Raw genomic sequence first — 72,089 nt, 5'->3', positions numbered from 1 at the left:
TGTTACGTGATGTCATGTACACAAAATGAAGATAGTCCTCGGGATTAGACGATGGATTGAGAGTTACACCTGGTAATCCTCTTGGTACTCCCACTTAATCCCCCTTCTCTAATATAATTATAGAGGAGTCTGGGTTAAACGCTTGAAGTGTTAAATGTCCTGAACTTTAACTTCAGTCATGTAGCTCATCACCTGCATTCTTGATTAAGATGAACCTGCCCCTGTTTGACTCTTAACTAACTCGTGGTTTTCGCATTTGCTTTAGGAGCTGAAAGATCTTCAATCACCTCATCTATAGTTTATTTAAGAGTGAAAATCTGGTTCTCTTGCAATTGAACGAGGACGTAACGTAGGAACTTGAAACTTGGCTGCTTGGATTGTAGTCACAGTATGCTAGATAAAGAAAGAAAGAAACACCATTTTTTACAAGGAAAACAGCATTGGGTCCTTTATACCAGCTGTTCGTTGACCTCGACCAAACCTTTTGGAATTGATCTTACCTAGGTCGATTGGAATAATGAGAAAATATGACTCAGTCAAGGTCACAAAACTTTCTTAGTTCCTACGACCACCATCTTTTGTTCGACATAACCAAGAATAGACGCCATGTTCAGTTTCCAAAGCTTCTACCGATTGTGCAACAGAACCCCTCAAACGATAACAAGGCAATCAATAATACCAATATAAAAATTCTACATTGCATTATGTTACGAGTCGTCTTATCTTGAACGAAACAAATCACTGTCTTTGACAAACGGCATTTTGTCATTTTAAATGTACTCGTCAAGCTCATTTGTAACGAGTTGAAGTCGATCTGTCACAGTCGAGTACCAAGTGTAGTCTTGCACATGTTACAATGTGAAGTATCAGTTTTGACCTTTCACAGCTTTTAAAAATATCGACTCGTTTCAATCTAAATTTTTCACAGTAATTATCTGATTTAGTTTCTATATATTACACAATAACCTTAACCTTTCAACACAACTCAAACCTTATACCATTTAAACAATGATGTAGGCTATAGATTTCAACTAACTAATATATTAATAACTTAACAGATGTGGTTCTCGTAATATTTTCTAGCTCATGATGTTATGAGGTAGACCACAAAACCACTTCATTAACTCAGAGCAGTTAACCAATTTATTAAATGATAGGTCATGATTTATAATCAACGAAACGAAACCCCAGGAAAATAGTAATGTTAAAGAGAAAATTCCACAAGGACAGTCACCAGAACCTCGGTGTCTATTTGTATTGTATGTTTATTTTTTGCCTTTGTGTAGCAATTTATTTACACCATAGTAAATATTATGCTCTACTGGAGTTCATCACATTCTGTTTGGACCTTTTGATACTTTAAATGTATCTTGGCGACGATATTGTAAATTGTAAATCCCCTTGCCTGGATTATTTCAATTTATGTCTTGATGGTCTTGCTTTGCCATCAGTCCACGATTAAGACGACCACATTAGGAAGACTGGGTTCACGATTCTCATTGATTCTGCTATCAGGAGTGCTAGCCAGAAATATGGTTCTTTCAAATGGAACAGGGTATATAGACGATAAGGCTTATTTCTGTCGAATACTCTAAGATAAATGAGAATTGTTCTAAAATTGATTTGTTTGAGGCGAATTATTGTAATTTGATGTCAATATCTATCAGACTATATCTCATATTATTTCAATCATCTTGTAACGTCTATTTCCTTCTACTGATGAGTTTGACGAAGTTACCAAACTGTATTGTCATTATAATCTGTCCAATTTTCAATATATTTGTACCGATGTAAAGTTATTGAAACAGTTTCTAGCTTTGATTGTGTATTGTTGACACGTATCACTTCTTTTTGATACATTTCTTCTGTGGTCTGGTACATGCAGGGAAAAAGATTTGGCAAGATTATGACGTCATTTCATAAAAAAGCATTCGAGACAAATGATATTTGCGATAGTAACGTCACAGCCTGTGTTTCTTATTGAGAATACTAAACTGAACTATCAATATCATGATTCCAATTTGTAGCTGAAATTCTCAATGTCTATAATGGGCTGGTCTACTGACTGCTTTCAGAAGAGGGTGTTCTAAAAAGACGTTTTGGTCCCTCGATCGGTGTATAGCAGACAATCTATGTCTTGGTGTTAAACTGGAAATTAAGAATTTTCTATAATCGTGAGCGCAATAAACAAGAGACAAATAACATGTAATAAAACGAGAAGGTGCTGTTCAAATGCCTTTGATCTTCAAAAGCCGTTATTAGACATAAAAAGAATGGAAATCGCCTTTTCTTTGATCTTTTTATTGAAAATTTGAAGCGTATTAAATGTACTTTGAATTGTTGCAGTAATTTTAATTTGTTACACCATCGAGTTTGTGTTTCTTGCAATATTGATCACCAACTTATCTTTCCAGAAGACATCCCCATCTTGACAATGTTAATATTGTACCAACTTCATGCTTATACCTTGACTGCAAGAGCCACCTTTCTTGTATCACAAGACAAGAATTGTGGCTATTGCTGTCAATTTATAATATTGTATAACATTGTGAAGAAGGGACATCCCTTTTGGCAAGTAATAACTTGCACGTTTGTTCGATGTCATTGAAAAACATGGAAAAATCCATTAACAATTATACCCATTTTGGAATATAATTTGGTCAGTTACATGTATTCTTGCAGATCTGGAATGTCAATCATATTTGATATAAAAAAAAATTGTGATAAGAATAATTTTTCAAATATGGTAGTTGGTACCTCATTTGAATTTGTTCATATATTTCAATACATACAAGTAGATAGATGATGGAATCGCCTTACAATTGGACTGAAAGCGATTTACAACTAGGCCTGTGCTTTTACCAGATTGTTATTACCATTACTACATCGTACTTCATGATAACTCTCAAGAGTAAAACTGTTACAATCTCTGATAGATAAGTTATGTGGAACCTCGATTCATTTCACATAGATACCCCTAAGATTCACCTATCTCTACAGGAAAAAAATAATACACTTTTCAATTACATCGATAACAGCATTTTTACCTGTGTTCAAATCACGTTTATTTTCGTACATTTCTTTAATGGAAATTTTACCGCAGACATAAAAAAACCACATTGAATTCACCTGCTTTTCAAATCTTGTTTTAGTTGATAAGAGGTTCATTAAAGAAATTCTCTTAATATTTATCTTAATGTTCTATCATCACTCTAATAAACATAAACACGAATATTAAAATTCCTCTTCATCAAAACCTGCATAAGATTACATCTTGTTATTGCTTGATGCCAAATTGTTCGTGGTTATTTATTATATTTGATAGACCGTTTCTATTTCCAGTCGAAATTTCAAGTGAAATTATGTGAGTTGCAGAAAAAATGATGTGCCATTAATCAGGGATTTATTCTTTAATTTTAAGCACGTATGTACGTATAAATGGGTATTGCAGACCAGCGGCAAAAGACGCTCGTGTACTGCAAGAGCGCTTCTTGCACAATAAGTATATCTCACGATAACGGATTCTTAAGTGCGAGTGTACTGTATGAATGTACAATATCACAGGTCGCTCATGAGATGAAAGAGTGCTTCTGGCTAACTAAGCGTAACACTTGAAAACGGATAATGTGTGTCCAGAGTTTAATTATTCCTGCGATATTAACATATTGATCCTTTTTAAATGATTTCTTAAACAGTGTCCACACACAATCATCGTTACAGACTAGCTGATTGCAAGAGTAGATGGCAAATGATAGGGCCTTGTAACTTGAGACGCAATTTGAGACCAAGTTCTTAAAGAAACCACTAATTTGTGTATGACGTATTCAAAGCTCTTAACTTCCTTCTAAGAATTATAGTTTCGACATAGAAAAGAAAAATTACTTATTTTAAAGTTCAATCCTTCGTCAGTAGATATATGTAGGCTTAATTTACATTTTCATGTAAATGAAGATAAATTTTACATATGTCCTTGTGGTAAGGTACAACATCATCATAACTATTCTAAAGGAAGGTCCAGATCGGCTTTTCAAAGAGTCTTATCAGATTCATCGCAATGGACGTGAGCGAAATGGTCATACCGAGCAACTGACCGCCTAAAAGCTCCTGGATGGTCAAAGAGTGTACGGCCCTGTGTAATATATGAATTCCTAGCAAACGTTGATAAATAATAATTTGTGAAAAATTAGCCTGAAAAAAAGGTTTTGCTATAAAAAACACGCATGAATAAAAGATGATAAACTACTGTCGCTTCAGTGAGCAAATTAAATACAGTTTAGATGTGAATTTGAAAGTTATATATTTTAAATGTTAAAACTAATATATGCATATCTTGTTACTCCCCATGTTACATTTCAATTTGTTACCATTAAAGTCCAGCTCACAGGAACGTCAATGTTTTTCTATATTTGTTGGATCGGACGGAATCTGTTCAATTGACCGATGTAATGGAATCTTACAAAAAATATAATGTTTGGAGAAAATGAGAAATGAGAGCATAAAGAAGATGATGATGAAGAAGAAGACGATGATGACGATGATGAAGAAGAAAATAAAGAAGCAGAAGAAGAAGGAGGAGGAGGAAGAAGAAGAAGAAAATAAAAAAGGGAATAAAAGAAGAGAGAAAAGAAGATAAAGAAAAAGGAAATGAAGAGGAAGGAAGGAAAGCCAGAAAGAAAGAAGAAAGGGAAGAAATAAAGAAGAAAGATGAATAAATACAGGAAGAAGAAGAAGAATTACAGGAGGAAGAAGAGATAAAGGAGGAAGAAGAAGAAATAAAGGAGGAAGACGGGATAAAGGAGGAAGAAGAAGAAATAAAGGAGGAAGAAGAAATAAAGGAAGAAGAAGAGATAAATGAGGAAGAAGAGATAAAGGAGGAAGAAGAAATAGAGAAGGAAGAAGAGATAAAGGAAGAAGAAGATAAAAATGAGGAAGAAGAGGTAAAGGAAGAAGAAGAGATAAATGAGGAAGAAGAGATAAAGGAAGAAGAAGAGATAAATGAGGAAGAAATAAGGGAGGAAGAAGAAATAAAGGAATATGAAGAAATAAAAGGAAGAAGAAGAAATAAAGGAAAAAAGATGAACTAGAAGAATTGAATGAAGAAAAAGACCTAGAGGAGGAAGAAGAAGAAATAAAGGAAGGAGAAAAAATCAATGAAGAAGAAAAGAAAGAAGAAGAAAAAATCAGAAAGAGAAGCAATGTTAGTGGAACTGTACTGTATATTTGAAATTTTCATTTAACGCAACAGTGCTGCCCAATTGTACATTACACCTTAATGGATTAACGCAATTAATGATCTACAAAATAGATTTGAGATATTTAAATTTGAACTTTTAAATTACAGTGTACTGCAGTCCCCACACGTATTGTTAAAACTTGAAATATAGTTCAATCGTTTATTTACATAGTCAGCAAATTGTTAATGACATGCAACATGCGTTTGAAAGGCGGTGTAAAATTTGCCGACATGGTTTTATACACAATTTAAATGGTTTCTTTGATATCTTTGATAATCTGTGTTAACATCGGCTTAACCTCGTAGTGAAATATGAACATCTATAAAGAGAATTGAACTAATTGCCTGCAGATTGTTTCATTTCCATAACCAGAAGGTCCTTTCGGACTTTTTTTTTCCATTGGAGCCAATTCTGGACATATGCTTCCTATTCTGTTTTCTCTAAAAAAGTTACCATGTGTTAAAAATCAAATTTCAAACCCCACTGGCCTACAGGCGAGAACACAAACATGCACAAGAACGTATTCTTTGCCCTTTTGAAGTTTTAATGTTGAAAACTTTGAGAAGTCGGACACCAAAACTTGAAGGTCAATTTGACATTCACTGTACCATATATGAAGAAACCAATGACAAAGTTCTGGGATCATCTCATTGCTGAACTGTATCTGGACGATTGGACATAAAACGGGAAACATTAGGCTATGTCGCAAACGGTCTACCCTGAAATCTCTGCTGGCGCTCTGGAACAGATTCGGTTGTTATGGAAACTGTGGAGGATTTCTAAATGCTAATGTCGTTGTAGGTGGTTTAACAATACTTGGTGTTACCTTAACGGCTCAAGCGAAAAGGAAGGCGTACAACTAAAATTCATTATATTTAAAAAATTTGATTGCATCAGCAATGTACCTTAGTAATTTCTAATTACACGAAAGTGCAAATTGTGTACCAGAATACACGTTTAAAGGTAATAATAAAAAACCACATAGGGGGTCTATGTATCTCTTCAAAAAATCTTATTACATGTTCAAAATATCTCCTTTTTTAATTGCTATTTGCCAACAAAGCAGAAAAATCTATAAATTTAGTATTGGGTTTCAAAGTTAAAATGTAGACGTGTTTCGGTGAAAACGTAAAAGATTAAAGTGATATGTTTACTTATTTAATTTTATGAAATGTTAGAATTTTATATCTACTTTTTAGAGACTAAAGACAACAATAGTCAATTGTTTTATATCTCTTTCTAGAAAGACTTGGTAGAAGATTTCACAGTTGCATAATCCAAATCTCAAATTTACATGCCACACGTACGACTATCATAAAATGTTATTATCAAAATGTCTTCGGAGATAAGTCACATATTTGCAACTTTCATGTTTGCTTTGATTTCAAAGCGGATTGCATTTTTTTTTATACATCCGCTAACTGAATTAAAGTGACAGATGCGCCATTTTTATTGACCAATTATACTCTATTCTCAGAAATGGAAATTGTTTAGCTAAGCCAATCAGTAATAGTGTTGACAGCTCACCGCCGAAATTTGAGCCTTCAAATCCACATGTGTCCAGAATTATCCGCGTTTGAATGTTAAAATGACGACTCGTTATTTTAAGATACTCTGTGATGTATAAAAAAGGCTATAAATAGAAATAAAGATTAAAATTCCTAGTTTTTTCCTATTTTTAAAAGAATTTTGGGATTTTCTAACATTTCTCGTACTTCTGAAGATTATTTACATATATTCAGACTAAAATCAACTCCCCAAATATGGCGCATCTGTCTCTTAATAGTGTCTTACTCAAGGATTTAAGAGTCCTATTTCTATGTCTGAACTAATGTCATTACAAATAGATACACGTGTTTGTCGTTCTATTACCACGTCCGTTACTACGATTGACGTTGCTACATTGCGAGTGATGCCATTTTATTGCAACGACCGACTGATATAGTTATCTTTTTATGTTCATTACGAGTGATGCTGCTTTTGTGCTTCCACTACCACAACTACTGTGACTGGTGTAGGTCTATTTCTACGTTTCCATTTCCATAAAAAAAAACGCTGACGACCTAGTATATATATTTGAACTGTATTTGTGAAATAATTGTCAGAATGAATGTTCAGGTTGTAATATGTTGGTTAAACACTGAAGAGCTAGTATATATATTTGAACTGTATTTGTGAAATAATTGTCAGAATGAATGTTCAGGTTGTAATATGTTGGTTAAACACAGAAGGTGGGAAGTAATCAGTTCTAATATAATAGAAGACATACTCTATCATCTTGACAGTTCAATTTCTTCTCCTAACATCTTCAACTCTTTACAGATCGTCCATCAATATAACTTCATACTCTGCTGAATTTAATTCTGCAATTTACAGTAGTTCCCAGTCTGATTCAAATATTATGAATGACTCGATGGACATTTTCAAGTCCAATACACGCTAATATGAATTTATTCTGCTCTTGAGATAGGAAATGTGGCAATTGTCAAACCACAAAAGAACAAAAAGGTGTATTTTTACAATATATATATATACAAAGAATGAATTCCATGAAATTTTTTCACAATAAAAAGACAGAACACTTTAAAATACTGGTCATGAGTTATAATATCACCATTTTGACACTGTGATGGATTTCGTGTTTTTTTCACATCACTTAACACCTAGTTTTAGAGGAATTGCAGAAACCACAGATATCCGATTGAAAATTGGCATGGTGCACATTGATGCTATCAGTGTCCCCGATTCACTTTAGAAAACCTTTTTGCAATCCTTTTAAACTCTACAAAAGTTCGTGTCATAAAGGCAACCTGTATCGCTTTTTTATTGTTGATATCATTTCCAGGTTATATTTCTATAACCTACAGTTAACCCCATTTCTTTTCAACAAACTATCGGGAAAATTGAATCAATTTGTAGCAAAATCGAATACATGTTGTTCATTACAAATTTAAGGCTCTATATTTATTTCAAGAGTCTTATAAATTGAAATCTTACAGTGCAATTCCGCTACTACAAATTGAAGAAAAAAATTGTTACCGACAAGAAACGAGTGGATGATTTATACAAGCTCAATATTGATTGACTTTCAGTTCACATTCATTTCACATCTTTCAATTAAATTTCTGTTAAAACTTAAGACATTTGACAGCTGATGGTGGTATAAGATAAATAGAGGACTAATATTTAAATGGTTTAGTTTAAAATACACAGATTGATAAAGTAGATGATTTGACACTGATGTAGCCAATGAATAAGATTTTTTTAAGAATTCAAACGGCAAAATACATTTCTTCTTATTAAGAATTTGCTGATGACATTCACTTATGCATATATCAATGTCAAGTCAAGTAAAATTCCTATACCATTTGATATTTCGAAAAGAAAACCCTCTTACTCGCTCTCTGAGAGGCTTTTACCAATGACGCTTCCAAAACAAGCCATATTTATTCCCCACTAGACCTGTCTGTTAGTGCCGCCACTGTTTATTTGTGGAATTGGACTATGACCTATTTTTCTTAGGGAAACAGGGTGACATGTCTGCGCTCACATCAATGTTTCAGAAGCACTACTGATAAGATTCAGAGGCGCAACTGATATTTGGTCAATACCAGAAAATTCAGAGGCGCTACAGATATCTGGTCAATCCCAGAAAGTTTCAGAAGCGCCACTGTTAAGTTTCAGAAGCGCTACTGATAAGTTTCAGAGGCGCTACTGATATCTGGTCAATACCAGAAAGTTCAGGAATGCTATTGATATTTGGTAATAGCAGAAAGTTCAGAAGTGCACTGATACATGCTTATGGTTCGATACCGTACTGTTTCGTCATGATCTTGATAATGTGTGTATATGGTTCGATACCAGAATGTCCAGTCCTGATCTTGATAGATGGCTCATACAGGACAATTTTTGGGCGGATATTGATAACATACATGTGTGACTCAATACGAAAACGTCCAGTATATGACCAATGGTTATTGTATTCTATATATATTCATAAGTATATCTGATGATAATTTTAATACCTTGTCACAGATTTACTAATTACTATGACTATTTATTCATTGACTAAACTGACTATCTACTATTATAACATTTCGTGCTGAAATGAAAGTTGAAAGAGAGGAGATGATAGTCTTTATTATATACCAATTGAAATCCGATACCAGTCGTTACGGACTATTATTAAATCAAACCATGTCCAGTCCGCGGTTACTGGGGATTGAGAGGTGTTTGGTCAAATAACTTATAGGTCAAAAGGTACAAGCGAAAATATGAGGGATAAAATGTGGTGACCTATTTATTAGAAATAAACAAAAATCTGTTCCCATGTGATAAGATCAATTACAGATGATTTTTTTCAATAAATACCAATAAAACTTCGCAGGTTTTCATCAACTTTCCTAGAATAGTTGGTAAAACGATCTTCCAATAGATTGACTCATTATACATAAACTACAAAATAGAACGTTTTCTTTCATCGGTGTAATTGCATCATACTGTTCAAGATATTACAATTTAACTTCAGCAATTCATAATTTTTAAAGAGATAAGTGTTAAAAAATAAGTTTAAAAGTACTTGTAGATGATGAAGTACGGTACAACATAATGCCAACTCAACAGAACACAAGGGTGATTACGAATAAGTAGAATATTAATAAAAGTGCAGTTTAAATTAAAGTATATGTGTAAACTAAATATCGAAGCAAAACAAAATAGATGATATGGTGAGTGCTGCACATATAAAAATAAAGTTTAATATTAAAATCACCGATAAACAGCATGTTTGAAATCTGAGATCAGAAAAGGAACCAAAATGTCCAGGAATACATAAACATTTCTTAAAGCTTCTTGTTTAAAATAACATTTTCATCGATAAAGAAATATGTTCGGGTATACGAAGCAGTTGTTAACACGTGTAGGACATATTATTCGTATGGTAGAATTGACGATCTAGGCATGTCGGACATGTGCTACTAATAGACAAAGGCAAAGAACGCACGTTCCTCTTGACCAAAAGGTGTAAAATAGTAAACTAATACTAGTTTTGACCATTGGTAATATTGATATAGTAGATAGACTGACCACTGACCACATGTCCAGTTTGACCAGTGGTAGTCAATAACATTTTATTGTAATATATATTAACAATATTTATATATTCATTGACAAGGCATTATCTTTAACTCGTGTCGATTGCTATCCGATTTCCAAAAATGTAAACACGAACAAATTTATCTCCAAATGGGCTGACAGTTGTCGGATGTTCGTGAACGAGATCGAGAAACAGTTGAGAATGAGCATGTCGTTATTCAAATTACGTCACTCTAATTGCACTGAGTTCGAAGTATATGGTGTGTGGTATTTTTTATTAATTGTCCTTCGAACTTGTCCATACTAGTCGTTTATTTGTCTATCTGATCTTCGAGAATTTACTTTCTGCATTGGTAGCTAGAGAGTACCTTCGAATTTTTAAATCCGTGTTCCTCTTTCCTTCAGATCGTCGCTACTGATTTGGCAAATGTGTTTAAGATCGCAGGTTTCTGACTAGTAATAACGAACGTTATTTCCAGAACAGTGCAGACTGTATCTTTTTATTGTAACGTTCTTCTGACAACATTTATAGAACCTTTTAACTGTCGTAACTTATATGGTCGTAGACACGAACTTAAATCACATCTATTAAAAATATTTCCTAAAACGATGCGTGAAACTATGTGAAAAAACTCAGTTAAAACATTCCCAGACATGAAACCGTTCCTGGGGCTAAAACAGGACAAGTTAGATATATAGATATAGGATGACAAATGTATAAAAGATGATATCCGGCATATTGACGTGAATAAATCCCCATATCTTTTCAAAATCACAGGGTTAATGTATCAATTAAAAGCTCTTAGGTACAAATTCATTATATAGCTACTAAATACATCAATTTGAAAAGGCAGTTCACCATCAGTTTTCAATTGACTTCTTTGTGTATCTTTATAACACCGTCAATAAAAGAGAAATGGATACAATAAGGGGAAATTGAACTATAAAGAGGAAATAAGAAACAAATTTGTATACGCTGTTAATTACTACAAAGAGCGTTCATCAGATAGCTACGACAGACGGGTTGGGACATTCTGACATGCTCTTTTTTACACTTCAGACTTCCGATGTCCCGATCCGTCTTTTGTAGATAGGAAACTTTGAAAACTTGCAATCAACGAAACAATGTTTTAAACTTAAATGGGCACGGATAACTCAGCTAAGAGCATTGCCAAGAGGTTAAGTAAAGGACCAGATGGTAGAAAGAATCCGTTGTTAACCTAAGTTGTTGTCCTTATGAAAATAGATGAGCTAGTTTGAAATAGTTTTGTAATTTGGAGGACGAAACTATAAAATATAGTTGTTGATTTATTTTTATAAACGAGCTGGATTGAAATGGTTTTATAATTTAGGGGCCTAAGCTGAATCTTATAGGACCATTCTCCATCCTGCTTGAAAAACACTAGGTTTATTTGGTATTTATGTCAAGATCACTGGTTGGTGTTATTACAATCTTGCTGCTGATGATAGTTATAGTACTCGTGAGATTTACTTCACGACATTTTATTTCAGTAAGATCTAAGAGGTCTGTGAAGACTATAGTTTGATAAAGATGACTTGATGCCATCAATACTGATCAATTATAGTTTAATACGATTATTGATCATTTCATATTAACTATCCTAGTTTTCTTAAAGGCTATGTTCCATCTAACTGTTCTGTATTGTTTATCTGAGCAAACGGATGTTTAGTTCGTGCAGTAGAATGTCATTACCCCAATCAAACTTATATAGCGTCTTCACAACGTCTTGTATCTCGGAATGCAGCGATTTGATTGGATTGTACGTCAGCGAATACAGCCAATCACAGTCCTCAACAGAAAGACTGTAAACATTATGGCTTATTCTTTACATTCTTTACTATTCTACGAAATCGCTGCATCTACAAACTTCAGAGATACAAGAAAGGTGGATATTGCAGTCAGGGTATAAGACGAAGTTCGTAATAGCTTAACATTGTGAAGATATCGGAACAGGCAATGACACTTTGCGACTGAGCATATTGCCATTATAGTTAGGGAGTCCTCATAGATAACATTCTTTTTAGTATCCTCATAGCAGAGTTTCGCGAATTTCTTTCTAAATAGCATTTCGGAGACTGGACAAAAGTATGATCTGCTATGAAATTATGACATTAGACTTGATATTAGCTTTAAATCAGTTTTCTATATCGTTGATAATTTACTAAGCCTATTATCTCATTAACCGACTGTCTCCTTTCATCTTCTGACTTCCATACCAGCTTTAATAAAATGTGATAGAAGATGTTCAATCTGATTCCCTATGGACTTTAAATGTCAATAAGTATATAAACATTGAAGAAAAGGTGAAGATTTGAGGTTAACAAGTTTTCATTATACACATGGTAAATACTGGAACTATTTCTGATAGTTCTAATATGGATTCCTTCTATAAGATGTATTCGATTAGGATTAATGAATAGAAAATTTGCCCTCTTGGTACCAAAGTTACTTGATACATAATATGGTAAATTTTCCAAACGATAAGTTGGAGTCTCGGGATCGTTGAAGTCATAATTAGAAAAATTGTTCGACTAGCAATTTCAAAGAAAAGGTAGTAGCAGATTCCAACCGCTAAGGTCGTAGTACCTTTCTATTAGTAAGGAGAATACAAGTAACTATACCGGCAATTGCGTCGCAGTCGCAGAAATTATCCGACTACTACCGAGTTAAGTTTGCAGAAATGCAAGAGCACCACTGGTCAACCAAAAAGACGAACTTGTTATTTGTTGTTTGTGTGCATTTTACATTGTTAATTTGAAAGGCTAAAACATAATTCTAATGGCAAACTTGTTGTCAAAACAATTCACTGAAAACAATACTTCCACCTTAAGACACATTCTGTGCTACATATGCCTTCAAACTGAAAATTATTCATCAGCGAAACTGAACACGAGATTATAAAATTAAAAATGAAACGCCAGACTGGAATAACAATTTTTATGGTTTAACTTTTTTTAAATCTCAAAACTGAAAATATAGCTCATAAGTAACTGTATCTCATGAGATAAGAAATGTAACGTTTTCAATATTTTCACCTACTATCTAAGACGAGACGGGAACTTCATTTTAGATGATTTGATTTGAATTTTCACTGTCGTTACTGATTTCAATCAACTCTAAGATAGCAGCTTGAAAGACATGGATTGAAACAGCAGTTAAAATATTTCAAATTCTTTTAACTGATTTAGCAAGGAAAAACAAACGAAGATTGTTTAGACAACGTTAGACGAAAAGTGAGATGATTATTGCAGTTCTCAAAAAGGCATATTTTATAGTTTAAATTTAAAATTTTCTAGGACAGTAATTAAGATGTATTCTTGAAAATGAAGCTTTCGTACGATATAGATTGTGTGGAAATTTTGGCAAAATATTTAACTGTCAAAAGGTTTAAATCTAAATAAAACAATATTAAGGATATCTGGAGAAATTTAAATTTCACTTGTGAACTTATTGTTTGTCACCGCCAAGTAAATTATAGTGGATTCATCAACATTGATTTAATCAAACGTCAATCTTTATTAAGGCTGTCCTTGGAATTTCATGAAGCATTTTATACTCATCAATATAAAGTGAATGCAACTGAGAAAATCTAATCTCTCGGGCATTGTACCTCCGCCGTGCATGCATCAGACACCGACGACTTGTGAATGTGACAACCAGTAACGGATCGAGGGCATTGGAAGTATCGTTCATTGACAATGTATTCTAGTTTATACTTCGCTTGAGAATGCAGCTGAGAATGTATTTCATGAAAAATGACTCTTTGGATTACGATGTGATCTCGTATGAGATTTGATGATTGATGAGCGAGCGGGCACTGACAGGTGAGCAAGTAATGTAATATCAGACCGCCAAAGTTACCATGTGTCTAGTTGGAACTGCCTTTTTTTAGGAAGATTCAAACGGAATGTTTTGATTGAAAGTGTAGACTTTGTTTTAAAGAGAATGAAAAAGAGGTTGCCTTTATTTTTAAAGGGATACGGGTTAAATAATACGTAAAAGCATAATGATTGACATATGTTACTGTTGTTGTTGCAATAATGTATTTTCTTGTTATGCTTTTTATTCATATTCATATTTGTATATGGTCTATATGGGTTAAGTACTTCCAGATAGCAATGTTACTTTTGGAATAACGGGCGTCTCAATACAGCTTGTGGCAATGACAGATATTAGTGCAAAAAAGGGCTGAGAGTTCCCCTTAATCCCTAAAGTAAAACCTTCATTTTGCTTCACCTTTGTCGTTGATGACAAAATTATCGTTAGTATGCATATCAAATATGTAAAAGGTAAAAAAAGAATCATATGTTTCAGGGATAATACCTCCGGTTTTCAGCGATCCAGTCTGCCGGCTGGTTCTCCAAGCATTCTTGTTTTCCGGAATATCAATACCCCATACCAGTCATTCTAACTAATTGCTGTTTTGTATTTGTATTTTCAGTTGTATTATAATGACCTATATATATTATACAATTCTGGTGTTTTGTACATTTATATCAACGATTCACTCGGTAAGTTGATCATTTATATTCTTGAATTGCCGACTTCAGACTGCAGCTATCAATGAAGGTAACCTTGTGACCAATCTACATTGTGACATATTTACCTTGTGACTAACTCACTGTGCCCAATTACCTTGTCCCTGAATTAATGTACCCAATTTGACTTGTGCATAATTTAATGACCTATTTGCCTTGTGACAAAATATTATTGTGACCAATGGACCTAATTGTGACGTGTTCACAATGTGACCAATGTGACCGAATCACTGTGATTTGTTTACGATGTGACAAATATATTATTGGGATCAATTTGCCGTGTGACCAAATTAATGACCAATTTAGAATTTGACATTATAATTGACAAATTTGCCTTGCGTTCAAATTGTTGCGACCTACTCAACATGTGTCCAAATTGTTGCAACCAATCTGATCGCATAAAAACAGTGTGTTCATTATTAAGCTGATCAAAATTTGATCTATACATGTTATATCAGAAATATATTATATTCAAATGAAATAATGATGTAGACAGATATTGAAAGTATTAGTCCAGTGCTGGTAATAAGAGTATATTTGATTAGAATTATCAACCAGACGACAGGTTCCCACATTTCATCATTTGATAATCGTGATAAGAATAACCCGAAGTGTTCCCATCTCTATGACTTGGCCAAGTTGTAGTCCGAAACGACATACCAACACCAACATATCATTAAGGTTTCGACATCCCTTTGTCCGAAACTAGTTCTGACAGTTCTAAGAAGATTCACAGAGAGAAATGACAAACTTGAAATGAATGGAGTTTTACGTCCTACTTTTCTGCATCTAATGGCTTTACGCCAAGCAGTGTTCAATGACAGCTACACGAGCCTTCTTTTCTAGTCACTATTTCCATGTCAACCCTCCGACCAGCATCACTGAATATGGCTCAGGTTCGAGAGCCACAAAAAGAAAAAACGATGTCTTTTCCCCATATCTCAAACAAAAACTCCGGGCGACATAATCGACGTAGATGAAGTAGGTAAAGCATACAGGTACACTGCAAATGGGATTATGTAGCACAAAGCGTTCGTTCTTTTCTTGACGTCATTTGCTTGGTTACTTCGAACAAATGGCGGTTGTGGGTTCTAATCTCGGTCGGCGGAAGTTTGGTGACCTTGAATAGGTCATCTTCACTCATAATTCCAGTCGAACCCAGCCGTATTATCCGGGAAAGATCAATGGCAAGAGATTTGGTCAAAGACCAGCTGGTAGAAAGGACCTTTTGTGAACCATAGTTGTTATCCTTGTAAAATGTACCTGTTTCTTTCTTTGCTTTCCATCCATTATCATCTAATAAGTAAGAGGAGATCAAACAAAAACATATCCATAGTTACTATTCCTGATTGATTCTATCAAAAAATTACAGGTAAATTTTCACTGTTTGATGTTCTGAGAAATGACACCGATGATCAGACTACAATTTAATCAATAGGCAGGAGTTACGGTGACCCAGGTCAGACTGACATAACGATTCATATATTATTTAGAAAACGGTAAACCACCTAAAACACTCTTAATTTCAAGGATATATCAATTCTCAAGGATAGGATATAGGACATAGAATTATATTAATATTGCTATCACTTTTTCAGATAGAGGTGTAGATTGGCTTTTAATTCGAAATGCCCTAATCTAGACTTACGTTCGTTCCGAAAAAAGAAGTTTCGCTTTCCAATATTTTTCTGAAATTTGTGGCATTTAAAAATACCTTCATGTCATGCTTTCGCAAATATTGAAAGCCGAAACCTTGAAGTCTTCCTTTTTACAAAATTATCTGTACTTAAGGCATTTTCAAATGTATTTCAGTGTCAAGTTCCGTCAAATTTAGAAAAAAAACACACCTTATTTTACATTCCAAATTCTTTTCTTTAAATGGTAATTTAAGTGAAAATTGCGAAGATATCTGATATTTTCTATCCTGAATGGGAATCTCTCTTTAAGTGCACATATTTATCGCCCATATTTCATCTTGAATGGGAATATCTAGTGTAAATATTCAGTTAAAAACTACCTGTTATCGACACCAAACTTTGTAAGATTTGAACGGTGACCTTGACATTACGTCTATTATGAATAGATACTTTGGTTGTTAGTTTTGGGCTGTAAAAATGTTTATTCGGCTAGGTTGGTACACTGGCCACCCTTCCTTATGGTTTGTTATTTGATCGGTTACATAAAGGTTATCAACATAACTATCATGATATCAAACTATGTTACAAATTTAATAGTTCTATATCGTCACAACTAGTGACGGTTACTGTGTTTTGTGGGACTAGACTTCTTGCGGTATTTCACCCATTAGTCAACTTGCCATTTTCCTATGTGGGTTCGCTGTTAAGGGTATTGCACATAGAAAATAATGCAGGGTGTGATTGATAGATAAATATATATCTGCTTACCGAGAGTCATCTCGACAAAGAATCACTCCAAGTATCCTAAGTACCTCATTACATTTTCCTTTTGGACGTTTTCCATATGTACTTCATATTTCAAGGCTGCCAACAACGGATTGCAGCGAACAAAGGAGAAGCATTCCGAGAAGCATTAGACACTGAACGGACGTTTTGTTCGCGTCGCAAAATTCCAGAGTTTAAGAGGTCAGAAATTTGATTGGCTGGTGGTGTCACCAAAAAGACGAATGCTCAAGAGCGCCGCCTTTAGACCCTAACTGAAGTGGTTAAAATGAAAATAATAGCTATTGAAAAGGGAACGAAAGTTTGGTCTAATTTTCATTAGACTATATGAAACACGCGAAGAACAAATAAAAGCTAACAAATGATAAATCTATAAAATTGAACATTCCCTTAGAACAACAGAACGATGTACATGGTTTTGAATGAATAATTTACAATGAACCATTTGTTTGTAAAGGTTAATCATTTCATTCATGCAAGAGTTGAGTTTTCACGTCTTTCCTGTATCGAGTAACATTGTTAGAAAAAGTCGAAAATAAGATAACATAGATGTTATCTAGAAAAATGACGAAATGAAACGTGCTAAAAATAATTCAAAATAAATTGCAAAATTTTTTCGAATCATATTATAGTAGAAATGTTATAATTTTATCAGATGATGTTTAAAATAACCCCAATATTTGATTGATGTTGGAGTTGGGCCAATATAAATAATGGTTGTAATACTAAAAGTAAAACACGATTGATAAATCATTGTATAAATGATACTTTTAAAAGGTGTGTCGTCGTTTTCTGTTGAACTCATCTTTTGCGCGTGTAACATTGAAATGGGGTGTTCATTGTTAGGCCATCTTCACAACGTTAAGGTATTGCGAACTGCTTCTAATATCTTGAAAACAATAGCCTTTAAATAAACGTAAAGCTTCGAGAAATTCAACAAATTCATAGAGGCCATTTTTTTTAGTTGCCCTTCGAACAAAAATGTAGTTAGCGGTCTAGAATGTATAAGTGGTCCCACAGGAGGGTTTCTTCAGAAAATTACGAATTGCTTCAAATGTGCACGTAAACAATACGTCAAGTTCAAAGAATATATTTTTAACATATTTTAATAACACAAATTAAATGAAATGGAAGGAATTGGAAGGTAATTCTATTTAGAATGATGTTGATAACAGCTTGGCATGCACACTAGTATCATTTCATTATACAGTGCTGAAATAAAGATCTCTTTAAAGGCATACTACCTCTTAGCATGACCACAAAATTGAAATTTTTGAACTTCGTTAAAATGGGTCTTTGTTCATCAGTGGACCTACCTATTCGACAGAATAGCTCCATAACTTAATACATCCATAAAAAGTAATAATTCCTTAAGGTAAGTAATTTTGAACACGCTTAGAAGCATTCTTCAATAATTACTTAGTTTAACATGTTATTTAGAGATTTTATTCTTTAGTCATGGTACCTGGTCCAACTGATGAATATTCTAATTGCATTGAATTTGATATTTTAAATTTTATGTCCATTCTAAGAGCTAGTGTTCCTTTAACAGCCTATTATATAGAATTAAATAAAGAATTTGACAAATGTTAAGACGAGGTTACCATACAATTTGAATTCCAGAGTTCACACTACGTTAGTTATGTTATCTACATATTTAATATGAATTTGAACCATGCCACACATTCGTTGCAGACCCAACCTACACTTCTGTGTGGGATTAATGGTCATGGCTCCACATTTTCGGAGGTCAATCGTACCTTGGTCTCAGCCAGAAACGGGGATTCTTCAGCTAAGCTAATCTGTCATAGTTTAACAGCTTCGAAAATTTCATCCTTCTTAGTCATGTGCATCAAAAATTATCCGTGTTTGAAAATTACATTGACGACTCGCCTTTTTCAAAACTTCGCCATTTGTAGAGCGAATAAGGATTGGATAATCAACAATTTTGTAGTGGCTCCCTTATGAAATCTAGCTAGAATATGTACACTACTCCAACCGAAAAATTGATGGATGATATAATGTAAAACAACATTACACGATACATTATAATATCATGCATTTAACTTATGTTTAAAATGTTATTCCCCTTGTCGTGTTCAAGCATAGTGAAGTCCCTTTCCGGATACATGGAATTAACTCCATTGAATAGTGAATTTTTGAATCCTTGCGACCCACCATGGTGAAGATCTTATTCTGCTCAACTTTATTGGTATGCCCGAATACTGAATATATCTTTTACGAATTCAGTTCAAATTTTCAAATTATGAAGTTTTTTTTTGTATAGAAAATAACCTTTACTAAATGATTTTTGGACATTTACGTTTCCTCTGTAACAAATAATTGATTGTGGTAAATAAAAAAAATACTTGAAGAGAGATATGGCAGTTTTATATGTACAGTACATTATTGTTTATGACTTTATTATTATATAGCCTAAAGCAGACAAAATTATAACAATTTTTATAATTTTCAAATAAAAAGCTTCTTTTTTCTTCAATTTTGAAATACCAGCAGAGAATTACATACAATTAGTTTAAATTACTTTGTTATTATTAAAGTATATCAATAATTTTCGTATTCTAATATACCAATTGTAAATGTCATGTTCTGTATTCCAAGTTCCATACTTTCTCAAGTCCATGGCAAACATATGAATTCATTCAAATTTGATTTCGGGGAATAGAGGATTTGATTCTCTCAAATGTACAGACCTAGCAAAGAACAAATACTTCATCTAGAAAGTTTGATTTTCTCAAATTACCAAGGTTAGAGAGCTTGAAGGGATATTGCAAGAGAAAGGACAAAATGAAATAAAATAGGGGTTTACATTCTTGTGTCCTGCTTGGGCAACTGCATAGGGTGTGAAAACAGCGTGATCCCCCCTTAGTGGCATAAGCCCTCTCTTTTTCGATTTTTAGCTGTTGGCGGATTTTTAACGTGCACAGTCTTAGTATACTGGACAAAGGTTTTTTCCAATCCGGAAGATTAGAATAAGCGTGATAGGGAACGCCTCAAGGTCTATGGTAGGCACCCCTACCAAAGCCATATATTTAAAATAATATAGAAACGCCCCATGTGTGTAACAGTCATGGGAAATGCGTCGAGAGAACGCAACACAGGTTTGCTTGCGACCATACATTTCTAATCGTCGGCGTTACGGGGCTGTTTGCTCAATGAAAAAAATGAATTGCCAGTAGTTATTGTATACGGATGATTCAATTTCACCTTAATGACCCTAGACAAAATTGAAATAGCTAAATTGAAATTACGTCTGTAGGTTTTATTGATTTAATAGTATTGTATAACAATGTAAAGGCCTTCATTGAGTGTTCTTCTGTCTCGAGGTTATATTCATGGAGTATCTAACATAAACGCATCATTATGTATCTGCATGCACAAAAAATTGGCACATACCAAATACAATATGGTTTCAATTTGTTTAATATTGTAATACCTTGAGGGTATCCTTAATATTTGTAATATGCAATAGATTTATGTACGAAATAAATGAAATGACTTAGACGAATGTCTGAAACACAAGTAGAATCTTCCTTTGTAGAAAAATAGAAAACTCTTCAAACTTGGAAAATATTCATATTTCCGCTATGCAAAATGGTAATAATTTGAAGAAAGAGTACTAATGAGTGTCACATGCGTGGGAATATTTCGATATAACTAAATTAGATGAAATGGAGTTTTCGGTAGCACTTTTCTGCTCCTGCTTCTATCGAGGTTAACAAACTTCCAAATAGTGTTACTACAATGAAGGACATGTCGTCATAACATTGGAATTGGCCTATACTCCTTCCGATTTTCAATCAATTTTTAGCATCTTAAACACAGCAGAGGAGGTGCATTCTATCCACCTAAAACAGGACCTAGTTTTTCTGACCCTACTCTCGCCGATAACTTTCACAATAGCACTGGAATAGAGACAGATGTTTCAGATTCTGCCAGAAATATGGATTAATTTAAATGCATTGGGTCGAAATTATTGAATTTTGTAGTAATAATCGCTGACGTAAACAATATGAATCAAACCTTTTTTTTTTAAACATAATCGTTTTTTTATATATACGATCGGTGAGTTCATCAATGTCGTGGATTGAAAGGATATACCATTGACTTTAAAATCAGCCACAACTATTTCAGTATAAAAATGACTAATAAAGGATATAGAAACAATTAAAAGAGGAAATTGAAAGTGTTATTTTAATCAGTTATACTTGAAATAATAGTCATTTTTATAAAATTACACGCGCCATATTTAAGTAATGGGTGAAGATATGTGCACCGAGAATTGGGGTAAAGTTATACGAAATATCATGATCATCGTAATTGTGAGCTTGCATGGATTTCAAGTCTAGTTACATGCAACTATATGGGTACATATTGGGAAAATATTTTAAAGGGATTGTAAAAAGGTTTTCCAATATTTTTATTGGACATTGATAGAAACAATTTGCATCATTCAAATTTTCAATGAAGCTGTAGTTCCGATAATTCCACTAAAAACTAGATGTCGTCATCAATCGCAAAATTATGCTTATAGTACCCTTGCTATTTGTGACGTCATCAAACACTTAGTTGTAGTGGAATTGCAGGAACCACAGGCGTCCATTTTATATTTGAATATTTGAAAAAGTAGCATTTCAGATTGCCTAATACTCCACTGCCAGCTAACAATAGTCTCAGTGATGCAAAAAGGTTGTCCTCTCATTTCTGCATAAAGTCCCGCGCCAAGGCTGCTTTTAACTACACAGATCTCTACTTGGCACGATGGCAGCTTTCTCGGGTCAGAATGGGGAAAAGGTATTTCAAAAAAAGGAATGCACTCACACTGCAATATAGAGATACTTATCAGTTTAAGTTTTATAATCACCTCAAGTACGTCAATTGTGCATATTAGTAAAATACCACCCAATAATTTGAATTATGTTTGTCTATATACTTAACTTCCATATATAACTTTAACTACCCGCGCTACTTGAAAATGTATACGTGATACACGCCAATAGGCATCTTCACAATGTCATGATATTGCGAAATTCGTACTTATACCTTGACTGCAATAGCTTTCTTTTATCACGAAAGTTTGTAAATGAAGCGATTTGATTGGATTGTACGCCAGCAAATACAGCCAATCAGCTGCCTCGATAGAAAATATTTCTACATGATATATCATATATATTCGAATGCTTACTGACTCTCCTCTAATATATACTTTGGTGTTTTTTTCAGAGATCAAGAGATGGTTGGGGACCATGGACAGACTGGTCAATATGTTCTACGTCTTGTGGTCCTGGCCTGGTTTACAGTCAAAGAACTTGTCACAGATTAGACGGGTAAGTTAGGCAGTGTTGAATTACATGTGGCAGAGGTTTGAAGGCCCGCTCTGTGACAAAAAAAATTGTACCTTAATTAGGCGTTTATTTTACTTAAATCCGTGCAGTAGTTTTCTAACAGCTTCCAAAATGAATAACGAACTTTAAAAGTTTACGTAAAATAACGTGAAATAGTTTTTGAATTAACTTATAGATTGTATTAGTTAATACTTTCAGATACGTTAATAGGCACATTTCTCTAGATTGTGGGGCATATTTTTCACAAATTTGAGCAAAACAATTTTCGACCCACAAGAAAGCAGAATGCCCCTTTAAAGAGTACAGCAGTTGTCAGTACCAAGGTCGAAACAAATATAATATTGCATGTACATCATAGCTTTCATGAACGAATACGCCATATAAGATTGGTTGCTGTGATAGATATAAAAACCCTGTATTTTATGTATGTTGGTAATGTATTTTCTATGATAATATTGATATTTATGCTAATAGCTTCGAACATTCCTCTGTATTCTAATAAATCATATTCTTAAATGATAAAAAACGTGGTGCAATATTATATACATGTAGTTAGCCAAACATCCGTGTGGTACCGTGGTGGCCCGTTTAGTAAGACCACTGTAGAAAGTAGGCCTGAATATTTTGTAAATTCGGAGTAACGTTTCATAGTATCATTGGTTATTCACACAAAATATGTCGATGGCCTACTCTTTGCCCAGTGAGCTGTCCACTTAATGCCTTTCAGTTCGTTGGCTTTTGTTTCTGGAGATCGTGTAAACTAGAAAGGGAGGATGGTGACTATAGCTATGTGCAAAGTACATAAGAACATGTCGTGTTTGTGTCAAAATAATATCACTGCCCGATCAGATAATCAAGTATTCCATGTAAACTGTAGCAGTCGCAATTCAGACCGATCTTATATCGGAGGTGACTTTATAGCGTTCCTCCTGTTATAATAACGCTATATGTGAATAAAGATCTTCGAATTTAGAAACAGAATCGAGTTGAAAGATTATTAAAATACATAACACGTTTTGTTAATTTATCAAATTTAAGGCAATTTTTCTGCGCAGCTAGAACATGCAATTATAACACGTGATTAGAATGGCATATGTACTTGATTAAAGACTAATTTACATACAGAAGAGGTGATACTTCAGTCGTTATTGGTTTTCAATGCGTCAATGCAGTTGAAAAGGGATTTATTTTTACCTCAAAGATGTAATTTCTTTGATCTTTCTTTAGAAAATTACATGAACTCTCAATAATGTAATAAGGCATACTGTGTAGACTGATTAATTAGCATTTTGTTGTTGGTATGATTATTTTGTTATATGCCACTGCGGATGCTCAAGAGTTCTCCTTTATATACCCCTATAAATATGTTAAATTAAATATACTTGTTATTTATCCAGGGCTATAATGACTTTCTCCATATCGTTTCAGGAGGAATTCATGCCCTGGTCACAGTAAAAGATACAAAACTTGTAATTTCGGGGTAAGTTATCATCTGTTAGTGGTTCTCGTTGAAAGTCCGTGTATTATTTGAACAACACTGCAACGATTAGTTACTGCAGTATAGGTAGTTAAAACTATCAGAACACGAGGTTTAATTTTCAACCGGGATCGTCATAATGGTCGATATTAAAGTACTGTCAATTCTAATCTTTGCATTCAGCATTTGGTGAACAAAAATTGTAATAAGATCACATTTATAAGTGACATACATTACTTGAAGAAACATTCACCATATAGCAATTAATTTGGCATGCAATTCACAATGATATAGCATTGGCTTTGTAGTTACTAGTATTCGATCACTCTCTATTTGAAAGGATTGTCCCAATTTACCTGAAGATCCTACCATAGAAGAATGTAAAAGACAAAATAGACAGTATTATGGTGGAAAACGATTTTATTGGGAACCATATATCAATCGTAAGTAGAGAAACCTGCTAGCATATCCATCCTCAAGACTTTCATAACCAACAGATAAAATTTGATGATAATGTGGATGTAGGTGTTTCGATTCGTGCTTTAGCTATGAGTGACTTCAGTTGCCATTCGTGATATGAAAATATTGTTATGCTACTCATATGTTATTAAATGCTTCTTCACGGTATCGTAGATGGCGTATAGTAAACCACAATATAACACAACCAAAACGTCATCATCTGGATGTTAATCAGATATGAAATATGGATCATCTCTCCTTTCCGTAAAATTGTCCGCATCTCCTTCTTATACCTTGACTGCAATAGCTACCTTTCTTGTATCACGGAACTTCGTAAATGTAGATGTATTCGATTGGATTGTACGCTACAATACAGTCATAGGCCCTCAAAATCGATGATGCAGTTTAGTCTCTAGCGATTTTCTTGTATGGAAATCTAACAGCTTACGACATAATTTATTTAACCATTGTTTCAGCTCGAACACCATGTGAACTATCGTGTAAAGCAAAAGGACATCATTATATTTATAATATTAAAAGATTAGCTAAAGATGGTACAGATTGTAGTGTTAAACAAAAAGGTGTTTGCCTAGCAGGCCGATGTATGGTACGTATATTCATAAAATTGCTTTATAGTCAATGTATTCGCTATGGTGTATTGCCTCAAACGCCCTGCTCCATTATTATTATCTTTTGTCTGCTTCTCAACTACGATCAAACTTTTTTGGAGTTACGGTATTGTTCTTTCTGCTTTTAAAACTCTTTTGGTTAAGGTTGAGGTCGTCATCAGCTTGATGGTAGCTATTTCCACCAAAATTCGGTACCCTTATTGGTATTGTTTGTTCAAATCCTTATTCAGATCCTCATATATTATAGAAAGTAGGCTGTGATGGTATTATTGGATCTGGTACCAAGCTAGATAGATGTGGTATATGTAATGGTAATGGTAATTCCTGCCGTTTGGTAGCAGGTGTATATACTAAATCACCTCGCTCGAAATTTGGTTACAATCATATAGTGACAATACCCAAAGATGCCAGAAGTGTTAATATTTCAGAATTAACTCGTAGTAGAAATTTCTTAGGTAATTGTTTAAACGCTTAACATGTATACGTTTTATAAGCAAAATGAATTGTTCTTGGTCTTCTGATCTTCACTATGCTCTATTGTCGGTGAGTTTCGGCATTCTACAGAGTAGAACTTCGCAATGCTCAAGAAATTCTAGATTGGTTGAGAACTTTGGCTCCTTTGATAGCTGACACCTGTCAATCCATTAAACGACGGAATTATATTTGCCCCATCCCCATACACAACCTCTTTTATTTTTTTTTTATTTAGCTGTAAAATCTGGAGGGAAATATTACATTAACGGTAATAGAAGATTACATCGTACTGGTAACTATCAGATAGCTGGTACAACATTTATTTATAGTCGTAGAGACGGTGTAGGTTGCCCTGGAGAATGTCTTACAGCTGATGGTCCTACAAATCAAACAGTAGATATAGAGGTATGGTCCAATGCAGTCGAACGAAGATGGTTTAAATGTAGCATGATGCAGCATTGCTCTCAGATGGTCTCTATCGAAAAGTATCTAGATTCGTCGATTTGGTCATCGTGAAATTCCGTATATTTTTAAATTTACCATTGTTCCTGTAACACTTGAATGTTTATTTCTTGTTGTGTTTTCAACTTGACTGCTCTTTTAGCGAAGTCCACATATCTAAAATAATCTTATTGATTCTGTACTTTTCAGGTTTTATATTATCACAAGAATCCTGGTATAAAATACCAGTATTCACTCCGACATAAAACACTAGCTGATTATAGAGGTATAGACTCAACAGGACCTGGTATACCTCTAGCTAAACCAGTTCATGGTGCTTCTCCTGCTATAAATAGTATACCAGAAGAGGGAATACCGCTCAGTAAACCATACGTACCACCAGGAGGTGTACCTCTTGCTAATCCAGTCTATGACAGTGGACCATTTATTAGAAAAAGTTCCGATAATAGATTGATTATCAGGAATCGTGCTGGACACGGTGAAATTATTAAAAATAACTACGGGAAACAATATCCGTTTTACATTCCTAATAAAGTTCAGAGTTCTTTAAATAGTGAGTTACACACCAGTGTGAGTGGAGGTTACCCTAACAAACAAGCTGTACGAAGTTCGTATGGCAGCAAACCTATCAATCAAACAGTAACATCAAACGATGTAGGTGAATCTATTTTGTTCAATTCTATCCAAGAGACCAATAGTATTTATAACAATGTTCATGAAGATGGTAGTGTATATTCCTGGAGTATTTCTGGATTTACAGAGTGTTCACAACCTTGTGGTGGAGGTAACTATAATTATTTTAATTAGAGTCGGTATGGAATCAAATCTATGCGTTTGCCCGGAAAGCCCAAAACAACCCCCAAATGATGTTTGATAAATCTAAAATATTAGTTCCTCGGATTGTTTCTTGAATTGCTATCAGCTCATAAACGTGCGCAAACAAGAAGGGTTCAATGTCTAAATTCAGTCCGTAACCTACGGTATTATTTTCAATATATACCTCTATGAGTAAAAAATCGATTGGAAACACTAGAATTTTTATCCCCCAGATACATGTAATGGAAATTGGAAACAGTGGATGCTTTTTGGTAGCCATTGTTTAGTTGTTGCTGATCTTGATTAATTAGGGCTAGTTCAGTTCGCAGTTAGCACCAAACAATTTTTACCGGAAGTAAAGAATTGTACCGAAGCTGCCATTTGCTTCGTTAATTAAATTTTCCATACAGCCAAATGGGACATTAACAATATCGACTCAAAGACTTTTCAAAAATTGTCCCTTTTAAGATATCTGTATTGGCACACGCTCACTCATTTTGAAAGATCATTTAGCAATGCCAACTTTCGCTCAATTGATAACTTCCCGATAACCCAAAGTGATTTGTTAATGAAAAATTTAACATTTGTCATTGCAACAGTTGTCATCAACACACTACAGATAAGATTTTTAGAGTCGAGCTAAATATTTATACTACCAATTACATAGAAAGCCATCAAAGGGGCGTAACGATGGACGTTAATGCATCAATCTTCCTGTTATTTTGAAACTACCTGAAAAAACGGTCGAAAAGTCGTTAATTACCTCATTAAATATACACCCAACCAATTACTTTAAGGTTGGGGTTTCTTATGGCATTTTTATTAAATACTTTTGTTAATTGGTTAATTGCGAATTATTCAGTGCAACGTAAAAAGTAGAAAGAAACTAAACCACATATAAAAGATTTGGTATGATATTTGATAAAAGAAATGAACTTAATTTGATATCATTAAAGAAAGTGAAAATAGATAAAGTTTTCTTTTATATAAAGTGCAATTGTGGGGTTTGAAAGGCTTTCATAATGTTTTCTAGACTTTTTTGATGAAGTGTTCTATCAAAATGTTGGCGACAGACTGCTAAGATTATTTGGCTCCCCATGAATTTGAAAATTACAAAAAAAAGTAATTTACAGTATTCATATAAAAAATGCCTTTATAATTACAAGAATCAATTTCGGTAAAGAAGCTGTGTAAATAACACAACCAACTTTTCCTGTGAAAATGCAATAAAACCTCGTCGACTTATAAACAAGACGATGTAGTCGATTAAACTGAATCAAATTCTGGTCGAATTTTGTTCCATTAACGATTCTAAAATTAACCCCTCCCACACAGCAATACAAGTTTTAAGAGGGTTATGCAATAAAATGTTTTCCAGACACCATCGTTTATAATTTTGTTTATTCTTTTATGTATTCAAAAGACAAAAAATATGACATTTACTAAGTAACCCCTCTTAGAATTTAAAGATTTCATCAAAATTTATTCAAGATGTGTTGTCAGGAAGCAAGCAATCAAATAATTGGTCAATATGATTGGGAATGTTTATACAATTTTAGATAGATCCCATGGCCAAGAGCATAGTAAGAAGAAGTATGATCTTAGGTTATGGCAGATGTTGTTCAGAGAGACGGCCTAGTAAAACCTTGCATTGAAATCGCAAAAGGGTATAATATGTCTGACCAAATTTGAATGACCTTAAACAAGAACAGATTATATCGGGAGTAAAGACCACCCACCGTGAATGCTGACTTATTCGACCAAGAAGTCTTAATCACTCGCTGCACTATTTTCATACGGATGTCCGAGAGGATTCTTATGTGTACATCGATGTCGGTGCTTCGAGGGAGGGCAAAAAATTCAATTATCGGACCTAAGGCCCAAGAAGGATTGATTGGATCACTTCTAATTGTAGGTGTACAGGAAACAAAGATAATCTGTTTGAAAGGAAAATCTAAAGTAGTTGTTACAGAAGACAACTGCTTTGGACAAGTCAAACCTGCTGTCCAGGAAGTTGTGTGTAATTTAAAACCATGTTCTGCAGAGTAAGTTTCACTTTAGTCATTTTTAGAGTATGCAAATTTGGGACATCAAACTAATTGTTTCTCATTGATCAGAAGGACAAAACAGATCTGGTAGCTGTTATGTAACTCCAAAAAACCCCAAATAACTTCAGTAAGCATAAGGAACATTACCATTGAAACCGTTTACATGCTCATCCTTTTGATATACTTTGTAGAAATTGGTTTATTTGACATGTCCGGTTCCATGTTCAAGAACACTGGCGGAGCCAAAGGGGGGAGGGGGCAGCCGCCGAAAGCATGTTTTTCGTGCAAAAATCTCATTACTAGGTTAGAGACTCGGGCAATCTCAGATATCTGGCCCCTCCCCCCTCGGACGTAGACCTGGTTCCGCCACTGTTCATGAACATTCAAACATCCTCTGTGATTGTCCCACCGTCTTATCAATATATCAAATCCTATCCAACCAACAATCGTGTACTGTGTTTCAGTTGGTTTACTGGTAACTGGTCAAGCTGTACTACCAGCTGTAATAAAGGTACCAAGTCTAGATTAGTTGAATGTAGAAGAAGAATATCGCCAACATTAATACCTAGTGTATCAGCTGATCTATGTATAGATAAACCTAAACCTCAAAGAATTAGATCTTGTCAGCTTACACCTTGTATTAGATGGTCTGTTGGTAACTGGACGAAGGTAAGAGAATATATTTTAAATCATAAAAAAGTTTCAGTTACATGTAAAAATAACAGTAACATGTAAAAATAACAGTAACATGCAACAATAATAGTCCTTACATGTAACAATAACAGATATATTTTATGGTAACTACCATAGTAGAAAATTCTCAAAGGGAAACAAGTCAGTCCATTCTTGTATTAAATGCGATCTTAGAAGACCCCAAGTAAGTGGCAATGACATTCATATTGGGAAGATGAAGAAATTGACAAACTCCCAAAGAACAATATAATAATATAGTCCTGATACTGGAGTTGACTGAATCCATTTCCTGATGCTTCACTGTTACCGTAAAACCTGCTCATTTTTAAGCAGGATGCTAAGGATTCCTGCTGATCTTCATGGATTTCATTTTGATTTCAGTGTTCTACAGAATGTGGTCATGGACAAAGATCACGAGAAGTAACTTGTATTGATGGAGAAGGTATAAAGGTATTGGATAATAATTGTACCGGACCTAAACCAAAAGTAAAAGAAATATGTGACATGGGGTCGTGTGTAAAAGGCTGGTATCATTCAAGATGGAGCGAAGAGGTAAAGACTCTTGAAATATTAGTTTTACGTTTTTACGTACTGAGCCCGTGTAAAACTCAATAAAGTCAATAAAGTTTAACATTGAAACACCTCTATTTGCAGTGTTCACGAACTTGTGGCAAAGGTTACAGAACGAGAAACATTTTCTGTGCTTCTGACGATGGTCAACATCTGTCCAATAAGAAATGTTCACCTGCGGAAAAACCTTCTACCAGAAAATCTTGTAAAAATAAGAAATCATGTGGTGGATTCTGGTTTATTGGTCCCTGGAGTCAGGTAATGAGTCTTTAGTATTATCATGTGAGTCATCACTATTCAGGTACGAACAAACAGCCTCTATATACGATACAGTCTTACCATCTCTTGCATTAGCAATTCTTCAAGGATGGGTGGGTTGGAGGAAATGTCTTCATTGAGTTTCATGTGGCAAAACATGGATTATGCGTGCTTTTAAAAATTGTTTCCTATTGTGTCTCGTAAACATTTTTCATTATAAGGAAGCGGTTTGCATGATGCAATTCCTTATTCCTTTGGTTCAACTGTTCCAACGTGCTGGAAAGGTATTTTATTTTAATGGCGTTCTTTTATGTTGGTGATACTGCACTATCTTCTGATGTTGTCAGCTCTTGCGGGCTTTTCAATATCAGCGCAATACAATTACAATGTGTCTCTAACGTACCCTTTAGTTATCACATCCCTTTTAAAGTCGCTCACGATTACCATTAAAACCATAGTAGGTATTCGTCCTTTGAAGACTTCAAAAGGCAATAAAAAATATCTTATTATGGTTTATATTGTAGTGTAATGCTACATGTGGTTACTCTGTAAAGACAAGAGGTGTGGTCTGTATGAGAGAGTTGCGAATTGGAGTTTACACAACAACCAACCCAGAAAAATGTTTACAAGAGAAACCACCTACAGAAGAAATTTGTCCAGACTTACCACAATGTAAACCAATATGGTATATGACCAAATGGAGCAAGGTAACCCCTACGTTGTTTTTTATCTGCTTAAACTGTGATATGTTAAAAAATCAACATAAAACGATATGGAGACGATAAGACTTTTATTGTGGTCTATTTAAAAACATTGCTTAGCACAATGGCAGTATTTATATTCAGAATGGCCCAGATTTCTGACTATGCTCAAAATGATCGTCTTGATTTGGCAACTGAAATTCTAAACGAAGATCAGTATTCGTTTTAAGTCGGGATTTAACGCTTAGTGGTATATTTTGACCAATTCACAAAAAAGAAGATATTCAAATTTCAAAATTCCATTTCATGCAATTATTTATATTTCAAAATGATACATAGAGTTATTTACCTTGCAGTGTAGTAAAAGTTGTGATACTGGCGTTAAAAAGAGAGAAGTCAAGTGTTTGAATGCTGATTTACAACCGGATATGACGTGTGATAAAAGCAGACGACCATCAAGGAGACACAGTTGTAATAAAGAGTCTTGTGAAATAGCAAGTTTTGACCTTCAGCGAGATGCTAGTGGTATTGAAACTTTTCCTTTGAACTTTTGAAGTTACTACTTACTTATACCACTTAAACCTTAGCAACCAACACTCTGAAATTGGCATACGTAACTTTGCTCATAACAATGTGGGCCAATTTAAGTCTAAAACTAATGACAACCATGTCCACTAGGAGAGATCTACAGGCTTTGCAAGTTCTTAACCAAGCCCTGTACGGGAAATGTTCCCAAAATATGCTTTTTTTGTTTATATTTTCAGGTACTGTATGTAAAGATCTGTATAACCAATGGTGTGGTTTTGTTAGACAAGCTAGAATATGTAGTTATAAATATTATAAAGACTTGTGTTGTAAATCGTGTTCAATACTCACATAAACAATCCTAACCTTATTTATTGACATTTTATTGTATAATATTATAGTCGGCCAGAGATATTATTGCACATCTGGAGACGATTCCTCGCGTAAAAAAAAACAGCTTCGTGTAGGAAAGTATACATGGTATTTGAAATTTTACAGCTAACGCTTAGAGTAAGAATGATGTGGTCTGTCCGTTTTTAGTAGGGCAAAGATTTTCTCCGAAAGTCCAGGTATGCTTGAAAACAGTACATTGCCTTTTGAGGTACTGTAGCTGAAAGCTGGTCATATAGAGGCATAGGTAGTATAGCAAGCTTTTATATTTTCAATTACTATTATTTTACTCCCATACGAAAAACTGCTCATGTTTTTGTATAGAAAGTAACCGGATAAGTATAGGTACGCCTCTATTTGTCCGATACTTATCCTCGTTTAGACGTAGAAATGTGCCATATTTAGTTGATTTTAACGTCCATTTCATATACATGTATATAATTTATATAAACCTTCATTACCGATCTGAAAGTTTTCAAAGACTTTTCGAGTGCGGCCTATAGTCAACCAATGTTAAAGGGATTGTAAAAAAGTGTCTCCGATAAGCATACAAAAAATAGAAATCTTCTTTACAATCCCATTAAGGTCGTCCTGGAAGGTATCCATATACACGTACTTCGCATATATCCACATTCTCTGCAACGATATAAATCAGTAGCGTTCAGCACATTTACATGAAAAGGTTCTGTACCTTTCTTACTATAATTTTCATAATTCGTTATGATATTGCATGGAACTGAAGAATGACTTTCGAACAGCAATATTGAGTACTAAATTCACCATGACCACTTTCCTTTTCACCAAGAGAGAAGACGCAAAGAGAAAAACCTTCGAATAATGCGTCACATAAATGTTTTGAACATCGTTACTGGATACTGAGTCGTTATTGACCATCCTTATTGGATATCGAGTCGTTCTTGAACATCGTTATTGGATACTGAGTCGTTCTTGAACATCGTAATTGGATATTGAGTCCTTCTTGAACATCGTTATTTGATAGTGGGTAGTGTTTGAGTTTTTGGGAACACACTTACATTACGACCAATGGAATCCCGCAACACGAATTGCATTTGTTTGGAGTCATCATCTTGGGTATACGTTAAAGATAAATAGTTATGTTGTTTACTGAAACGAAAAATTTCTAGATGTAAATTTATTTGTTATAAATGTTTGAAGCGAATAAATCGTTTCTATCTGATATATTATCTGAAATTTAGCTATAGAACACTCAGTTTGAAAATTAGATTTTGACCTATCATTGTTACCATTTGATTTGTGTAAAACAGCTTTTATAAGGAGGTAAATGAAGTCTATTGGGATAATAAATGGCAATTATGGCAATAAGATTATAATGTATTTAATCTAATCAAAATGGCATGTAATAATAATGTTTTTTATGGCATCTTATTGTTTGTAAACTAATCTATGTATTTTGTGAAAGTGATATATTATTTGAATAAATACACACAAAACTTAAAAATGTGTTCCTTGTTTCTTACTTAAAATCAGACCAATTTATTTCCTTGTTCTGCTGATCCCCCTTTCTCAATTCTCCAGAAATCATTACCAGATGTTGTATATTATGTGTATATTTATGTCACCCAAATACCTGTAGCGAAGTCCGTAGAGGCAATTTTATTCAGATTTTCCATACACTTACTCACTCTTCTTAATTTAATGAAAAAAAAAATGAAATGAATGGAGTTTTACGTCCTACTTTCTGCACCATGTGGGCTAAGGAAGATCGGCAACGCCATGCAGGGTGCGAGGAAGGAAATTTTGTCAGGACATCGACATTAGCCTGCTCTTTTTCGATTTCCAACTGTCGAGTGATCTTTAACGTGCACAGCCCGTAGCATACGAGGACTCGGTTTATTGCACTAATCAAACTGTTTATTCCAACCCCAACATTAAGACAAGAGAGATAACTGTGTATAATATTTTAATATCAATATCATATAAAACATCAAACATTTATATTGAATACATAAAACAATGTATAATAATATTATACAAGTCAAGAACACATCAGACACGGTTTATATAATGGCGCTACATTTATTTATTCCTTATTTTTGCATGGAATAGTGTTAAGTGATCATGCGCTCTTTAAGGTTGATTTCTGAAGTGACCGTTGAAGAAACATCTTGCATAGCCTTCATTACATCTTCACAATGTCAAGCTAATACGAACTTCGTCTTTTACCTTGACTGCAACAGTCATTGTTCTTGTACTACGGAGGTTTGTAAATGCAGCGATTTGATTGGATAGTACGCTGGTGAGTTCAGTCAATCAGAGCTCTCGACAGAATGTCTTAAAACAAGAAGCCATAATGAATACAGTCTTTCTGTCAAGGTCTCTGATTGGCAGTATTCGCTGCAATTCGATTGGATTATACGTGATCTAAAACAGCTAATCAGAGCTTTCGACAGAATGTCTTAAAATAACAAGGCATAATGAATACAGTCTTTCTGTCAAGGTCTCGTATCGGCAGTATTCACTGGCGTAAAATCCAAACGAATCACTGCATTCCATGATACAAGAACAGTGGTTATAGCAGTCAGGGTATTAGACGAATGTTTGTAATTACTTCTTCGTAATGTGAAGATGTCACCTTTTAAATCTATTTAGATCAACATTGCAACTTTATAATAATATATCATATATATGTTTATATACAAATTATATACAACTTGCTTATCGCTTTTTTCAAAACCTTTGCGATCCTGTGAACGCAACGCATCATAAAACGGCAAAAATGACGTCCACGAAATATAAACTGACATGCTTGAATATTCCTTCAGTGCCCTATTTGATTATATCGTTGTTATTAACCATATTTGTCTGATAATAGTGAAGTAAAATAAACATGGAAGGAGTTGCGCAGTAAGAGACTCGGATCTTTCAAAGATATTCTCAGTAATTCTATTCAAACATTTCTACGAAGATAAGTCTACTACAGTAAGACTCTTAAAATCGGCCACGTACGGCCCGAAAGATTTGCCCGGCTTATATAATAGGGGTCGATATACAAGGGAACCGATGTTCAGGTGGTACCGTCCTCACAAGTATCTCTGTACAATAAATTCTCGCATATCACCTTCATCAACAGAAGCATGCTGCTTTCACCGCCATTGAAGTTCCGAAAATTCAGATACGTTATAGGTTCCATCCATATAATAATCACATATAATTTTATGCAGTGTGTATAGTGACAGTATTATGCGCCATCTTGAATTCACCAAAATTATGTAGCACTTTTTCCAACATCCAAAATATATATACACTAACGATATCTCTGTATTAAATACACAATTATAGAACACAGAACAACAAATTTATTTTAAATGCACAAACACATACTGGATTTAATTCCTTTTAAGGTTGCACCTGATAGGTCTTCAAGAACACTATATTATCTCTCGGGTATCTAAATTTCTTTTACACCAAAGAACACACTACTGGTTACTGTAGGCCCTTGAAGTCTGCTATAAATATTTCTTACAAGACTTGCAGCATTGTTTTTGATAATATTTATAGCCACAGATTCTAGCTTGGTGAACAAACTGGCACCAGTCAGGATAGGTGTCTTTACAATTATCATCTGGAATGACAGGAAAATAAACTAAGGTCCTGGAACTAGAATTCAAGATGGTTGACAATTATTAGATATGGCAGGGTATCAACATGTCTCGGAGATTGAAAGGCCGGATTGGCGGAAACTTTTCAATTGAAAAGAATCGATGTCATGGCGACTTTCATAAAGTTCATATGGCATAAGAACTGTTTAAGAGAATAAAAATCCGTTATTTGAAAATCTTGTCCAAAGACTGGAAAAATCGAGAGTAATGGTAGTATAGTAGTTGTCTCCTCCAAGGAGAAGAACCATAAGGTGTCCTTTGTTCAAGGCCGATTCATCTGCTTTCCATGGACAACACTGGAAGCGGGAAGGGATTTTCATGTGTTCATTGAAAACAACACATTGGGACTTAAAATATATTACCTCCATCTCCATCAGAATCTTTCTGAAGATTGAAATTTGCCTTTTGACAAGACTCTTTATTACAACTTTGTCTGGTTGCTGGTCTTTTTCTCTTATTACACGTCATATCCGGTTGTAAATCAGCATTCAAACACTTGACTTCTCTCTTTTTAACGCCAGTATCACAACTCTTAGTACACTGTAAAATAGTTTGATATAATGGGATAATTAAGGGGTCATTTTATCAAAAAGCAATGGTTCTGTATATAGATCAGCTCATTAGGATAAATATAGATAGTATACTGAATAAGAAAACAACCAACGACGAAAAATTAAAAGAGCAAGCAAACTAAGTTCAGGTAAAATTAAATGTTACATGTGGTTGTAATCAGGTGCAGAATAACTGGGCGAGCGAATTCATATCATTGCAGAATTGTAATATGCCTTTAAGATGATGGGCTTTACATCCAACCATCATTCTGACATGAGTGGTGGCTCAGCGACATGAGTTGGGACCCCTGGACTTAAGTGATTGGGGCCACTCCATCGGCATTCTGAGACCCCCATTTTGATAAATAAAGACATAATATTGCCCATGGTAGGTCCTCAGTATACTTTTTGTAACCATCAATTACTGAGGCACATTTTTTTCATTTATTTATATCTTTTCTGGTGGTTAAGGCCCGTGGTTCAACCAGTAACTAAGGTGGCTGGGTCACATGGCGTGAGATCACAACATTTGCACTTTTGGTCACATTTAGATTTAAATTTACCTGACTATATTCTGTCATATACCAGGTTGGTTGGCAAGGAGGTAATTCTCCACAATCTTTGGTCGATTCTGGTTTTTCGTCTGTTAGACAGTTCACATCTTTAACTACGGTATAAACCTCTGATCTTAATCTCTTCATACAAACAACACCCCTCTCTAATACACCATGTCCACAAGTAGCATTACACTGAAATGTCAAATAATTCACTTAGTAGCTCCTTTCTTTCCTAAAACCACACCCGTTTCTTCTTGTTTAGTGTTCCTCCTATGCCGTTCCCTTACCATTTGTACTTGTATCCTAAACTTTTTGATACATTCACTGATACTCCATGGTCTTCCTTGTAATAGCATCTAATGCTTTATCCGCTTGAAAGTAATTAGCTGGTTCTATCTAGACAACCTACCTTTGACCACGGCCCAGTAAACCAGTTACCACCACAAGGAAGGTCTGACTTACAAGTCTTCTTTGTTTTGGGCTTTTTAGCAATGGGGCATCTTTTATCTGGTAAAGTTGAACCATCGTCAGCAGCACAAAATATCTTTCTGGTATAGAATCCTCGACCACAATGAGCAGAACACTATAAAAGAGAAAGTGTTCTTGGATAACCACTGCTGATAATAACTCTTCCGGTGCAACAGGCTATAAATAGTTGAGCTGGACTCAATTATGACAAAGCAAGATGGTCTTATATATTTGGTCCGTACGTTTCTTTCTTTTTCCGATAGTCGACGCAACTATTTACGATTAGAACTTTAGTATATAGACACAGCTTTTATGGAACAACAATCACTGGTTAAAGTTTTATGCATATGAATCGTTTTTTTAGCAGGTGTCAAAGTGTATACTAGGCAATTAAACTATGCACCATATATACAATACAACCTAAATATCTACGTTTCATAATGTAATAATGATAATTGGTACATAGACACCGAGGAATGTACTTGGGGGTATAAAGTGAAGAATGATACATTGATAACCATTGACATATCTTAAACTGTTTTCTCATTTAATCCAAGTCACAAACGAATTATCCTACATTTTACAACTTGCAACTAACATTCCAAAATTGTTCGAATAACAACCGATAACAAGCCGAAATTTTACAATTTTTTTAAATCCCGCAAATCCCTTTCCCTAAAAGTGTCAAAAGAAATAAAGGGACAGAGCGTGTCATAAGTTATGCGAGAGTCAAATTCTGATAAGCTGTTATCAAAAGGGATTAATTTATGTGGTAATTTTCACCATTAAACACTGGTAAATACTTATCATTAAGGGTTATATGTCATTAAAAGGGTTTTAATATATTTTTGGCAGTTTATAAATTGAACCATAAAATATTCTTGTCACTTTCTCCGTGTTTTATCAGCTTCAAACATAATAAATATTTCTTTGATTGTTATCGCAAATATGCACAGGTACGGGATAATTAAATATTTGCTTTTTTATCAAAGAGTGCACTTCCTGACTCAAATATTTGCAGTCGTAATGATTCGGTGAGACATACTTAATTTGGTATCTAAAATGGAAACTGTTACACTCTAAGTGTATATAGTTGTCCTTTTTAAGGAGCCATGTCTGAGTTCAACTGCCCGATCTCATCGCAGAGATTCGTCTTTTCATAAATGCAATATTAATCACTAGGCAGCATTCCATCAGAAGGCACAGTCCAAATTTTCATGTTTCAATTCGATACCGGGCTATAGAACATATACTTATCTGTTTGTTCTAACACCAATCCATGACAAGCCAAAAAGCATCAAGTGTGAGGAACCTAAACCCCAATAAGAGATCATTCTGCTTCTGCATTTAGCTTAAATGTTTCAAATCCTACATGAAAGACCTTCCTGGAATGGAGGCATGCACTTTTACTGACCTCATCTGACCATCGTGTGTGGTACCATCCTTCAGCACATGATCCCATATCACAGATTTCTTCTGTTTTTGGTTTCTGTCGGTCACATTGTGATATATCTGTGATTTTACCATTCATATCTTTACAGTTTACTGTTCTTGATCTTTGTCCATGACCACATTCAGCTGAACACTGCAATATAACAGAAATTACGTACTGACTGTCCGACCAGATCGTTTCCAGAAAACCATGAAAGAAAATGCAAACCAGCGCCAAAATGTGCAAAATGTGCCAAAAAAATTTCACGCGAAATCCTTGCAAAGGAAGTTTATATGACAGTTACATGGAAAGTGAAAGTCGTTACTGAAAACCTTCATGACCAGTAAAAAAAGTTATTAGAGTAAACGTGAAAAAACAAAATTGCAGACGTACCTTGCTCCAGTTTCCGGCGTTCCAGGTAGCACAAGGTGAATTACTACATCTCTTAGTTCTGGTTGGTTTTGGTGTATTTAAACATAGTGTTGCTGATACACTAACTTCTAGTGTTGATGATATCCTTCTTCTACACTCGACCAATCTGTTCTGTTTTCCCACACCACACGTAACACTACAACTAGTCCAGTTACCAATAAACCATCTGGAAGGAAAACAACTATGAGTCTGAAGATTTGTTCCATTTTTGGCTCTGGATCTTAATCTCTTGCATTGATTTTTCCGTTTTATCTCTAGCATTCCCCAAAAACATCAGCATATTGAAGAGGATATATCCCTAATTATAACCCCAAGGTCATTTCAAATTCCAAAACTTTCCGTCCGACAGAAAAGACCCAGCTCTTGCTCTTTATCGTGGTTGATATAATGGAACTGTGCTGATATGTGCCAAATTGGAAATTGGAGTATGAAGACAGTATGACTTACTCTGCTGATGGACAAGGGGAATTGTTACAGCCCACTGTTTGTTCTTGGGGTCTAGTTGAGGGGTCACAATTTTCTTCTGTTACTTCTACATTGGATGTTCCTTTCATACATAAAACACGCGTTTTCTGGGTACCTGGAAGGAAAATTTCAATATCATATGAATTGTTAGATACATGATCGCAAGATCTCATTCTCGAGGTCAAAGGGAAAACCTCATAAGAGTAGTTAAATGCGGAGATATTTCGCCCACGTATAACCATTTCGCCTACGTATATTCAGATAAGGATATGGTAAAATAAGACTTCTTGAATTTGCTTATATACTATACATGAATTAACACTCGGGTCACAGGTTATGTATCAATCCTAACCAAAACATATCATCAAACTTGCAGCCAGAATTTGTTCAGTGCTACTAGAGCTTCTGGAAAATTATTGTAATATATTTCACGACAATGCTTTATAACGGAGTGCTCGTATGTAACCAATGAATGGGATTCTAACATGAACAAACTCGAATGCAACCAATACATAGGATTCTAACATGAACAAACTCGAATGCAACCAATACATAGGATTCTAACATGAACAAACTCGAATGCAACTAATACATAGGTTTCTTACATGATCACACTCGAATGCATGGAATTCTTATATGAACAAACTCGTAACCAATCTATAGAATTCGAATGCAACCAATGCATTGGATTCATACATGAATCACCGGTGAACAAACCATTATCAAGACCGAGTTGTTTTCTTATTTTAAATGTTTAACAGTCACACAGACTGCTCGGTATGAGTTCTATTTTATGATACATTTCTGAAAAATTTTGTGGGTGGGAGTTTTTACAACGTATTAAATTTTATGTACTTTTTGATTCAGTTACTGGCGTATTTTATTGTTAACTTTAAAATCTCTAGACCGTTGTAGATACGTCTTTTGTGGGAAAACATTTGTCATTAGTTGTTAGATAATTTGCCTATATAAACTATTTCAAAGTTTGTATGTAATTCTTTAATTCGCCAGGTGTTATGAAATGTAAATAGTAAAAATTCTAACGCTAGGGGTTTAAGCCCCGGTTTGAGAGTTTGTGAGTAAAATAATCCACACCTACTCGTTTTAAAACAATATCAAAGATTTACTCTTATATGTAAATTAAATTTGTCTACAAACGGTAACATTAGACAAGTATAAACAAACTATATATTAATTCATCGCGACATTTACCGTGAATTTCAAGAGGGTATAATTTTCACCCAGACCATAAAAGTGTGGTCTAGATTGCATCACTAGTGTTAGGTTTAAGACAAACGTAAAGTAAAACTTTAAAGAGATAAGGTAATCTGAACAAGAAGATATTATCCTATAAAGGATTTACAATTAAATTGAGAGTAAACCCGACGCCGGCTTTACCTTTTGAAAAGTAATACACTAGAGCAGTGGCTCCCATGCTTTTTCAGCCCTCAAACCAATCGTTTGTAACCCTTACACCTCCAAAACAATTCAAAAGATTGTCAATTTTGTAATTTTTCATTCAAGCTAATCCTAACACTGCCGAGGTTCCCAACTCGACTTGGTTAGCTCTATAGCAGTAACTGTTGCACGTCCATTGAACGACATGCACTGCACGTTCTGAAACCATACCGATCCACTAAGCACAACAGTTGGCAGGGAGGAATACACCTCTGGTTGCGATCCAGGGCGATACAAAAAAACCGTATGTATGACAGAATAACCGCTTGCTGCGATTGTACTGGTCAATAAAACAAAACTATCCCTTAATGCAGTTTTATGCATCATGACACACCAGTTATATAACACAATTAATAAATGACAACTTTGGCCAATGGTTGTATACTAAACTCTTTTAAGCTTCACTGACGGTCTAATAACCTCACTTTCTTCAAAATTTACAAGGTGCTGTTCGTTCCTTTGTCTTGTGCACCCACTGCACTATCGACACTCTGTCAGCAATTCAGAAAGTGAGGACAATTGAAATGTGAATTTATATATATATTTGAATTGTTTGCCTGTAAATCGTGTGATAACAAGATAAGAGAATTGGGAAATTCTGATTTATTTGTTTAAAACAAATTGAAACGCCGACCTAGTGTTAATTGGTATGGTCTATTTTTGCCAATGATAATGACATTATTTGAAGAACTTCTATCAATGTATGAATTGTAACAGTGAACATTTTTTTTGTCGTTAACAAACAATAGAATAACAGAAAAATTAAAACGAAGATTTGGTAGAAACATTTTAATACAAGCAAATTAAATCCTTTAAAGGGAGTTTGTATCCGCTTCGTTAAAACACGAAATGTGACTAAATCATATCTCCCAGTGTTCAACAATATGTAGATTTTTGTATTTGGAAGTCAATTTTTGTTATCTTAGTTCGTGTCAGTAAAGAACCCTTTAATGAAGACAATGTAAATTGTTGAAACGTTGTATACAATAAAACCCAGGAGTAGTTTACCATAGAATTATATATTTTCATGTCAGTAAAAGGAACAATCCTTTTTTATGATCTTCATTTGTTTAACATTTTTACAAAAACAACCTGTTTTCCAAAATAACTCTTTCATCATTAGTTTTATTTGCAACTCTTCATTCAAAATATACCCCGTTAATTTAAGAATTTCGGGCGTCGATAGTTGGTATTTCAACGAATTCTATTTCTATATATATTTTATTTATAAGTATCTGTTCATGTTATGATCCCATCTTGGCATAAACCTCAATAGATGTGATAGTCTCTATTATCATATCTTTATCTTATAATTAATGAATTTTCATTGAAATATGGAAAGAATTTCAACAGCCAAATTGGGTCTCAACAACCTAAAATTTATCTTACCATTTACCACAATCTCTCTAACTTACCATAGTTAAAATTGGTACCCTTCCTGTTTTATTGGGAGTTTTTTATTCATTGTACCATTTTTACAATTCTTTCAATTTTTGTCTGTAGTACCACAGAAATCTGCTACAGTACCCATTTGCATGCTAGTCGAAGACTTTAATTTCGTATGTGGAGCTAACTTTAACATTTATGCGTCAACAAAATCGAAACATTTTACAATATTTTTGTAGATAGAATCTATAACAAAAGTTTTTTTGGAAGATTTAAAGAAAAAGCACTTACCGCCACCACACGATCTAGAACATTCTGTAAAGCCTGAAATTCTCCAGGAATATAATCCACTTTTATCAACCAGGTTTCTATCATGACTCTGTAGTATTGGATTGGGTTGATAAGGGTTACTGGTATCAGTCAGTGTAAGGTAAGAAGATTTGGCTGAAGGTATAATGTACTGTCCAGTTCTTGAGACCACACTCTGTTGATTCAATCGTGAACTGTCCACAGAACCAGTGTTGGTGTATCTAGAATTCAACTGATTACCGTGGTATCCCGAATATCGTGAGCCAAGCACCTGTTGTTGATATCCACGACGAGTATTGGGTATGTATGTTGGTGATTGCCCATACTGGATTCGTGGATGAAAGCGATCTGCGTCGATTCTTCTTCGGATGATGTATCTGTCATCTCTACCTCTTGTTTTGGATGAAATTTCGTCTTTCTGCGCTTCCGGTTGACTCTTGGAATTATGACGTTGTCTGTTGGTTTTATGTCGACTTCTGTTGGAATGTTTTCTATGATGATTTCTATGCTGTTGATGACTATTTGAGTGATGATTATTCGTGGATGATGAAGATGATGATGATGATGACGAAGGTAAACCCAGCTCTTCGACCTGTTCATGTGGTATTGTAAACTGGTAGATTATGCCCGGATTGCGATGATAATACAATACCTGTAACATATTAAATATGAAAATTTAACAGAGAAAGTTTATTCACGTTCAAATATCTTCTGTATTATTGAGAAGATGCAAACTTGTGTGTGGCTGTCGTTTTCGAATAGATGTCTAACATACCGTGTTCAATGCAATCTTTCGGAACATATTAAACTATGATGAAGCCTGGTGGAATATTCGGTTAGTAAGTCCGTGACGACCTTAAGACGTTCAAATTTTTATAATTTTCAGAATCATCCAGGCAATGCCTTTGAAGCTCGTGGTCGCAAGGACTATTATAACCATTGCTTGCACGATGAAGAATTGCTAATGCTGCCTAAAGAGGAAAATAGGCAATGTTCCTTTGAGACTTACTTCAACGTCAATACTGTTGTTGGTAGGACCTGTAGAATAAATACATTCTCCGGGACAGCTAGGTCCTGTATTTTTATAATATGTAAACTCCGTTCCAGCTGCTTTAAAACTACCAGTTCTCCTTAACTGTATATTACCATTAATGATATATTTACCATCAGTTAATTTTAGTGCTGAAAGATAATCAATAATCTGTTAATTTTAGAGCTAATATACAATATAAGCAGGTTATTCAGAGCTGAAATAAAATATAATATATAATTGTTCGGTTTTTGAGCTGCAATAACATACAATATAATCAGACAGATTGAAAGCTGAAATAACACACAATGAGCAGGTTATGTTCTAACTGAAATAACATACAATATTATATAATCAGTCAGTTTGTAGAGCTTTAATAACATACAGTATAATCAGACAGATTGAGAGCTGAAATAACAAAAAATAAGCAGGTTATTTCTCATTTGTTATACTGAGCTAACATACAATGTAATCTGTTAGTTTAAGAGCTGAAATAACATACAATATAATCAGTTTAATTTAGAGCTGAAAATACATACAATACAGAGCTGAATGCTCATATAGCTACGTTACATCTAAAAGAGCATAAGACGTTTTACAATTACCATAAGGTAATTAGAGAGTTCAAAGAACATCATTATAACCACTTAAATCATCAAAGGAGTGAACAAAAATTATCTGTCGAGCCAAACTGTGATGTACATTAGAATGCCCTCAGGGGAATTTTTAATTGTGTGTCAATTTTAGTAAATTTTATGAAAATAATAAGAGACAGAGGCGCCATTTTTGGGGGTTAATTTGAGTCTTGAATAATATAATATGTAAATAGTCTTCAGAAGTACAAAAAATAATTTCTTTAAAAACTCTTCAAACTAGGAATTTTAGTCATTATTTCTATTATGTTTTTTCTTTATATCACAGCGTAACTTAAAATGACGAGTTGTCATTTTAACATTAAAATGCAGATAATTCTCGACACATGGATTTGAAGGCTCAAATTTCGACGGTGAGCTGTGAACACTATCACTGGTTGGCTTAGCTAAAAAAATCCCGTTTCTGAGACTAAAGTATGATTAGTAAAAATGGCGCCCTTGTCCCTTTAATATGCTCAGACACGACCTTCTAAATATTTAGATATTTGAATACTATACTCTAAATTGCATTCCATACTATAAATATTTGAATATCGTTCATTACATTACATTCCATTTCAAAAAGAAAACAATTAATTATGCACGAAGACATGTACATAAACATAGTATGAAATAAATACAGTTATGTATACTGTCGTATATTCAGCGGCGGCGTAAGCCTCTCCAGACAAATAGGGGGCAACTGACTTAATTGGGGGGGGGGGGGGAGGCAGGCAACTGCCGAGGCTGAATTCAAAATGCGGCAACTCTGTGAAGACATGACGTCATAGTTGCAAGCCCCTCAAAGAGCGACTCAGAGGGTTCTCCCAAGAAAAGTTTCCAAAAATTGATTTCATTTGGTGCATTCTGACATATTTGGAGGCATATAAAAATAATACTTTTAGATTTGTTTAATATAAAGTGGGGGTACAATTGGGGGTGCAAAGCCATTAGGGGCACGCCCTCTACTCCCACTGTCGCCGCCACTGTGCATATTTTTAAGCGTTGGTGGTATATATTATCAAATTTATAGGTTTTTACATATTACCTACGTGCAATATAACATCAAGTAGAGCTATTATAAATTGTATGCAACAATGGGGGAGGCAGTTAATGTCGCACGCCCATTGTAATATAACAGGAGAATAGATGATAGGTTTGTAATTTATTCTCTATTTGACCTGATCTTACACCTTTTATCAAAATGTCAAAATATTCGTGGACGTGTCAAACTTTATCAACAGTCATATAGTCGTACAGTTTGGTCTTGTATACTTTTACTTATCATAATTTCTATATGACTATTTATTTTTCATCTAAGATTATTGACAGTGGACAGGGCAGTTCGTTATATCAACATATCAGTTGACCACTACTGACCCACTTAGGCATGTAAAATGTCATATATTTAAAGGTAAGGGGAGAATGTAATTCACACTGGTCAGTCGAATTGGTCAGATGTCAAATATTGAGTAGGTAAGGCTTGACAATGTTGTCAATATCACACCGGGTAGATATAAGAAATACTAAGTCTATAGACTACTAAATTGAGTAGGGGGGCACGAATATTGTTATATTTGTCATACGATCTAGAAAAATGTGACATAAAAAGAGTAAGGTGTCCAAGTATAGACGGTTACTTAATTATCAATTTTCATTGTAATGAGAATAAATTGTATCGTGTAACTGTTGAGTGGTACAAATAGAACGACTAACTTACTTTCTACTTTTACCTATTATTGAAGAATTGTATTGAATTTGGGGATGTTTTGGTGGGAAAATTTCTATGAGCTGGTCACTATTGTGGACCGCTATTTGAATCCGTCTTTTCCCATCGAGTCAATCTTAAAATAAATGCTACTTTAGATATGAAAACTTTGAAAAAATTATAAGGAACGTCAATTTTTTTCTATTTTGTCAAAGAGTGAAAAATATTTTTTATGCAAGAAGATTTTTGATTGCTTTGTCCTACCCTCATTAGGGGCGGCGCCAGTGGGGATACAGGGTGTTGGGGTTGGTCTACCCACCCTAGAAAAATGGTTTCCACCCCCAATTATTGTACCCCACCTGATTTTAAGCAAATTTAAGAAGATGATACTTATACCAAAATGAATGTCAGAATGCAACAAAATCAATTCTATTTTTCAAAGATGCACTTGGGGCAGAAACCTCTCAAACGCCTATGCGTTTTCAAATATCTATCGAAATTTGAACCTCAACCTCGACAGTATCTGTCCCCTATTTGTACCCCCAGTCTCTTAAAATCCAGAATCTGGATCCACACCATCTTCAAATAGTCTCATGCCTAATATCTAAAACGAATGATCCTAGTCTATAAGTTAAATAACATTTTGTTTCAAAGTGGGATGATAAAAAAAATAACAATTTAGTTGTGAAAGGTTAACTTGTTAAGTGACAGCAGACTACTATTTAGATGACTGGTATATATACAGTCCAAATTGATGTGAACAATAAACATATCATGACATTATCATATTTCATTAATAGTCCATCTGTCAAACTGGACCAATAATTATGTCTATTATTATATACCATATTCCTGTTATCAAATATATATACAAACATACAGCTGATATACTCTAGATATATTGTATAATTGGAATTAGGGCTGGGTCAAAAAAAGTCGAAATAATCGATTATCCTCGCTAGGAATTTATAATTTCGATTATCGATTATCAAATATTTCGTAATCGATTATAACAAAGTTACACTTTCTCCAAAGGTACCCGTAAACAATTAGTAATCTCTTCCACATAGGTTCTATTCTAGCCTTTATATATTTACGTAACTCTGTAATACATATGTGGTTTCTGTCATTTCAGAGAAACTTGATCGAAGACATCAAAAACAAATTCTTGTAATTATATAGAAGTCATTTTCCTTCCAGAACATCAGATACGTATCAAAATGGTACTATAATTCAAGGATTGAAATCATTACTAGGCTGTAAGGTCAAGAAGGTACTGATGCGATTTTGGAAACGAATCTTACAAAGCTACCTTGGTATAAGTCACCTTCGTTTGACAATTGCGTCATTCCAGAATCATGCAAATCTTCACATTTGTTATATTTTGGCATTATGACAGAACCTTTGTTATCCTTAGTCTTTCAAGAAAGGAATGGCATATTCAGTTGATTTTTGGCCTTATCAACCAACCTGGGATCAGTTCTTTCTGACACCAACAGCCCACAAGTGTTGACAGTATGAGATGATCTCTTGTCAATTTATCTTGTGTTTGACTTATTTTGGTTCCAAATTGTGTAACTCTTAGATAATATGTCATGTATTTTTCATAATATTCGATAACGTTTATCTAAGATACAGTTTTATCCTTAAATGATCTGAGTCTGTTCATCTCTTTCCCTATATTTCATGTTATATATTTGCTTACATGACAGTACACTGGCAATGGGGTTTAAATACATTTATAAATTTTAAAAATGATTTAGGTTTAAGTGCAAGTTTGCTTTGTAGTTGGTGTTCAGATGAAATGAACAAGAAATGTTCCACAGAAGCTCGAACGTATAACGCTCTTTATCATGTTTCTTGTTTTGCAGAGAATGCACCAGAGTGCTATCATAGAGATTTAGGTTGGAACCATTTCCATAAATCTAAATGTTGCTCATAGTTAGCGAGAATTTCACGGTGGTCCATTTTCTAATTGTCCTTTGAAATGAATCGTACCTGTTTTATGCAACTAAGAAGGAAATAGTCTCATCAAATGTAGTCTTATCATTCCCATCAGCAACCCAAAATTCCAATCATGTTACCCAATTCACCTTTATAAGTAAAGGTTAAGCTGTCGTCACCACCTTCGCTTATACCACATGATATTTTTCAGACAAATACAGCGCCTGATATTTATTTCAAAAGCGCAACGAGAGTTGAAAATAAAGCAGAGATAACTAGAAATCTAATACTTAACGTATGACAAATCATGAAGACACTTACCCAAGTAATTCCTACTTTTAGCCATTTCAGTAATGTTAATATTACAGGCTCCCCGTGGTATTTTAGTAATATGATTATAACCTTGTTTACTTAAATGTGATCTGGTAAATATTCCCGATATAATTTGACAGCTATTGCCATTACCATTACACACACCACAGCTATCTCTCTTCGCTTGAGATCCCAATATTCCATCACAACCAACTGACTGAAAATACAAACATAATAATTGTATGCATTGTATCATATCAGATTTGCAGATTTGCTTTACATGCACGATTCCAGTTCCAGATCGACTAATATGTTTTTAGAAAATGCATTCAAGTTAAATTGTATTTGCGATATTGGCATTCCATTTATTTCTGGAATCAAAGGAACCAAAGACGTCAGAAGGGAAAATGGTACTCGAATCAAAGAGAAAGTAGCGCAATGATCTTCTGTCTGTGACTATGGAATTGGTAAATTGTTGTAGGAACCACGAAAAGAAAATGCTCATGCAGTATGTAATATTCTTATCTTATCTTCAAACGCAAGAAAATCGCAAGAGATTACGTTATGTCACCACTATTCAAGTACGAGTTGTAACAAGTTAAAAATCCTTTTTTCATTCTATAACAAGTTTCAAATAAACAAACTTGAAACTGTACAGAAATTCTTTAAAATTCTCACTAAATTTCGTGAAAGATTTGCATTGAAATGTGGCCAAGGTAAGTGATTTAACATTTCCAATTTGTTATCAGTGAAAAGCCAGTGTAATTTGAACTGGTATGTAAACGTCAATATACAGGAGTCAACCAACAATTTTTGTCAACACAAGTCTATGTTTTTTCTCACTTTTTCTACATCTAAGAAATGTTATGTATTTGACCTGAATGTTAAAGCAATGGTTGAATATAGAACGTTGGAAAACGAAATTGAGTTTTACGTGCTACTTTTCTTCTGAATATGGCGGACAATGCAATAAAGAGTGCAATGGGGGACATTTTGGCATGACGGTGGTATTGACGTATCCGTTTTTAATATCACCATCGTCACAATTTTAAGCTATTACGAACTTCGTCTTACAACTTATATCTTTTGTATCAGGAAATGCAGCGACTTCATTGGATTGTAAGTCAATGATTAGATCCAATCAGAGCCCTGGAAGAAAAACTGTAAATATTATGGCTTATTGTTTATAGACTTGCGTAGAGCACCGATTGGCTTATTCATTAGCGTATAATCCAATCAAATCCCCCCATTTACAAACTTCCGTTATACAAGTGGCCATTGCAGTTAAGGTATAAGACGGTATAAGTTCGTTATAGCGTGAAAATACGATATCACTTGATTGGGGGATCATTATTTGCCCACAGGACCTCGGTTTTTTATTCCATCGTAACCAGACGCCTTGTCCAATTGAATGGTAGATGTTTTACGTGTCATTACCATTACAATAATTACTTGTTAAATATGTCGCTTTACATGTTTGATTATCTCATACAATTATCCCTTCGCTTCTAATTACATCCGCAATGACTTTTTATAATGTTATAAAGGGCATCGTTCAGACTGTCTTATTTGTTGTACTTTACAATTACCACTCGTAATGTTTTATTCAAGTTAAATTTCTACCAGATAATAGTTGTCAACACGAATTTATAAAGCATAAGGACACTTGTATATATCTGAAGCTGAAAATATGATGTAATCCACTGAAATTCACGATTCGAAATATAAAGAACTTTACCCTAATCCATTATCAGATTGTAACTAGCGTAACCGGAAGTGACGACCTGTATACAACATGGACAAAAGGACAATTGTATAATTGTTACAGCGAATGACAATAATATATAGTCTCTTAAAGAGACTGATTCGACATTTTGGGGGATTGATTTGGATCTTGCATATATGTAACGTCTTCAGAAGTACTGAAATTACGAAAATCGCATAATTCCTTCAAACTCACTTCAAACTAAGAATTTCACTTTCTATTTCTATATATGGCAATGTCTCAAGATAAGACGACTCGTCTTTTTAACTTTCAAATGCGGATAATTCTGGACGCACATGGATTCGAAGACTCAAACCTGCTCCTTTAAGTCCGCACTTTAACAAGGGTAACTTGGTTGATATGAAATTGGCAGATTTTGGTTGTATAACTATCAAATATACATGTTTTATGTCTTCTTCACATTTTGTTTGATAGCCAACTGGTACTTGAAAGAGATTTTGAAGACGTTTTTAATTTTCAATTAGCACATGTCAACTACAGGAGGTCTTGTGACTGAAGATGGTCTTTAAGGCAAATAAAAACCTCTTTACATTCCAATCAAGACAGATAAACGTCATACATAACAATCTACTTTACCTGTCGCTTCACGCCTATTATTAGCTTACCTTAATAATCGCCAACTATTTGACTTTCCATGTAATAAAACTGATAAAGCATGTCCCTAATCTACCTACTCAGAATACGATAGCAACCTTGGTTCGAGTCTGTGAGTGCGGTCAGTCATCTTCGCATTGTCAAGCTATAACGAATTGCGTCTAAGACCTTGACTACAATAGCCACCTTTCATGTATCCCGGAATTTTGTAAATGCAGCGATTTGATTGGTTTGTACGCTAGCAAATACAGACTATTACAGTCTCCAATTACAAGGTATTAGACGATGTTCGTTATAGCTTGACATTGTGAAGACGAAATTCGTTATAGCTTGATATTGTGAAGATGAAGTTGGATATAGCTTGACATTGTGAAGATGAAGTTCGTTATAGCTTGACATTGTGAAGATGAAGATCGTTATAGCTTGACATCGTGATGGCGGAATTCGGTATAGCTTGACATTGTGAAGATGAAGTTCGTTATAGCTTGACATTTTGAAGGCGGAATTCGCTGTCGGTTGACATTGTGAAGACGAAGTTCGATATAGCTTGACATTGTGAAGATGAAGTTCGTTATAGCTCGACATTGTGAAGGCGAAATTCGTTGTCGGTTGACATTGTGGAGACGAACTTGGATATAGCTTGACATTGTGAAGACGAAATTCGTCATAGGTTGACATTGTGAAGACGAAATTCGTCATAGGTTGACAATGTGAAAATGGAGTTCGTTATAGCCTGATATTGTGAAGATGATGTTCGTTATAGAGTGACATTGTGAAGACGAAATTCGTTATAGCTTGACACTGTGAAGGCGAAATTCGGTATAGTTTGACATTTGGGAAGACGAAATTCGTTATAGCTTGACATTGTGAAGGCGAAATTCGGTATAGCTTGAAATTGTGAAGACGTTATACCTTGACATTGTCAAGTTTGAAATTCGTTATTATATAGCTTGACATTGTGAAGATGAGGGTCAGTATGCTTAAACTATTTATGATCGTACTTTGTTACGAAAGTGAAAGGTTCAATTCTCTATTGATTATAATAGGGCGTGTCTGGCTTTAAACCACATATCAGACTTATATCATCAAGAATGTAAACTAGAAGGCCATATTTCAGACTAAAAACCTGTACATGAAGTGAATTGAAGTTGAGATTGGTAGACAATAAAACATTTATGATCCTGTCTGGTAAATATTGATAAAGTTAATTGAAACATCTCACCTTTATAATTTGAATGTTTGGAATTCGTACGTAAATTGAGGTTAAAAATATATACATTGTTAAAAACAAGGTAAAAAAAAATTCGAGGTTTGACGTGACATTCAATTTATCACAACAAAGCTGCATACATTCGTGGAATAGAAATATACATTGCAAAACAAAACCCATCTTCACAATGTCCAGCTATTACGAACTTCTGTGACGTAAGAAAATTGGCTGTTGGTGTTTCAGTCATAAGGTAGAAATTCGTAATAGCTTGGCACTGTATAATAAGAAAAAATCGTTGTATTACTTTCAGATTTCAATTACTATCTAAATCTTCAATCAGACGTCTATGGTAACTGCAATTCCGCTAAAACCAAGTGTTTTATGACGTCCCCCTTCAAAACTTGCTGGTATCACATAAGATCTTTGCGGGGGGACGTCAATTGCTATAACCACAGACGCCTAATTAAAAATTGGAATGGCGCAAATTGATGCTATCATTGTCCTTGATACACTTACATAATTTAGAAAACCTCTTTACATTTTTTCAAAGTCAGATCCTTTTGGAAAGATGCAAGTAATGTTGTCATATTAGGCATCATTTTAAAATAGTTGTGGTGTTTGAAAAGGACAAAAAAAGAGAAGCGGGCAGATGTGGCTACTGTCAAGAGAAAGATAACATTCTCTGAAATATCATGATGAGTTCTTCAGGTTGCCGTAAACTAATTGGAACGAGAATTGGGAACCTTGACACAAACAAGAAACAGTAAAAACGTCACATACACTCGCTAAGTTTTTAATCTGATTTACGGTCGTGGATTGTCAACCAAACACGGTTAACGCCTAAAAACAAGAGAAACTGATTTAAAGGCTTCCCGAAGTAGAATGCTTTAATTTGTATAATGATAGATCTCACTGGCAAATATTTCTCATGGCTCAAACCCACTGTCATTGTTAACGCCCTGGACTCGTATGTGTTGCACATAATCTTGAGAAACACAAAGTGTTAAAGAATTGAAACACCTGGTTTTGATGTGTTAATCACAACAGTGTTACAGGTGTGAAGCTATCAATGCTATCAATATCAGCATTCTTCTACCGATCATTCATGATAACCAACAGATTGATAGCATCATGTTTGTTATATAAATAGACCCTATCTCTGTAAACAAATGATGAATTTTCATTCAGAAATATTCATAAATGTACAAGATAAAGATAATTTTCAACGAAAATGTTATTGTTCACAACCAGTGACACGCATACTGAATTTTTAATTTGCAATGATAAAATCAAAAATGGCTCTGGAACAAAAAAGCATTAAAATCAAAAGGAGTGAATTTGTGCGTTCGTAATAAAATATTGGAAATGGGTATATCAGTCCCAGCGAAAGACAAAACATTCTGGTACTATCAGATGGTTGTCTGGTGTCCACAAGAAATTTTGGTACCATCAGAATACCGCAAAGACACCGGGAAGGCCACGACAAAGGGTTGTGCTGTCAGAATCCAGAGGGAAAGTATTGTATCTACGGCGGCCATTCTCGCTACGTCTGACAATAACCTCGTATTCAGATGGAATTGTTAGGCGGAAGTTACCTCCGCGTTACAAAATATAGTTCGTCAGATGTTAGTTATCTCCATTGAAGACTATCCTCGTAGACACGAGACGTCTGGGTGTCAGAGACTAGTCAGATGTCAACAATGGAGGACGAAAGTAGTAAAGAAAGCAAAAGGTTGTACTATCAGAATCCAAAATGACAGTAACGTTGATTTCAACAAATGGTAGTACATGTGGAATCCCGAATATCAGGCAATGAAAATGATCAGAACAAATAGTAGCATAACCATAAGAACAAGTGGCAAGATCACGATACGAAATCGTACTACAAACAGAATGTAAATGGAATGAATGACGTCCTACTTTTCTGCATCATGTAGACAAACAAAATGTAGACTCTAAATATGGTCTTGGGGTATATCGGTATTTTCAGAAAGAAGATAGCAAACCACCAAACCGTGGTATATCAGAAGACAATAGTATTCAAATGAGATCATTACAGAAAATCGCTACAGCAATTGGGCGGAGGTACTATCAGATTCCATTACTATGCCACTTTGACAAGAAACGATAGTACCACGAATAGTGATACCGCCAGGAAAGTTATGCGACTATGTAGTTATTAACACCCAAAGGAACATGCATTCTGTCCATACGCTTTACATGTCACACTGACATTCTTGAAGCCCAAAAATCTAACGTGACAACCGTACACGATTTATGACATTGAAGTTCGTTTTCTATCCAATGATCATGAACTACATCAAAGATTATTTCTTAAAAGCCTGACGATGATTTCCAGACCACCAACGAGGTGAATAGGGAACATTTTTTGACACCCCTAATACACCCATCATCCATTTGAACTAGAAAGGGGTTGAAAAGGGTTGGTTTTGTTAGGGATCTCTTATTGTACGAATGTTGACAAAAACGTGCCATCATTTAACTGTAATAGTATTCGATCATTTTTATGTCAGAATACGATTCTTGCTCTATTTATTTTAACTGAAAAGGTTCCTTTCTTAAACTATTAGTCAATACCTCTTATAGAAATATTAATTTTTCAAACTGCATTCCCGGATTAATTATTGTCATTTATATCTTAACTTTCTTTTGAAGTCTCGAGGTCTTTAGTTCAATGGCACGCTTTTGATTTCTAGGTTTTCTATGCAATATTGTGAAGCATAGCCCTTAGTTGTATAGTATGCACTCGAAGGTTAACAAATGATCAATAGAGTGGTTTTTTATATAGACCTGTATGAATAAGCATTTTGTCAACAGGTTTGAATGAAGTATGTTGAACTAGAAAAGAAGTTTAATAATCATACAATCCAATAAAAGTAAATCAAAATCTAAAGTTACCAATACAATAAGTCTGGTATGCCTGGTCACCTTATAGGCGAATACCAGACACAAATACCTATGCGATACGCCCATTTCGTATAATTCGTACTACTGCAGCGTTATAATCTATACTCCTTGGTTATAATGCATATTTATTTCATACGTAATGTGTACTTCTTCACATTTATAATGTGGAATGTCTATTTTCAAACCAATTCCTTAAAGCGTGCTTTCTCTTACAGCGGCAGGTTCTCAATTCTCGGGGGTTGATTTGAGTCTTGAATATATGTAAATAATCTTCATAAGTACTAGAAATGTACGAAATTCGCATAAATTACCTCACACTAGGAATTTCACTTTCTATTTCTATATATGGAAGAGTCTCAAGTAAAGACGAGTCGTCATTCTATCTTTCAAATTTCGACTGTGAGCTGTGAACACTATTTTTCATTGGCTAGGCTAAAAAAAATTCCTGTTTCTGAGATTAAGGTAAGATTGGTCACACGAATGGCGAACTATCTCTTTAAACAGAAGATTGTCCCTTACATACACAAGTACTTAGGCATTGTAATAAATTATTATGTCCATAGTGCATATGTACATATGTACTTATTCACTGTCACAATGAAATGTGCCAATTGTACACATGCACTTGAAATGTCATTTGGTCCTTTGATGTACCTAATATACACTTGTCTATACTCGCCTAAAAAATTACACATTGGGCCAATTTCCTTTTAATCTCGGTCTTTGACTTTGTCATTATAATATCGCATGTAATCGGTGAGTCAAAAATATCTAACATATTACAACTATCAAGCAAATTTACTTAATCAAAAAATCCGCTACATTACATAGCAAATCTTGTAGCAACTTACATCATAGTGTATCTATCACATTATCATTCGGATATTATGACTTCCATGATAATTGTTTTAAAAGAATTACATGTACTTACAATTATCATTATCATAATAATGATCCACCAATTCGAATTAGAAAACGTTAATCCCAAATCACTCTTACGTAACATGATTACGGAAATGTTAAGGAAAATTAACTGCTAGATAACCTATGTCTTCATATTGCACAGTCGACAAATAAACAGTGTCCCTGACACGACTGCTCAAATACTTTCTAGTTTCTAGGTGTCTTTAATAGTCCACTATACAACTCGTCATAACTTCTATAGCTATACGTTAAAACACATTATGAATTAAATTCAAATTTGACTGGTATATGCAGATAAAGGTGGTTGTTGTGATAGTGTAGATATATAGAAGCAAGGAAGATTTTACCGACTACCGCCTTTTATATGCTCAATATTACAAAGACGGTTGGTCATTCTATAACAAGCTAATAAACTTGTACCGCTCGATAGTAGTTACAAGTTGTATGCTGGATCATCGAGTAATTCAACTCTGATGAAGCAAATGCTAACATGTTACTTTTTAATTCCGTGTGTTCAAGGCTTACCAAGCTTGTTTCCAACTTACAGCTCAAAACATAATTACGACTGAAAATGCTGTTAACATTTCGCTATCATGACCACAGAATAATAACGCTACATAAGCCCAGGTACTCTGATAGCAGCAAATTTCCAATCCCTAGCCATTTACAAGTCCGAGAACTTAATAAATGAATGTAAACGTGACCATGAAACTTCATTGACAAGCGGATATTATCTAACCTTTCTAAACCGAGTTTTTTAATCAAAAGTTTACGAGCTTGTTGACAATCCCCAATATCAACGGTTATGATATAAAATTAAAAATTTATAGATTATTAAAGTACTAGTTTAGGTGGCTAAGAAACCCCCGATAGATACTATAAGATTTTGCAATCGTGATATATTGGGCATTTATAGCAGTGTTTTATATCAGTCCGAAATCTAGGTTTACCTCACAAGATCAAACGAAATGGTACGAAATTTCTTTCTCGGAAAGGGGTATTTTTGTAAAATGGTCCTGCAAAAGATACAACAAGCAACACACAACAAACGTGGCACACTTGTTTGATTTATTTAAGTAATACTTATCGAATCTACCCGATAGGCTAATTAAAGATGGAGACCATTTTTCAAGATGGCTGCCAAATAAGCCACCCAAAATATACAATTTGCTGTACAGTATTTATATTCAGCACGACCCTCCAATGATTGGCCATAAAAAAGGCTGAGCTTAGTTAGATCCGGGTGTATTTTTTATAGATTGTTTGCAACAGATTCTACGCAACTTATATACGGCTGGGATAAGGTGAAAGTGACAAATCTTAACTATATAGTCAATTGCCATTCGTGAAAAATAGTTCTTCTAACTGACATGTTTATGAAGTCAATAAAACATGTTATCTTCGTGAGAAGTATTGGTGCAAGCGTCCCATTTTTGTGCAATCTCGTTGCACGTAATTCAATAAAACTGCAGCAGAGCCCCGTACATCTGTCAGAACAAAACCTCCCACAGATGAAATGAAAATATTGGGATATTTCGTCTAGTTAGAGATCAAATGTTAGCAAATCTGAGGCAACTTCATATAATACCTCAACCGAGAGCTGTATATCCTTACCATAAATAATATTTGGTGATTCAAAATATTTACATTGGAATTACAGAACAAGGTTGGCTTCTACGAACATTAAAATCTTAAATGATTGAAATACATGGGTGGGTTTTTCAGCTTCCCCAAGTCGTGTTGTACCGTATAATATTTCATATGATAATAATTGAAAACAGAATTTGAGGGTGCCGCAAAGATCATTCATTGTTTGTACTTGATAATGTTTTAATGTAAGGAGTGGGGGGACTCAAATGATATTCAGACAGCGCCACAAATTCTTCTTCTGGCAAACAGAGACCCACATTTTTTTATTCATATCATTAAATCATGTTTTGGGCCAATTGAGATTGTTTTTAAAAGGTGTGGTTAGAGATGCTTGCAAGTGCAACCACGACATTAAACTTTGTGATACTATTGATATCGGCATATTGATCAAATTAGTTCAATATTATTTTACAATTTGCCTTCACTTATCTTATGACCACATGTATTTTTAAAAGGTAACTCACGTGCCAATATTCTATGTTAAGAGCACAACATGGTTTTTAATTGAGAATAAGAGTTTATCGTCAATTTATAATATATCCATTAGTTAAAATAATAATATAACTTTGGTACATGAAACACTAGTTAATAGTAAACACAGTAAACAGTAGATATATATTCTTATTATACAGTGATGCTCACTCCGAGGTCCGTGCTTTCAATAATTGCAGAATTATTTGAAAAGTTTCAACGCTATACTTATAATGCCCACTTACAACGGGGCCTGCGTTTCCATTCAGGGAACAAACCTTGTTCATAACCAGCACGAAAGGAAGGAACCTTGTTAATATCTAGTATAAAGGGAAGTCACATATCAATAGCCACCATGAAAGGAAAGAAGCATGTCAAAAGCCACCATGAAGGTAAGAAACATTTCAATAGCCACCATGAAGGAAAGAAACATGTCAATAGCCACCATGAAGAGAAAAAGATGTCAATAGCCCCCATGAAGATAAAATATATCAATAGCCGCCATGAAGGAAGGAATCATTTCTAGATTTCGCCATCACGATTCAAATGAAAGCCACGAACAGAACAGATATTTCAATAACCCCATCATGAATAGAAGAAAACGTTTCAAGGTAAATATTATTAACACCCTCTCTGTTAAGCTTATTTTCAAGCTAAACAAGTTATGTTTTAGGCCTTAGGCTCTATTACGCCCTCAAATTCTAAAAAGAGTTAAAACCTCTAAAAATGAGTAGAAATGAACTGAAATTTGATTGGTATATAGAAGATTTTGGTAAATCTATTTATTTCAAGGCTCCTTGTTTGATTTAGTTATTTCATTATTGAGATGAGGATAGTAGATCGCCGATGGGATAGTAAATAAAAATGTCTTATTAAAATACCGATCTATACTGTAATTGAAAGAATATTCAATAGAAAATAACCTTATCGACATGACCAGGATTTGAAAAAAAACTAATTCAATAAGGCAATCAACCTGCCAAAATTAATGACATAGTATAAAATTCATTATCAGTTCGTTTAATAAGGTATATATATATATATATATATTTCTGTGTAAATAAAAAACAAAATCGCGTCCTTGTAATGAAAATAAAAGTGCAACAGCGTAATAGTGTGATTTTATTAACGTTTTACGATCAAGGCAATAAATTGGTCTTAAACCTTTATCCAAGAGAGCTTCTTTACTAATGATCTCAATTGTGTACTTGTCAGGCCCGTAGCTGCAGGGGCAAGGGGGCAATTCCATTACTGCATCTAAACAACATACACCATCGCCCCACAATCAAGCCTGACTAAGGGCCCGAAACTAACATTATCCAGGCAAATTTCCCTCCTTGCACACTACATGGGGTCTCCTACCTTCATTTGACCAAACAAAAGTTACGATGTGTTAAATCAATCTAAATAAAGCGAAAGTGACAAATTTTATCAATATCTCAGAATAAAAGTGCGATGTTTCGTCCCGAAACTGGCAAGGCCACACAGTGTGCAATTTGGGAAATACAATACAAGACAATACAAGACAATACAAGCCAGTGTCGAAATTCATGAAACAACTTAAATATTGCTCACGAAATTACATTTCAAATCAAAAATTTTGATTTATTAAAAAGTTTAATGAAATTACCTAGAAAAAAGATTCTCACAAAAACCTTTTTAATCACCTATTTAACGTTTGAATGAACAAAGAGCTAGACGTTGTACATAACACATACAGGTTTATGTCAAATATATAGACATTATTTAAAGAGACAGATTCGCCATCCGTTTGACCATTCGTACCTTAGTCTCAGAAACGGGAATTTTTTAGCTAAGCTAATCAGTAATAGTGTTTGCAGCTCACCGTAGAAATTTGAGCCTTTAAATCCTTGTCTGTCCAGTATTTCCGCGTTAGATAGCTAAAATGACGACTCATCTTTTCTTGAGACTCTGTCATATATAGAAAAGACATATATAGAAATACAAATTCCTAGTTTGAAGGAACTATGCGATTTTCGTACATTTGTAGTACTTCTGAATATTTTACATATATTCAAGAAGCAAATAAACCCTTCGAAAGCGCAAACCTGTCCCTTTAAAGAGACAGACGGGTGAATTAGATAACATCTACTAATAAAAACAAAACATAATTGTCTTACCAAGATAAAGAGTAGAAAATTAGAAAATAGTTGCCAGTCCATTTTAAAATCCCAAAAAAATATTCCCTAGCAGAAAATCACACTTCAGTTATCTCCTCTAGCTTTCTGAAGTCATCGATATAAGCGTATTTGAATAACTCAGAACTAATTATTAATAGCTTGGTTAATATAATGTTAGTTAAGGTCCACTGACACTATTACTAACTTCAAATCATGTAATAACTTTATAACCAATATTTACACTTCATTTCTAGTCGCTATTTACAACCCGAAATACCTTCACTGCAGTTATGAATGGAGCTTTTTTCAAGAGGCGGAATACGTTAGGCCAACCAAAATCTTTTATGAGGTTTTAGTGACATAAGATTGGCTGTTTTATCTAAAGGTGAAATACCAATTAGTTGTTCAGCTTGAACCCAACACGACATTTTTGAACCTGATAGTGTCCAATGTAATCGATTAATGTACTCAGTTAACACAAAAAAAGATCTGAAAAAATTTCAATACAAATTTGATGTGATATTTATTATTAATGTCACGCTTTCAGAGTTGATCAGGACTTACCGGTTTTCAAAAAAACATATGGCTGTTTAATTCAAGATTAAACAATCTTTATACCATAGTGTCTTCATAAATTTGAGATGAAAGCCAGAAATGAAATGTTAACAATAGTAAAACATATATAAAGTCATTCAGACAAAAACAAAGCTTACTCTTCGACATTCATTGTACTAATGAAGAAGGGCAACGCCATGCAGTGTGCAATGAAGGAAATCTTGTCAGAACAATAGCATAAGCCTTATCTTTCTCGATTTGCAACTCTTAACGTGCTGAGCCTGTAGCTCACGGGGCCTCGGTTTCCAAACGACTTGACGCCTTCTCAATGTCAGCCCCTCCGACCTGCATCACTGACAGGGACAGGGGGAAACCGGGTTGAAAATTCCTTAGGTATTATAACCTAACAAGGTTATTTAGTCCGTTACTCAAAATATCTTCAACCGATTTTTGTCGCCGACAAGAGTATTGTCAAGAGTTTCTGAAAGTGTTTTCTCACCAGCTCACTGCGTTCGTCAAGATAACATCTATAACCAATCCCTACTGATCGCCTTATGATTACCGCAATGTGATTCATGGTGCGGTTAGATAACACCATTGTCATTTCTTTAAACTGTTAAACCATCTAACAAGAAACAAACTTAATCATACCCAAGCCTTTTGTTTAAACCTGCAGATTTTTTGTGTGTATTTGTTTAAAATTGTGAAACCACAGAAAGTAAACGAGATGGTGGTTAAGGTTTGATGTTGAACAAACACTTACATGGTTCCATAAACAAAGATGATCTAACTTGTTAGGATGTTATAGAGTATTGAATTGCAAAAAGACATGATTTTAAAATTGATAAAGAAATAGTACCACTCATTTTTTCCATATAAGAAATATTTTATACTGTTTTCATATGGTTGAAGATTTTGTGATTCAAAGCTGAACACTGTTTCTCATTCGGAAAATTAAATTGGTTTGGGCTCCATTAAGAGATAGTAAAATTTCCAACAGTGTACTGTATTTCGATTTTATGGGCATCCCGTCACAATATAGGTGAGCTGACCAGGATAGGGTGTCTGGTTGTTCGAAAGGGACATAGAACCGAGCACCAATGTGACACCTTTTGTGCACATTGGAGATTTCGCGAGATTTCTCCACAATTTAAGACACAGTAGAATTTCCAACAGTGTACTGTATTTCGATTTTATGGGCATCCCATCACAATACAGGTGAGCTGACAAGGATAGGGTGTCTTGTCGTTCGAAGGGGACATAGATCCGAGATCCAGTGTGGCACCTATTGTACACAATGTAGATTTCTCGAAATTTCTCCACAATTTCAAATTGTAGCCGGGAATTGCATTCTTAATCTTGACAAAACAGAAAGTGTATTTTGCGTCATCTGTCTACACGTTATTTAAGGCCCTGATGAGAATAGAATATCTACCGTTGCTATGTTTTGGGGTTTTTTTTTGCCATAATCATTTCATAAATCTGAAATATGGTTGCTTTAAAGGTATTGTTCTCAAATTATGACAGTTCCTGTAACTCAGGAATCCCAAATACCCGACTTCACCTTACCGCCTACAACAATAATACAACAGATCTCCACGTCAATCTGAACCGATCAAATTTATCCACATTCCCTCTGAATCAGAACGTGATTCAATGCCTGATGTCTTGTCGATAATTTTTATTAACCCACGAGACGAATTGATATGGTTAATGATTATAGTGATGTACAATTCAAATTAAAGATTGTATGAAATAATATAAAAGGGCATATTCATGTCAAATTGACCATTTGTGCAACTCAAGGGCTGGGATGGTGTTTAGGTGCGCGTGTTTGTGGGTTGGTGGGCTGTCCCGACTTGCCACCCAACCCCCCATCAACCCCCTGTTTCGGCGTCTACCACATAGTCGGAATACCAATGAAAAGTAATTTTACGCCCATCCGGTCAAATTGACTGGAGCTCATCTCATTCTGCCTACACATGGTTAGTGCAACAGCTGCGGACTCGTTTTATCCATAATATCGTTAATCCATAATATCGTGCTGCCGTTATGGATGTAAAAACCTCTTCAGGAAAGATAGTGTTTGATATGGAGGTGCTGTTATTAGAGAGACAAAAAATGTTTTTGTGAGAAGCGCATATCGTAAAAATAATAAAATATATCAGGGGAATTTTCTAAAATTTTGCCAAAATCTTGTCAAAAGCAGATACAAATGGAATGACGGGGGAATTGGTATGCAAGCTGATAAAATTTAACGTTCATGTTCATTCCAATATAAATTATGAATGTTTGAATATACTTCATTATCATTTACACAATACCCCTGATAACATATATACATAAAACATGTAAGTCGTGTATATTTTAAACAATTCTTACAAAGAAAGTATTTTATTTTTCTAGAAGCTGTATCTTGATCTTGTGGCCCCATGTATTTCTCGAGGCTATATTGGTAGAGTGATAGATGGTTATAAGCTAATTGTTTGTGCCACTGCATTCTTTACATACAGTCATCTAGAATAATTCACTTCGTTACAGCAAACAGCTGGACAAAGAATATCGGTTTTTTTAAGTGCAAAGGTTAGATTTTTTTGTCAACATTAATCAAGAATGATTATATTAGCATATTACATTGAAATGAAATTTGTACTTCACGACATTTACTAGATTACTACTAGTTGTTGAATATGTTCGAATTAATGACTGTTTTTTATTATAATAATTCATTGTGGGTATTTAATTCATTTGAATTGTCTTCTTGGGGAACTTTTACAACATTCGGGAGCGAAACCGTATGAAAGGCACTTTTAAAGGTTTGATCGATCGTACCTTATCTTAGAAACGGGAACTTTTAAACTAAGCTAATCAGTAATGGTGTTCACAGCTCTCCTTCAAAATCTGAGCCTTTAAATCCACGTGTGGCCAGAATTATACGCGTTTGAAAATTAAAATGACGACTCACCTTTTTTGTGACTCAGTCATGTACATATACATGTATAAGTTAGAAATATAAAATGAAATTTCTAGTTTGAGGTATATTGAAGGGATAATGCGATTCACGTGCAGTTCTAGTGCATCTGAAAACTATTTGCATTTATTCAAGGCCCAAATCAACCCCCGGAAATGACGAACCATGGCCTTTAAGATAATCAATACAAAAGAAGGCTATACAGAAAAAAATTTTTGGGTGTGCATCTCTTTTTGTCTAATCTGAAACATTGCTTAATTCTTACCATACTCGAAACATTAATGCAATGTGCAAGATGAATTGGTAAAATGTGTTTGCAATTGATATCAATCTCTGCACAATTAAAAAAATATCTGCATCTAAAACCCAATGGCAATACATGTGTGAAAATTGCAGGCAGTTTTATTATTCCATTAATAAAGTTGAATTTCTCTTCAGAAATAAACTATATGTAACACAAGCCTTTGAAGAAAACTTCCACAAGGCATTAGCTTTCTTGAACATGCTTCCTGTTATCTATTAACCAATAAATTTTTCTTATGACCTGTACTTCTGACATGGAATTTTCCTCCTGGTTATGCATAAATTTCAATGGGAGTTTGAAAACGCGAAATTAAAAAGGTTGATCTTATGATATTTCAGAAAAGACATGAAAACTAATAAACACAGAAGAAGAAAAAGAATAACAAAAATATGTGTTTTTTTTTTTTTTTTTGGCATTTCTGATAAAAAAAATATCAGATGAAAAATGGAGATCAGGCTTGAAACGATCGTAGTGATCGATACAAGCAAAAACGATTTGGTATATGAAAACTGTTGCTTTAACTTGTACAGAGAGTACTATACTAATCAGAAGACAAATTCTGTCAATGGTGTTTTTACTAAATGAAAGATGGATCTCCTTCTTGCTGCATCATCAAATTGGAGTTGCTGGTGGTCATCATGTACAAATTTGAGATCACTATCAATATTTTTCAATATCAAAATCAAGAAACTTAGTTGTTCTTTTATTGGAATTTTAACCCCGACAGTTGTCGCCCATTAATCCACTCTGTTCCCTCAGTTTCGAAATTAGTTATATAAAGTATATTTCTACTCACCAAACAAACACCAGATAAACAATAAGAGTTATTATCAAGTTTACATGGTATACCATCACTGAGTATCGCATCTAAGCTTCTATAATAATGATGACCTTCCGCTTTACAAGACAGTTCACATCTTTTGTAAGCTACAAAAAGAAAGTCAAATCGGTGAGAATATATATGAGCTCAAAAATTGCACTTTTTTCTGAAAACTGTTTTCATGCTTAGTTACGTCGAGCACATGGTGGCTGTGGGTTCAATTCTCGATTGACACGTGATATTCCGATGACCTTGAATTAGTCATCTTCACTCATAATTCCAGTCGACCCAGCTGTAAATGGGTACATATAATCCGCGAAAGATCAATGGTTTGGCCAAGGATCAGCTGGTAGAGAGGATCCTTAACTGTGAACCTAAGTTGTTATCCATGTAAAATAAAGTTGTTTATTTCTTTTTCTTTCTTTGCATCCCTAATTCTACCCGCAATTTATTCTAAAAATATAATAATTTGCCCCAAAATATGGGTCGGTATGCACCAAACCAATTCAATTAAAGCCTCCATGAGAAGCTTGCGATTATGACATCTCCACAGTCTGTCCCCTATATGTGCCCCAAGCTCTGTCTCGCGAAGCTGGCCCGGCCACTGACACCAGACACTCACTTAAAGACAACCTTTCAAATTTGAATGAGTATCCAAAATATAAATGCCTCATAGAAAATGATAATGTCTCTGAGAATAATGAAGTGGTAAACCTACATACGATTTCTGATAGCTTTCCAATTAAATCTCTTTCCACCATATATTTTTGAATTGAGTTTTCGACATTCGGAGTCACCATTAGTTGGGTTTTGGCAATTCTGAAATAGAAAATATACAAACGACGATACGAATGGTAATTATGGATAGGTGTCTAATAGAAAGAACAGAAGAATCCTAAATCCAAACAGTCTATAAGTAAGGTTCTTTCAGATTTCTAATCGAATGTGGAACTTTACTAACAATTCATCAGCTTTAAATGTTGATACGAAAACTGCCCTTCTTGTGTCGATCTAATCCACTATCTGTATCTCATTCTCTCAATGAAGTATTTGTTCCATCCTGGACGTGAGCATTTAAATAATCAAGCCCTCCCTTGCCCGAAATGAAATTCACAATGAGAGCCTCTTATTGAGATGGTTCATCGATTTCGCGAGCAAAACGTCATATATTGGATGTCCACTTGTCTGGATGGTTTCGAATTTTGAAGTGTGTCCAGACCTGTTACATGAAGAATTTTGCTCAATTAGCTATTTACCTTTATAAAACAGGGCTTGTATTGCTTCTTTACCCCTTCACATGCCTCGGATTCACTACAAAAAAATGAAAATATTTATGTAACCAAAAAAACTACAGAATGCAACTTACTTACCGTAGCCACGCTTATTTGACGCTTATGCGAATGCTTCTTGTGCTATATTCATATACACTGTGTCCATTTGACTCAAAAAGGCTTCTAGAAACCAAATTTAGTTTTTCACAGCTGATTGTGACATAACATAGACCTACCTATTTATCAGATGACAGACTCTTTGACGATGGACAACTCCATGACCACAGGTTTTACTACATACTGACCAGTCTGTCCACGGTCCCCATTTTCCTTCAACCTGTAACAAAATCGAATCGTCGTTCTATTGATCTGCATTATAAAGTAACTTGCTAACGATGTCCCTTTTGCCAAAATAACTATATAGATGAATTCGCTCCAATGTTATAACTCAGGAACACTTAAGATTCGTTTGACATTGGATATGATTTGGAAAGCAAATATTTAACTTTACAGTTACATGCCATTCACATGTTTAAGAATTTGACATCCATTAAGCAAAAACATTATTTTCATTCAACTTTTTCAAAGCGGAAGGCGTTAAACACAAAAAAATTTATTTGGAATATTTCCAAAATTTACTATTTGAAAAAAGAAATATTCTAAAAAAGTAAAAAAATATTTTATACAATTTTGTTTTTAGGGATGGTCTCCTTTAGCTATTTAAACATGGTGTGTTTTGATTTTAAACCTTTATTGTAGTTTGTATTAATTCAATAGCTTTATGTAATGTTTACATGTTAAGTAGTAAGTAAAACATATATAATTTTATACAACCAGTGCTAAGTAAGGCAGAGTATATAAATTACATTAGATTTTGACATTAGGTCAACTAAACTTTCAACTCAAATATTGTCGTCAAATATCTGCATTGTTAATGCACAAAAAGTGAATTCAGATATGCAAGGTATTTCTTCCTAACAGAATAGTGAATTCAGATACTGTAAAAAGAATTCCATGACACGGTTGACACGTGTCAAAAATTGAATAAATCAAAGGTTTATTTCTATCTTGTAATGAATATGTTACGCACATTCTACTGTTACATTTCCTTCAACCAAGATGATGTTACACCTGAAACGAATAGGTATCAATTGTGTACAAGAATTCATTCATTTATAACACCTTGCTTGTATCAACGAAAACATCTGACCGTTTAGAACTAAAGATACAGCCAACCCGCATCAACTTACAAATATCTAACAGATTGTATGCTATGAAATAGCATTTTATACTATTTTACATCTAGAGACGGAACAATCCGAAGCAGAGGATCGGGTAATTTACAAGAAGCTTGCTCTCATTGCCAGTACACATTTTCGGCCACTTACCCGGTCATAAGTTTCGAATGCAACTGTCGTTCAACTAAGCTGGGAGTTGCGCTCGGGGTAATTTACATGAAGCTTGCTCTCATTGCCAGCACACATTTTCGGCCACTTACTCGGTCATAAGTTTCGAACGCAACTGTCATGCAACTAAGCTGTGAGTTGCGCTCGGTACTCATGACCAACTTCAATATTCGCAACCATACACAATTGCTATGGTGTGAGAGTACCTCTATGAATATCAAGACTAGCGACAAAACAAGCAATTGTACCGAAACTTAACTGTATCACGACAAACAATTTACGGATCCATGGCTCTTATTAAGAAAAGTATTTCTTGAAGATGTTGACAGTAAGGAATTGAACTGGAAAATTCAATTCATATCGCATGTGTGTTCCACTGTCTCATATAATGAATGTATTCGGGCGGATAATCATAAACTTTGATCATAAAAAATAGAACAAGTTGTCAAATTTACTTTAGACAAACGACTAAACGACCATGTCTGGGTCACATGGCCTATCTGTCAATGTTGACTATTTAATCTATTACCATTACGATTTGCTTGAATGTTAAATCGTGCCTAATCGAGAATTTATCTAGTACAAAAATTATTTTTTGAGTAAAGTCAACAAATTCTGGGAGATTTGTTCTAACTTTGAGAATTGACTGTGTAAAGACGAGAAAGAATGTAATAATTATAAAAACAGGGGTATTAGCCAACTGTCAGGTCCATACAGTGTCAGATTTCATGTTAAAGAGAGATCAGATTAGTGGTTTGATGAATGACAATTAATAAAACGTGAACAAAATATGAGATGCACTGCGATCTCTGATGACTCTTTTGTCAGTTAATGATGTATTATGTGTATTATGGGCGGAAAGTTTACCTTAACACTAGATTATGAATTTGAAATGGACTGCAAACTGATAAACAAGTAACTACTGGAAACAAAAATCATTTACAAGTCCAAAGCAATATAGACACCATTGACAAACGTCCATCGACCCGCGCCGACGACCGCAAAACGAAACCCGAAATTCAAAACAATATATTGGCGAAACATTAGTAACAGTTAATGAACATGGAGTAGTATATCAATAATAAGTGAATCAGTATTTCATAATGAAAATGGTATCAGGTGTCTAGAAGAGTAAGCATACCCCTTCTGGTGCCCAGGACTTTCGATCTGTCGCAGTCGAAATTTCCGAGTGCGAGCAAAAGCGATAGAATATGGGCAACTATGGAAACATTTGCGATATTTTAGTCGTCGGTACACTCAAGTCAACTGAATTCAGTGGCCGATGACTATCCCCTTGTTGCTGTTAATTTCTAAAAATATAATTTTTCTCAGACATTGTAATCGATCTGAGCTCCCCTTAATCAGCAGGAGTCGCATCCGCTTCCAATAAATCTGAAATCACTGCACCGCCTGCGGGCAACTGCATCTAAGTGTAACACGTTATGAAAATAAATATAGGAAATATAAAGTCAACGAAGTGTAAAATATTTTGACATTTTTAACACCGCAATTAGTTATCTCACTTTTTGTTTAAATCATGTCTCTTTTTTATCTGTCATTATGATTATTTTATCATCTTTTCACGACGAAAAGTTTGCATCAAATTGTCAACATGTCGCCAGATTATCAAATTAACTTGACGTATATTTTAGATGAAAGATTAACTTGACAAGTGAAAAGACGTTAAAATTAATTTTTGCCTTATTATACCATCAAAAGTTGTGAAAGAATAATACCTTAAGGTTTGCTCAAAAGAAGTTTTGTCTTGTTTTTTTTAGTACAGTGTGATAAAGAACTAACGACTTCTTTCAAGTTTGTACTGGTTATACGCCCACATCTTAATCATCTCAAGCAAAAACGAAATGGAATGAAATTGAATATCTCACGTTTCTGGTCAAGATTGGGCAAATGAAAATGGGGAGTGCATTTATCGAAATTTCAATTTTGTAATTGCTGTACACCCATATTTTAATAATCGTAGGCCCTTGAATTGACTTAAAAATATTGGGAGCTAACCCCGGGGGCTGCCAATGCAAGCGTCTAATTCATGAAGCCATATAGTTTGTATTAATTACTCTCAATTCGTCAAAATACATTAACATAATGCTTGTAAATCCCATGTTGAAGAAACTTTCAGGTTTCAGAGGAGTTTTCCTTGAATGGTTATCAAGTTACAGATTGTCTGACCAAAACTGACGTTAATTCTAAAATGATTACCACAAAAAGGTAAGTTCCGACATTTAAAATACATGTTTATTTAGGTTTAGGCCTAAAACTGAAAAGGGTTGTTTAAATATCAAAATTTGTCTTACCAGAGTACACAGACTGCAATATATACACACAATTATAACAGACCACCTAAAAAAGTAAAAGGAATTAAATTACACGTTAGAACAATAGATAAAGAAAGAAAAAGATAACGTGGAAGAATGCGCTTCAGTCTCCAAATTGTACAGGCCTGAGATGGAGCAGGCAACCTGTTGAGAAGGTTTCCTCAAGATCATTCTTCAGTCCGCAGTCTGTGAGTTTTATGCCCATTGTCGCAAGTCTGACAGTCGCACCCATATTGAACACATATTGACGCCACTCTAGCGTTTGTCAACTCAGCTTCGCATTCTGGTAGTTTTAATGGTAATGTCGTCAAGATACCTGTTATTGGCACTATCTCAGAAACGACAAACCAGAAGCGACAAATGTCACTACCGAACGTCTGTGTTATGTCATATGAATGTTATAGATCACATACAGAACCTACACGCTGTTTGATTCAATGCATTAAGTAGAACCAGGCATATCACTCGAACAATGGTGTCTGTGAAAATCACCTTCAAAGATAATCTGATAAGATCTTCAGATGCACAGAAACGTTAAAGAAAACAAACAGGAAATATGGTGTTAAAACAGAAGAAAGGAAATTAGATTTATAGCGTCCTTAACAACCAAACGATTATGAGTGCACCGGGCTCAGTCTAACATTACATGTATTTTATCAAAGGTTTCATATAACCCTAGTTAAACTATCACCTTGATAAATCAAAAACATTAGAGGCATTCTTGTAACGTTACAACCTCTAACACCCAGAACCTGTTTCGAGATACCAACAACATTACAGTGAATAAAAAGGAATTCTTGTCATTGTTGAAGATTGTTTAACACAAATAATATACAAATTGTTGAATTAATTCAGCTGGTAGGGTGGGATTGCAGCTAATTCTCTTTGTTACAATTTGTTACGTCGAGTGTTTTTCCATCTTCAGACAAGTATTACAAGGAGAAAATCTAATTTAAAAAGAGTGAATCAGTACAATCAGTTTCATTGCGATCGCCTCCTTAAAATCAAAACCTTCAAAGTCTTATTTGGCTCAAAATCTACCTGTAGAGATAGAGAAGATAAGTGTAGCGTCATGGAACGTCATTATTCTCAAGGAGTTATATGAATATACCGATACCCTTTGTTTTCGGCACAACTTTACGCAGGTGGGTTCGCGTGGCCCGTGGAAGATCATTTTGATTTTAACATCCACTACAACCTTATAGTTTTTTTTCAGATTTACAGTGACTAATGTATTAATCGTTTGGTCCTCATATTTCGGAACTGTATTGGACAAACAAAGACATGGCGAATCACAACTGCAACGGCAACTTATATATAACGAGCAGACAAGTTTGGCAGCCATCTTGAAAAATGACCGCCATCTTTGATTTTTAACTAGCCAATTGGCAGATTTTGTTAGTATTACTTGAAAAAACAATATACTGAATTTGTTGCTTGTATTTTCTTTGGTACAAATCCTCAAAGAAAACTGATGCTATCTTCTCCACTACTCCAACCTACTGAACTACTTTTGTTTCGGCAAGGTCTACAACCAGATCAGAAATGAAATGTGGGTTAATGAAGACGGGCAACGGGTAATGCTAGGACAGCGGCATTAGCCTGCTCTTTCGAGGGATCTTTAACGTGCACAGTCTGTAGCACACGGTTTATTATCCCACCCGAACGACTGTACGCTTTTTCAATGTCAGCCTCTCTTACTTGCATCACTGACATGGGGAATCTGGGTTGAAAAAGGTTTTGCCGGGATTGAACCCTGGACTTCAGGTTAACGAACAAGCGTCTAACTCACTGAGCCATCGGGGCACAACCAGATCAGAAAATCCAATATTCTTACTTCATGAAATCCAATAAGTTTTATTTTATAAAATGTACCTGAAAATTTGAAATTTGTATTTATAGGTGTTAATATAAACTGTATGAACCTATATTGTATTCGAACATCAAAGCAAAGGTCAGATTTTGAAGTGTTTTATTTGTGATTTTAGAGTAAATTCGAATTGCCCTAACAACCTCTAGATTTACAAGCTTTGTTATTTTTACGGTTTAGTAACGACCGACGGTTAAAGCGTGGTCTAGTATTTCCAATATGAAAGATCAAAGGGATGTAATCGTCTAACTTTATAGAATGAGGAATTTTTAAACAATTCACAAGTCTTCGTCATTTATCAAAATCAAAAGTCAGGTGTGGACAAAATAAATGAAAACCAATTCATCGAAAAGA

The 72,089-nt window shown here is 34.5% G+C and overlaps 3 protein-coding genes across 3 annotated transcripts; 2 read left to right on the top strand and 1 right to left on the bottom strand.

Moving 5' to 3' along the window:
- Positions 1 to 4,054: 4,054 nt before the first annotated feature.
- On the top strand, positions 4,055 to 5,084 carry LOTGIDRAFT_171565 (hypothetical protein; the record flags this gene model as incomplete). Its single annotated transcript, XM_009047756.1, has 2 exons — positions 4,055 to 4,060; positions 4,719 to 5,084. 2 exons carry the CDS (start codon positions 4,055 to 4,057, stop codon positions 5,082 to 5,084), a joined length of 372 nt encoding a protein of 123 aa, XP_009046004.1.
- A 17,006-nt stretch (positions 5,085 to 22,090) lies between these two features.
- On the top strand, positions 22,091 to 32,141 carry LOTGIDRAFT_237756 (hypothetical protein; the record flags this gene model as incomplete). The annotated part of the gene is made up of 15 exons (XM_009047755.1): positions 22,091 to 22,123; positions 22,553 to 22,656; positions 24,103 to 24,154; positions 24,492 to 24,594; positions 25,087 to 25,217; positions 25,487 to 25,694; positions 25,949 to 26,118; positions 26,365 to 26,959; positions 28,907 to 29,036; positions 29,504 to 29,708; positions 30,114 to 30,284; positions 30,387 to 30,560; positions 31,085 to 31,267; positions 31,618 to 31,786; positions 32,026 to 32,141. 15 exons carry the CDS (start codon positions 22,091 to 22,093, stop codon positions 32,139 to 32,141), a joined length of 2,544 nt encoding a protein of 847 aa, XP_009046003.1.
- Positions 32,142 to 35,679: 3,538 nt separating this feature from the next.
- On the bottom strand, positions 35,680 to 64,957 carry LOTGIDRAFT_51613 (hypothetical protein; the record flags this gene model as incomplete). The annotated part of the gene is made up of 12 exons (XM_009047754.1): positions 35,680 to 35,801; positions 36,228 to 36,357; positions 36,932 to 37,117; positions 37,335 to 37,508; positions 38,808 to 38,978; positions 39,219 to 39,423; positions 39,705 to 39,837; positions 42,858 to 43,069; positions 43,445 to 43,527; positions 43,885 to 44,057; positions 48,511 to 48,718; positions 64,832 to 64,957. Coding segments are annotated over 12 exons (1,923 nt in total), but the record flags the coding sequence as incomplete, so codon positions are not given.
- Between the last annotated feature and the right edge of the window lie 7,132 nt (positions 64,958 to 72,089).

Source organism: Lottia gigantea (genome assembly GCF_000327385.1).
Source record: "Lottia gigantea unplaced genomic scaffold LOTGIsca_116, whole genome shotgun sequence".
NCBI classification, from domain to species: Eukaryota; Metazoa; Mollusca; class Gastropoda; family Lottiidae; genus Lottia; species Lottia gigantea.
Note: the sequence above shows the minus strand (reverse complement) of the source record. Positions and strands in the feature narration are given on the sequence as shown.